General features: G+C 36.7%; 3 protein-coding genes across 4 annotated transcripts; 2 read left to right on the forward strand and 1 right to left on the reverse strand.

Annotated features, from left to right (window-relative positions):
• Positions 1–5,572: 5,572 nt before the first annotated feature.
• Positions 5,573–27,630, reverse strand: METTL8 (methyltransferase 8, tRNA N3-cytidine; the record flags this gene model as incomplete). The annotated part of the gene is given in 11 exon segments (XM_079538872.1): positions 5,573–5,763; positions 6,355–6,420; positions 6,519–6,625; positions 9,695–9,834; positions 10,165–10,228; positions 12,622–12,671; positions 13,221–13,612; positions 19,350–19,441; positions 20,919–21,077; positions 27,524–27,528; positions 27,532–27,630. Coding segments are annotated over 11 exon segments (1,365 nt in total), but the record flags the coding sequence as incomplete, so codon positions are not given.
• A 746-nt stretch (positions 27,631–28,376) lies between these two features.
• DCAF17 (DDB1 and CUL4 associated factor 17) lies at positions 28,377–45,107 on the forward strand (the record flags this gene model as incomplete). Its single annotated transcript, XM_079539105.1, has 14 exons — positions 28,377–28,523; positions 29,628–29,731; positions 30,527–30,617; positions 31,973–32,112; positions 33,248–33,326; positions 33,494–33,583; positions 35,575–35,682; positions 36,186–36,291; positions 39,807–39,949; positions 41,269–41,378; positions 41,806–41,893; positions 43,488–43,583; positions 43,901–44,056; positions 44,919–45,107. The coding sequence occupies 14 exons, from the start codon at positions 28,377–28,379 to the stop codon at positions 45,105–45,107; spliced, it is 1,647 nt and encodes a 548-aa protein (XP_079395231.1).
• Positions 45,108–48,118: 3,011 nt separating this feature from the next.
• Positions 48,119–56,914, forward strand: CYBRD1 (cytochrome b reductase 1; the record flags this gene model as incomplete). 2 transcript variants are annotated; one of them, XM_079538762.1, is made up of 4 exons in its annotated part: positions 48,119–48,323; positions 53,788–53,996; positions 56,270–56,424; positions 56,614–56,914. In XM_079538762.1, 4 exons carry the CDS (start codon positions 48,119–48,121, stop codon positions 56,912–56,914), a joined length of 870 nt encoding a protein of 289 aa, XP_079394888.1. The 2 variants fall into 2 exon arrangements, with proteins under 2 accessions (XP_079394888.1, XP_079394889.1); XM_079538763.1 differs by having other exon boundaries at positions 48,137–48,323; positions 56,620–56,914.
• Positions 56,915–67,824: the final 10,910 nt, after the last annotated feature.

The following is a 67,824-nucleotide window of genomic DNA, read 5'->3' on the forward strand; positions in this document are numbered from 1 at the left end:
TTCTGTTGAACAGATGCAGGTATAACAGAAACTGAGATTGGGAGGCACTTCAAGGTGATAATCTGCAGATATGGTCTTGATTTAAATGGGACAACTTTAGAACATATGGAGTAAATTTAATTGTCCTACCTTGATTGAGCACAGTCAGGGTATGCAGACTAGTGTTATTCTTTTGTATTCTCTTCCCAGGAGGTGAGGATTGTATCTTCTGTCACTTTAGAGTTCTACTTGAAAGAAGGTAAAAACATAGTTCCCTAAGGAAAAAGCAAAAGCAGGTGTATCATAAACCTACCTGTGCTGCTGCAAACACAGAATCACACAGAATGGCCCAGGTTGGAAGGGACATCAAGGATCACGAATCTCCAACCCCCCTGCCACATGCAGGGCCACCCATTCAACATTAGACCAGACCGGCTGCCCAAGGCCCCATCCAACCTGGACTTGAACACCTCCAAGGACAGGGCATCCAACACCTCTCTGGGCAGCCTGTTCCAGCACCTCACCACTCTCTCTGTAAAGAATTTCCCCCTGACATCCAACCTAAATCTCCCCTCCCTCAACTAAAAACCATTTCCCCTCATCCTGCAGTTATCAACCCTTTCAAAGAGTTGATTTCCCTCCCTTCTATAGGCTCCCTTTAGGTACTGAAAGGCTGCAATGAGGCCCCCCGGCAGCCTTCTTTTCTCCAGGCTGAACAAGCTCAGCTCCCTCAGCCTGTCTTCATAGGGGAGGTGCTCCAGTCCCCTGATCATCTTCGTGGCCCTCCTCTGGACCCTCTCCAACAGCTCCCTCTCTTTTTCGTACTGGGGGCTCCAGACCTGGACGCAGTATTCCAGATGGGGCCTCACAAGAGCAGAGTAGAGAGGGACAATCACCTCCCTGTCCCTGCTGGCCACCCCTCTTTTGATGGAGCCCGGAATAAACTGGAATGCACTGTGTGTGTTTGGATGAAAGACAAAGCCCATAATATTCCATGAAGATATGGAAATATAGTAGCATTTGGAAGAAATAGATCTTGAAGATAGGTCTTTCCACCTAACATCCTTATTCAAATTTCTTTTTTTACTCAGGTTTCACTATTCATATGACAGATCAGTCCCTTTTTTCCCCTCACATCCTTCATTTTATTTCACTACTTCCTAGGCCCAATTTCCTCACTGCCTTGTTACACACTTCCTGCGTGTTGCCCATGATGTTATGTTCTCTTGCTTTTCCCCATTCAGTTCTACATCTCATTATTCTTCTTTGTTAGTTTACCCAAGCTTACTTCTTATGCCACTTTTCAGAGGAAAGATTCCTTTTCTTGTCTGCCTTTGAGCCCCATCCTCATCTTCCTACCCTCCTGCCTGACTCCTGTTTTTCAGAAAGTCAAGCTCTTCTTTTTTTTGCTCACTATCAGCAAAGGGGGCACAATGGTCCCTTCTCAGTTTAAGTACCAAGGCCAGGCATGCCCAAATGAGAGGTACAGCAAAGAACCTGCTAGAGATGCCCATAACAACCCAAGTAATTCTTACTGAGCATATACTAATGATAATTGTGTTTAGAAGACAGACTTGTCCAGTTTCTGGCAGAGGGGGGCAACTGGCATATCCTTGATGTAAAAAAAAAAAAAAAAAAAAAAAAAAAAAAAAAAAAAAAGAAACAAAACAAAAAAACTCACATATAATGTCTTTGTTCCGAACATGTAAAAAAGTTTAGGTATTGAAAATCAAAGTTACCTACATTATTGACAATTGAAATTTTAAGTATTTTTAATAATATACATGGTTTATTCTTAAGGCTGTTCTGCTACCCATTAGACAGAAGTATAGTTGATGCAAGAACATCTACTGTTATTGCTGCCATAGACTAAGGCATATTTTAGTTTAAACTAATAAAAAGCAACCAGTACTGCTGCACCAGCTGAGCATCTACACTACTCATTGCATTCATACAGAAAGAAAAAACACTCTGTTCTGTACAGGAGATAAAACTCTCCTGTGGAAACAACTGCCTACCACAAACAAGAAAAAGAGGAAATGAAGGATATGTCAATATAACAAAGAGCACACCAGAGAAGAGAATGAAGACCACATCACAAATCAAAGTGTAGTAGAAAAATTTATGTTAATTGACTCCATTGGTATTTGGTATATGTTTTAATATGAATTTCAGGATAATCTGTTACAGGTTTTTTTTTCATCATAAAACAGTAGAATCTGCAGATAGCAGAGATGCAACCCAAACACAGAACAGAAGCAAAACGGTTTCCAGTACAAGAAGAAACCTGTGTCTAGAGCTCCAGCTGTTTCCTTGCCTGCCCTGCATTTTCTTTGTCCTCTTCAGATTTGGTGGATTTGTAGATATTGCACAACCACCTGCCTCGGTTTTGCTGGGGGAAAAAAAAAATTACATGAACTGCTGCTGACTAGATACCTCAGAAATAACATAGGAAAGAAAGTTGGCTTTTTTTTTTTTTTTTTTTTTTTTTACAGTATGTAAGTGTCTTGTACTTGCTTACAAACTACGTGATATAAAAGAACAACTAAGAAGTGCAATTCTCATAAATCTCATACATAAATGTAATGCATATCAGTGAAGGTGGGCAAAAGATAAACTCTATTAATAAAGGAAGCCAAAGTCAGTAAAGCCAAAACTCAAGATCATCTTTCTGTATTTACATATAATCACAAGTGTGCTTTACCACCACAAGCACAAGAAGCATTACTAAACAGAAAGAAAAAAAAAAAAAAAAAAAAAAGCAAACCAACCACCAAAAGCCCATCCACAATCATTTGCAATAAAAATGTTTACTATTCCTATAACATACTTATATAAATTTATGTAACTAGAGAGTCCAGGCATATATCTGATTAAAGGAGTAATTTCAGATTTCAAAAGTGAAATTTACAACCTTATTCTACACTGGGCACTTTCTATTTGCAATGCCCTTATTTTTCTTTCTCCCGTAACCTTATTTTTTATATAGTTGTATGCAGTTCTCTTCTTCATTTCAGTAATTCTATTGTTATATTATAGGGATATTATAGTATTGGTTCTCCCAGCTAAAAAAAATAACACAGATATTTTGAAAATATTTTAAAAATTTGTCCCTGGTTAAGCTTTTTGAAAAGCAAAATTTCACAAACCAAAATGCAGAAAAACATTTGCGCTGGGGGTAGGACTTATCAGAAATGATACTGTCCATTTCCCCTTGCATCAGTCTCACAACAGTTCAGCCAAGTTACAATTCTCTCTGCAGCAGATATTATACACACTCTTACAAATAGTAGCTGATCTTACTACTTCTAGAACACACAGCATTACACCATGCTTCTAAAACTGATTGCCAATACTTGAGCTGCAAGACTTGGAAGAGAAACACTAAATTTTGCTCAAGGCCATACAAGAATTTAGGGTTTGGTTTCTACAGATGTAATATTTTTGTTAAAATAACAACATAGCATATTAAAATCTTGCCAGAATCAACATATCAGTGCAAGAGACAAAGCAAACATTTCATTAGCCCCTACATATGGAAAATCTAAATCATACACATGAATAAGACTGTACAATGCTCAGGAGCTTATCATCACCATCACCTCCTGGTAAATTCTGCAACTGAAAATGCTTCATAGAAGACTCAGAGCTATGGACACTCAAAAGTCACAATTAAAAATTCAAGTTGAACAGGGTAGCAATTTCTTTAAAATATAAGCAGATTTTAATTTACATGCTGCAGAAGCCTACAACTGGTAGTTTGAAGAAACAGCTGTATTTTAACCTTTTGTATTATCTACACCACAAAGCAGTTATTCCAGATTACAGGATGCCAAAGCTAAATAAAAACCTTTCTAACCCAAGCTTCCTAAATTACTTAATTCATAAACAAGTTTCTTATTCTAGAGGGAGTTTAGAATACACAAGAAACATAGGATCAGATCCTACCCTTGAAGCCTGTTATTGCACCTCATTCTTGAAATATAACTGGGTTTTTGGAAATTATGCAGGTCCTTCATCTTTTCAAAAGGGATGAAAATACCTAGCATGTAAATTTAGACAATTTCTTTCTTTCCAGAAGACAACCAGCTTTACTTAGTACAGCATCTAGCAACTTCCAAAACAACAGGTTGTTAGGTGTGACGTTTACCCTTCAGACAAAAGACAAGAGACTTTGAGAATGTAACTGTATTAACAGGACTCAAAACTGCATGCATGTTACAGATTATATAAATTCTATATCCTTGTTGAAGTAACACAATTATTTTATCCATTCACCTGTTTCTCATCCTCTCCTAACCTTAACCCTCTCCTCCTTCTATAAAATTTTATTTAAACGTCAGAAATAGTATATTTTAGTAGTAGCTCAATTGCCTCAGCACCACTGTGTACCTCTGAAAGCAACGACTGCATTTTGGTTTTCACCTTAAAAGCACTTGACATACCAGTGTAGTCCTCTTTCTCCACAGGATCTATAAAAAGCATTTCAACATCTTGACCAGTGACAGTGAGACTGAGCGCATCCTCACTAAGTCTGTTGATAACACTAAGCTGAGTGGTGCAGTTGATACAACAGAAGAAAGGAATGCCATCCAAAGGGACCTGAACAAGCTCAAAAGGTGAGTCCATTTGGACCTAATGAGGTTCAATGAGGCCAAGGCACTTAGGCCATATACGTGTACAGACCAGGAGAAGAACTAACTGAGAGAAGCCCTGTAGAGAAGGACATGGGTGTTCTGGTAGATGTGAGCCAAAAGAATCATAGAATTGTTAAGGTTGGAAAAGACCTCCAAGTTCATCAAGTCCAACCACTCACCATCATGCCCACAACAGTGCATGCTTGCAGCCACAGAGGCTAACTATATCCTGAATTGCATGAAAAGAGGTGTGGTCAGCACTATTTTGGCATTGTGGTCATTCTTTTCTACATGATTTTCAGCTTACTACCTATAGTACTAGTAGAAATGTAACACGTCACTTAGCTGTTTGGCCTGTTTCTGATACGCATGTAGATGGAAAGTGGAAACTTCAGAGGAATAAGTCAGTCACAGTAGAGGATGACAATCTGATACCTATGCATATCACATACAGTTAGTATGAAATAACTTTCATGCAAATCAGAAAAAGATCTTTTCTTCGCTGTTTATGTAACAAGGAATTTCCCCCAAAAGAGGAAATACAGTTGAAAGACACACAGTGGTTAGAAGAAATTAACACAGCACAGCTTGTAGTGAGAGTGAGAGCAGACATTCTGAAAATCTCAGAAACAATTCTGCTTCATTAAAACTTAAGAACATCTTGCACATCTTGCATACTGTGAAATTTCATATGCTTATACTTAGTTACTATTCATATGAAAGGAAATAAAATGCCTGGTCACAGATACGACTAGATGAATGCATCTCCTTTCATTGCATGCATTAAGGAGTTAGAAATGCACATATTTTTCAGAACATTTTCAAATACACACATTTACAAAATATCAGGAAAAGCTTTTCAATTCAATGTATCGCTCTTTTTCAGAGGCTAACACAAGATTTATATGAAACATACTTACTCAGATCTGTTTCTTTTTCTTAAGTTAACAGTACAGTTATCCATAAGGATGCCTACTGGTGGTTTCTTCAGGATTATTAAGAGATAGCAGCAATGGTTTTTGGAATTTGCCTTGTACCCAAACTCGCTGCATTTTCACTTTTTTCTTCCTATTTACTTGTAATCGACGATCAACTAAATTTTGTACTTCAGTTAATCCAGCTGAATTGAACATGTTCCGTACCTCTTCTGTTTTCTCAAACGAAGAATTTTTGTAATAAATAAAAACAAAATAAAATTAGTTGTCAGCAGGTGGGGTATAGTGCTCCAGTCTAAGCTGGTTGCCAACAAAACTGAATGAATGGAATGGCAATGAGCAGTAGTATTCATCACAACACATTTCTTGCAGAAGGAGCAGTCCAGGAACTCAGACAGATCAACACAGCAGACAAGGTATCTGGGCACTGCTACTAGCCAGCTATCCTTCCAAGCATGTTTCTCAACTTTTAAAATTACATTTAAAATACACTGACATACAAATGTATTTCTTATTCTTTCAATAACAGAACTTGAGAATATCATTAGACACAAGATGCTTATTCCAAGAGAAATTTCAGTGATGTCTGAAAGAAATTTTGTAGAACCTCAGATGCAACGAGCATACACATTTAAAAGGAATTACTTCCTCACAACTCTTAGCTTTGAGTTTTGTAAAAGCAAAGGATTAGAAAAGAGGCTCATAAAAGCCTTCTTTAAATTTATTTTTAAAGATGAGGTTTTATAACCCAAATAATCTTGAGAGACACTCAAGACTTTCTATACAAATAAGCTATTTCATACCTTTGGTAAAGAAATATACTCTGGTTCCATCTCCTCGTACATAAAAATTTTCTGACAAGCAATGACCTAAGAAATTTGAACAAAAAAGTGATGTTTGTTGTTTTTTTTTTCCCCCGAAAAACACTAAAAATAAACAGTAAGCTACAAAAGCATTCAGGAATTACCTTTTTTAAAACGAAGTTGAGCTGTATCATATCTTCCATAGTCTCGAAATAACAGCATCCCTCCAGGTTTCAGTAGTTTAACCAATCTATTTACAACCTGTTGCATCCTTAGAAAATAGATATCGGAGAGATCTGCCAATGTCAATGTTGGTTTTTTTTTTTTCTCCTAGATACTTGGAAAATACACAGATTTCTGAGGCTACACTGAGGAGTACCTATATATTTACTACAAAAAGGCCAAACATTAGCAAATAGGAAGAACTCTTTACAAAAACAATCAGAAAAAAAATACACCAACTACCAAGAAAAAAAATATTTATAGGAGAATATTAGAGAATACAAACTCAAAAGAAAAAATGAATCCCTGGCCTGTGCTTCAATAGAATCTCAGGTATAGATTAAAACACAGTTTCCAAATATATGCCATATGAGTCAGGCATATACACACAACAACAAACAGTTAGCTATGGGCACTGGTGAACTAGACTAAGCCTTTTTACAGTACACAGTAAAAACAGGAACATGGAAGGCTGATACAAATTGATTTCTTTATTGAGGTATTGATCATGCACACAGTCAGTATCTGAATACCTAATGATAGAGAATGTAAAGACAAACATGAGTAGTAGCTCAGGAGAGGAATTCAGTAGGATTCCATTCAGAGTTCTTGCAAATCAGAGGAGAAAGTCTGCATCCTCCAAAATGCTGACGAGTTTGTGTGTCTTGATCATATCTATGATCAGCTCTTCCATACCAAGACCACGTCAGCCAGTATCTATGCATCAGTATCTATGACAGAAGTAACACACAGTGCTCTTTCACTAGGCAAGGGCATTTTCATTGGCATTTCTTTGTATTTGCAAAATATTTTACTAATGAATAATGCATTCAGCTTGCCTCACTCTTTCAGAACATTTCATGAACGTGGAAATCATGTTTTCCACATTTATGACAGACCAAAAAAGGCAGTTTTCGCTTTGCAGGCTGCAAGGCAGATAAGTCCACGAGCCTAATTCAACCCTTCGTTTCCACATGGACACAGACAGATCACAAAGAAGACGTGGAGCCAGAGAGAATGGTAAATGAATGAATAAGAAAGACAGGATGCTTTTCTATTCATATCTTAAAAGAGCTAACGAAGAGCTAGTCATCCTTAACTATGCAAAATCAGCACACTATTACTGCCTCCTAATAGAAAATCCTTATACTATGCCTGTCTCTCAGGTGGCCTACCCCTACAAAACGCAGCCTTTAGCACAGTTCAGTCCTTAGCAACTGCAGTGCAGATATCCTGCCTTGATTTTTAAGAGACATGATTAGGAAGTAATTCAGCAGAAAACAGCAGCATATCTAAATAAATAAAGTAAGCATACACTTTCTGAGCATATAATTTCCTCAAAGGAAGTCAAATGCTTTAATAGTTCTCCTCTTTGCTAATGCTGAACACAGGCAGTCATGTATACTGCAACAGACAGAACAGGCAACACAACCTAAGAAAAAATTACTCTAGACAGGTAACTGCGCACAGAACAACAGTCTGTCTATGTAAGTGTAAGTTCTGTGCACACAAAAAAATGTACATACGTGAAAAGTGAAAGCGCTTTCAGAAATCGGATCTGATAGGGCTAGATCCGATCTACTGGGACTGGATCACATTAATCCACATTCTTTCAAATTCACATTTTTTCAAATTCTTTGACCAACTTTTAGTGGTGATTTGTAGCAGAATTGAAGTGTGTTACCTACGAGGTACGAAAGCAGCAATCAGCAAAAACTAAATACGTGAGCTGTGGAGAAATCACTAAGTAACAATTGTGCTGAACACAAATGTGTTTCTCATGTATATTTTTCAGGTCTCCAAAAAACCTAAGTTCTGCAGCATTGTTCTCTTGGTTTTCCTTTTCTTCTCTTACTTTCAACATTTTCAGGAAAAATGGAAACTAAACAAAAAAGATTATATTCATCTTCATGAAGTCACTTTAGTTCTTTGAGATAGCAATGCCTAACAAATTTTTGGAAAGTGGATCTTATCAGACAGGAAATATATTTGAGTATGTGTACATATGTATGCAAAAACATCCATGTCAACCTTTGGATACAGACATGGGGAGAAAAAAATCAACACATTCGTACTCAAATGATAAGCAGGAAAACACTGAAATTCTGAGAGAACATCTTATTATTGCTTTTACAGACTAAGTGATTGAATGAATGAGCCTCTATTGTCCAATTTTTTGCTGGCAGCATCACTGCAGTTACAGAGATCTGAAATCTACTGCTTGAATTGTTTCTGAATTCTGGATCCAGGCTTTGCATGACTCATGTGCTCATCTCTGAACAAACAGGAAGGAGCAATATCCTATATGGGAAAGACTTTTTGTAAAGCTAATCATTAGTAACTTAGACAGGGAAACAGTGTTGAGACTTAGGCAAATACTATCCTGCTTGCCAAGCCCATTTTAATGGCATTCTGAAAGTAGTAAGTGTATTATCACACAGAGAGCGTGTATTTCCTCTTAAATAATCTGGTTAAAGGAAGAGTCAAGTCATTTAACTTGCATGCACTCTTTTGAACTTTTCTCATTAAAAAAAAAAAAAAAAAAAAAAGACATTTTAAAAATCAACCAGCTTTAATGGTTATAATATTCAGTTCATTAGACACTGAGAGTTATTAATAACAAGGTTAACAGCTCCCAACATAACACTATGCATGAAAATTAGATTAACTTCCTCAAATCCAAACACGTTACAGAATTCTGAATGTATTTCAGTTTAAAAGACCTGTATGCACGCATTTGTGCTTGGAAAGTCAGCAAACTAAACCTCCATCAACATACTGTAAGGTGTTAAGTCGTGAACGCTTGTCTTTGATCACTGAAATAATTTTCTTCTGGAAGACTAGAGGTCTGTTTCTTGAAGCACTGCCACTGTTAATAGGAATGTATTTAGTTACAGTATGCCCCTTTTATTTGATGGAGACAGGAGGTTCACTAATGAATTAGTCTGACCAGCTTTTCTCTCTGGAAAACGTCATTTAAAATACCTTGTTTTTTTGTAAATACTGTAGCTTGCTGAATAATAAATTAAAGATTCATCATCCTCCTTTGATATTCTTGAAAACCTCTAGGGATAAAAGAGATTTAACCTATTTGCTTTGCCCTTTAGTCCTCATTTACCTGTCAGGATGAATAGTTGAGAGCACAAAGACAAGGAGAATGACATCCAGGATCTCATCTGGAAAAGGATAGGGTAAAGCATCATCACACACATCGTGAACAAAGGCAGAACACCAGGCTGAATTGTAGGACGAATGTGACTGTCGGGAAAAAGATGAAAAGAGGCACAGAGAGAACAGTAGTAGTTAATACGTTTACTATGACTCAAGAAACTTTTTTCTTCAATTATTCAGCATTGTAAAACATGTCTCATAAAAGCCTATTCTGCCCGGTATCTTACTCAAGCTGAGAAGCAAGCTCACTGATGGTATTCATTCCTCTTGTACAGAGTAAGACTTTGTTCTTTGGAATATTGAAAACTTCAGTTAAAAGTTGTCAAAGCTATCACATTCTTTTTCATGAAGACGGCTTCCTGGCATCCTCCTGAATTACAGGCTTAAAAAGTACTCTAAAGCAAGCACATGAATTACCTTTACGAGCTCCACTGCTCCTGAAGCAAAATCACAACAGTACAGAAAGGTTCCAGGTGCACTGCTAGAAAAACAAACCACCATCAGTTGAAAAATTATTATTGTAAAAGATGAAAGTCTACATCAGTGCTCTTGGAACTACAGAGGGCCCTTTGGGACTTTCCATTGGTTTAATTAAGCACACCTTGATGGACACGGAAAGCTGTACAGGTTGTAATGAGCCAATAGGGCAGATAAATTCATAAGAATACCAACAGAGTAAGTATAAAAAGGAGGATTACAGCCTTGTCAGGGCTAGGAAGTGAAAAGGAAAAGAAAGAAGGTCACAGAGGGCTGCCAGGAGTGAAGACAACATCCTGGTGTTATATTACATAAAAGGCCCATCATAGGTCACATTTTCTTCCAAAAAGCATTGGACTAAATCTTTATCATTAACTCATGTATGCAGTCTAATTGGTAATATGATGTTGAGGGGGATAGGTTTGCAAGTCATCCACAGTTCTGTAGATGTTCGGGTTCCCATATGCCACCTTGCTGTGGTTCAGATTTAATTAAATTGTATTGATTGTTTCCTTCCATTATTCAATTTGTTTTGTAAGCAAAGATGAATAAGAATTTCCTGTAGAATTGTCTTGCCTTCCTTTCCCATACACAACAAAGGCAGCTGCAAATTTCCTTGTACCATTCAATAGACAACATTCAACTAGTAACTTGAGGGAGATTTTTCTTTCACTTCCAAAAAACTCATTTAGAAGTAACTCAGCAAAGCCTCCCCACCAAACCCATTGAAGGATGATTTCATCATCAACTCACGACCAGTTCACCTCTCCTAAAAGTTATTTGAGATTCTGAGCAGACTCTTTCTTTAGAAAGGGAATTAGTGATCTCTGTTTCAAGTCCCTTCAGGAGAAACCTTACAGACCAAATATATTCTCTGTTTCAGAACAGAACTTTTATGAGCTCTGCAATCACAATGACATTTGGTAAGTTAAAGTATTTATCATGGACGAGGACAAGCAGCCAGGCTTCAGACCCAGACAGTCCCTTGACAAAGGTCAAGTTAATTACCTAATTGACTTATTGACTTGCTAAAATGTTATTACTTTCATATTACTTTCATATATTTTCAGAAAGCAGAATAGTAGCTCTGTGAAAAGTCAACTTAAAACAAAGACATAGGTCAATGTGGATGTCTATTTCATGTTGCTTTGTATTAAAAAGCAGCTTAAATTTTATGGGAACATGAAAAACCTGCATAAGAGTTATTTTACAAACTTAAGTAGAATATTTTTGTAGCTAAGGTACATACTCCAGCTTTTTTTTATTTATACAAAAGACAATTTTTATATTATTAAATTAAAAAAAAATTCAACTATGCTTTAAAGCCAAACTTGATAAGAAGCAAAAGATGATTCCATCAGGTAATGCACAAGATAAATGTGTATGTTGTCCGATGTACTTACCAATATGGCTGACTGAAGGATTTGCATGAAATAGAGGTCTTCAGGATTAATTAACAATCAGAAATGCCAACCTATGACTAATGCCTCCCACAAGAAAAACACAGAAGTTTGTCTCATCTTTTTTAATACAGATACTCATATGATACAGGGCTTCCCTTTCAGACTATGCTCTCTAAAGCAAAGTATTTGTTTTGGGATGAAAATGCATTGCTGACACTAATAGGTTTCATTTATGACCCCAGTGTATCACTTGATTCCTCCTGCTCTCTGTTTTCATATCTGCAAAATGCAGGATTTTTTCATTGTTGTGATGCTAGCAATCAGAAATCATTTACAGAATAATGAACTATGCTGTACATGACCTCCTGGAGGTATGAATAAAAAGAAATCTATTTCAATCCATGATATATATCCAGCCTTTTCAATAAAACCTTCCTGCATACCTGGAAGGGAGGACATGCTGTCATAATAGTGCTTTCTAAAACCAGAAGCTAAGCACTTTAAACATTTCAGAGAATTAAGTACTGCAATACAGGACTTGTGCCTTCCTTGCCACTAAAACCTGAAGCAATTTGATTAAGTATGTCAACCAAATGAAAAACAAATAACAGAACTTTTCACCAGAAGACCAAATTATTATTTACGGTCTGGTTTTGGCTCTTTAAAGCAATATCAGACAGCTTTAAAGTAACATATAAGATAAAGTACAGGAAGGTATTTAATTTGTCTGTGATTAACTACAGTAAGTCAGCCTGAATGCTCCTGAAGAAAAAAACTTGTCAACAGACATGACACCTTCGACGCTGGGGGCTGAGCAGTGCATGGGGTATCTTGTACTGATGTTAGCAACATTGTCTGTCGTCTCCATGCACTAAGAATTTCAAGGCTGTAAAGCAATGCAGTCAGCACTTCCTGCCACTCTAGCCTAGCACCAACACTTGAAGAAAATGGAGAAAAACAGAACTTTAATATTTGAAAATACAGCACTACATACCATAGAACTTTCAAAATAGGAAATACGCTATTGCCAGCACCACAACCAACCTAAGATCAGAAGACACACACACACAAAAAAAGTTAAATGAGCAAATAAAACATATTCCTTTTTGTCATAAATTAGTTAGTAGGTAGGACTCATTAGACTTGAAGGCAGAAAAGGTATAAATAGCTCACACCACAGTTCTCAAACCACTTCTGCTATGATCACATTTCTCCTCAATTTCTTTCCCAAAGTTAGGAAAGACTCCAGCACCCAAACTGCGTAGGAAAATGCAATAGCTTTATCCAACATTACCATTTGGCAAGAATTTGCCAAGTATGGAGAACAAAGCACTTTGAGACAGAATTTTCAGTAGGAAAAAGAAACAACTTCCAGTGAAAATGGAAACTGACCACCCAATTCTGATTTGGAAGAAATTTTAAATGGGAAGCAATGCTCAGGTCCTGGGTTGCTCTGAAAGTTTCTGCCTTAAGTGAACATAGTAGTTCAATTCTAACTATTTACTTTCTTGATAGTTAATAAGCATCTTTATCAGGCTTCTGAGTAAGTAGGTGGAGCTGAATGCAACGGACAGAGCATTTGCAGTGCATTACCTCTAATATTCTGTAAGTGGCACCGCCACCAGGGAAGGATTCCTGCATATTAACTTCTTCCTCGTTGTTTTTACCCTGAGGGCTGTCAGCAATCGATTTTGATTGTTTTTTATTATACACATATCCTTTTTCAGAAGTGGATTCATCTCCAGTATTTTTCTTCCAATACTTTTCTCTTTCCTCAAACGTTTCTTTCTCATGTGAAAAACTGTTGGTAATATTTATTTTTGTGTGTTCTGAAGGTCTTTTCTCTATTTTCAACTGTTCTCTCATTTTTTCTGGAAGGATTTCTGGAAATTCCAAAAACAACCAATTGCGATCTTTGAAGAAGTTATTTTTGTGAGTCTTGTAAAATTCATTCCAGTATTTACTGGCTTCGCTCTCATACTTATCTGAAATTAAAACAAAGTAAGAACTTGGTGACCATCAGCTTAGCTGCAAGATACTATCAAGCAACATGAAATCTGGACCTCAAATTTACCGTTAAAAGGGTACTTTCCCATACTGTATATATCTAAATAAAAATACATGAATTTGGGGTCTCAACTTGATTTGTGCTGAAAAATACTCCATGACATTTTAATTAGATTTCACCTCACTTCGTATAGGACACAGAGGCTTTCTGAATCTCTTCAAGCAGACAGAGAAAAGATTACTCACTACTCCTTCAACATCTCTTTCATTCATGTGATTTTTTTTTTTTTTTTTTTTTTTAAACGTAATACATAGTAATCTCTTCCCTAGATTATTTAAACCTCTCCTTTTTTCTCTATAGAAGTAAAGATTTTTAGACTTTTGATCATTTTGATTTTTCTTCTCCAACTAATCTACTTTTTGATGCTGTATTCTGCTAAAGACATTAACAACACAAAGCAAAAGGAATATTTTGAGTCTTACAAGCTGTAACCCTGTTTATAAATCCCAGCTTGCCATTTTGCAACAGCACGACACTGCTGATTCAGCAGGTGACTCACCACAACCCTCAGATCTGCAAAATGACTACCTTGCCAATTGTTCCAGAACTTATCTGCCCCCTCTCCCTGATTGCTCCTAAGCAAAGTATTCTGTACTTATTTTTATAAAATGTGACTGTATCTTCCAGATCCTTTTTTTAATTATAATTTGTCAAGATATTTCTAAATCCTAATCCCATTCTTAACATACTTGAAAGACCTCTTCATTAAATACCATCTTCAAGTCCCCCATTCTTGAAGTCACTAATGAAATCACTGAGCAGTACTAGACAAAGAACAAAATGATACTGCGCCCAGCACAGCCTTCCAATCTGAAAAGAACTCTAAGCATTCATTCACCCAAAAGAAGTTTCATCAGCTTTCACCTGCCTAACTTGTTTGTGAAAATAAAACACATAATACCAGATAAAAGCACAGTGTAGTCCAAAGCCTGACTAAGGATAAATTATATGACATCTGCTGTTTTTTCCTTATCTCCAGGACTCATAACCTTCTCCAAGAATGAAATTAGCTTGATTTTAAATGTTTTAGTCTTAAAAAATATTGTTGGCCAGTATCTCCTTGGTTCTTTCAAATCTAGTGCATGCTACCTCTAGATTATCTCTTCCAGTTTTATTTCAACTGAGACAGTAGTTCCTGACATGTCTTTCTTTCTACCTCCACTTAATAAAACAAGTAAATAAACAAACAAAACCCCAATCAACTCTATTTTCTGCTTTTCTGGTCTGCCACGTGGGCTATAGATATACTTTGTAACCTGTTCTTTCTCAGAGGTAGAACACGATCTTCTGGCTAGCACTAATTGTACTAGCAACTGAACTGCAGCTAGCCCTACAGGAAGGCTGATAAAAAGATAACAACTGGAGCTCTTTCAACGCCTCTTTGGTTGATGATTTTTCCTTCCTGCTAAATGCCAAACCAAATCTTTATCCTGTTTCTCCCCTTATTCCCAAAGCATTTACTGAATTGTTGTTACCCTTGACACCTCTTATGAAGTGTGTGTCAAATTATGTTACCTTTTTGACTTCTTCCTCATTCACTGACAGCAACCACTTGATTCTTTTAATATAAATGCATACAGTAAATAGATGATGCATTTCTTCTACTCTCATTTAAATCTTAACATACCACTTCCTGGATCACTACAGCTTTTCAGAAATAAACAAGGCTGAGAATTATCACTAGAGGCACAGACAGGCAGTGGGAAGTGGCAAGGAGGTGGCAGAATGCCTTGTCCTAGAAATACGAATAATTTTTAGAATTTAACATTTAATACATCTAAATGTATTATTAAAGGGTACAGCAACCGTACAGATGTGTTTTATAACCTCAAGTGCCGAGCTGAGGTCATATATACCAGATTTCAATAATGTACGTTACACATTCATGAAGATTGCTCAGCTCCGATATAAAAACAAATCATCTACTACAAAGATTCTTAACTCATTACCACTCTTTAATATTTATTATCTTTCTGCAAGTTTCTTCAGAACCCTCGGACTCAAATGCCCATGAAATGTTCCAGATTTCAAAATGGAAGGAAAGTACTTTCTAAAGTTCGCCTTTCAAACTGTATTAGTTTAATACCACATGGATTCAAGTACAAGAACTCTTCCCATTCTTTCACTGGTCACTCCTGCACCACTGAGTAATAGCCACACGTAGTATTATTACTAATAAACTTTTCTGACATAGAATCACAAAATCACCAAAGTTGGAAAAGACCTCTAGGATCAACCTAAGTCCAACCATCTACCTATCACCAGTATTTCCCACTAAATAACTTCCCTCAGTAAATGATTTAAACATTTCTTGAATACCTTCAGGGACTACTGGGGGATCAAGCCTAGCGAGCATGGGTTCATGAAAGGCAGGTCTTGCTTAACCAACCTGATCTTCTCTGATTAAGTGACCTGCCTGATGGATGAAGGAAGGGCTGTTGGTGTAGTCTGCCTAGACTTCAGCAAAGCCTTCAATACTGTCTCCCACAGTATTCTCCTGAAGAAGCTGGCAGCCCGTGGCTTGGACAGATACACTCCTTTCTGGGTAAAGAACTGGCTGTATGGCTGGGCCCAGAGAGTGGTGGTTAAATCCAGCTAGCAATTGGTCATGACTGGTGTTCCCCAAGGGTCGGTACTGGGGCCTGTTCAATATCTCTATTGATAACCTGGATGAGAGCACTGAGTGCACCCTGTCAGGGGGTAGCAAGGCCCTACAGAGTGATTTGGACAGGCTGGATTGGTGTGCTGAGGCCAAAGGGATGAGGTTCAGGTTCAAAGGCCAAAGGGATGAGGTTCCTGCGCTTTGGCCACAACAACTCCACACAACATCACAGGGTTGCGGCAGAGTAGCTAGAAGACTGTGTAGAGGAAACAGACCTGGGGGTGTTGGTCAACGCTGAGATGAACATGAGCCAGCAGTGTGCCCAGGTGGCCAAGAGGGCTGATGGCATCCTGGCTTGTACTGGAAATTGTGTTGCCAGCAGAAGCAGAAAAGTGATTATCCCTCTGTATTCAGCCTTAGTGAGGCTGCACTGTTCAGTTTTGGGCCCCTCACTACAAAAAAGATGTGGAGACCCTGGAGCATGTTCAGAGAAGGGTAACGAAGCTGGTGTGGGGTCTGGACCACAGGCCCTATGAGGAGCAGCTGAGGGAATTGGGATTGTTTAGTCTAGAGCAGAGAAGGCTCAGGAGTGACCTAATTGCCCTCTACAATTACCTGAAGGGAGGTTGTGGCGAGGGAGGGGTGTATAATCAATGGATATTAAGATGTTATAATCACAAAAAGAACAAGAGAGTTAGGCAAAGCAGACTAAGATAATAAGAGAGAATAAATGGAAGGCTTACCCATATGCTAGGCTCACCTACAAAAAACACCAGAAGAGGGGATCTCCAAAAGAGATCCTTCCCCACCGGTAGCCAGCTCTTAAATAGGTCTAGAAGCACAGCTGAATTGCCTTCACCTGTGCTCCTCTGGCTGACTCATGGCTCGCCTCAGGTGATCAATCAGAGGTTCAGGCTGTGACTCAGCAGTTCCCATACAGGGGGGTTGGCCTCTCCTCCCACATAACTAGTGATACAACTAGAGGGAATGGCTTCAACTTGCACCAGGGGAGATTCAGGTTGGACATTAAGAAATACTTTTTCTCCAAGAGAGGGGTCAGGCACTGGAATGGGGTGCCCAGAGAGGTGATAGAGTCACCATCCCTGGACATGTTCAAGAAACATTTAGAGATGTTGCAGAATCTGCCATTATTTCAACTCCAGTAATTATTTTTTTTCCTGAATTCAACAGAAGATAATATTTAAAATCATAGACTTGATGAAATTGATGAGAAATATTTACTTTGCTTTGTTAATCTCAGAAATTAAGCAGAGAGGGCAGTCACCACACTGGCTCATTTTTGTTGTTGCTCCCTCCACATTATCTCCTTTTGAATATTTAAGAAGCCTGACTGCTACTTTTTCCAAGGCACGTAAAATCTATAAACAAATTAAGTTATAACCTTTTGAGGCAGCAACATCCAAAAAGTCTCTTTCTTAACCCATTTGATATTTCTCCAAAACAGAATCTATTCTGACATATTTTTCGTACACTGACAATCAGATCTAAGAAGAAATAGAACATGCTAATACATCAATCACATTCCTGAAAGTAGGATCATGGGTTCATTCATTTTAACATCTCTTGTTTTACTAAGGCTCACCAGAACTATTCTATTTTAGTGATTTCAAGATAGTTGCAGTCTATCTTTTTTTTTTTCCCCTTACTGCAGTTTCCAAGGCTCCAAAATAATCTGCTCATTAGCTTCCATCTAGTTCACTTTAACACAAATAGGCAAAAAGGTACTTCCATTTACAGAATGAAGCTGAAGCTTTCTGAAGGAACTGTATCAGAAACGCTCACCTATTCAAATTCTAAACAGAGAGGCATTCATGGAAAATGTTCTTGGATTCTTTTATTTCTTGACAAATGCCTGATTATTTCATTTCTCACCAGCCCAAACTAAGTTCTAAATCATTGTAGGTTAAGAATGAAAGATTCCATGAGTTACATGGTTACATAGTTTACTTTTTAATCATCTCTTTTTCAACACTTTATACAAAAATAATGAAAATACCAGATATCAGTTTTGAAAAGCAAACATTGTACTCCTGGATCAAGATAAAGAATGAGAGACACAAGAACAGAAAAGGGCAGATGGCAATCGTGCAGTACTCAAAGTGGTGGAGGGCACACACACTAAAATGCACTCGCAGGTAATTCACATACACTCAAACATTTGCCTTGGTTATATCAATAAAACTGAGAACAGGGTCATAGTGACACTAATTCTACAACTTCAAGACATGCTAGGTAAACTTTTGCCCATCCAAGTAATTGTTTTCAGAATGTCTTTATAATAAAGGAGCAAATTAAGAATTCAATCTTCTAGGTTACTACCAAATTAATACTCCACCTTTAGCATACATAACTATTAGAGAATTCAGTCTAAGGTTTAGTTTGCCAGTTTGACCCTAGAGCAATTGTTCTTCAGAAACGCAGAATATGTTAAGTTTTGTCTCTAAAGACAGGCATGAGATTCTTTAAGCATTTGTAGGCCAGGCTCCATATGATGTTTTAGACCACCTAATACACAAAGTGAAGTACTACTTCTGCTCAGTTTGGCCAATGCAGCAAGCTGGGGCCAGCTGCGATCAATGTAACTTTCATGGCACTTAATAGAAACATAGTGCCATGTACAAACATTAACTCTCTAAACACTTCACAAATCATTTAAAAGGATTTGAATATTGTACATGGGAATTTTTACTCCCAGCACCTCAGCTGGCTGCAAAGTCACTCCTACTTTGTCAAGTTAACTGTCTGTTTAGTAGGAATTTTATTCTGAAGAACTTTTGCAAAAGGAGTCTATCTTTGCAACCGCACCAAACTAATTTTATTGTTTTACATATATATTGTTGCTCCTCCAAAAAGCAGAATCACTCAACTAAGTAAGTGAATTAGTAGAAAAACACACCTAAGGACAATCCTTTACCAGAGAACACAAAAATAAAAGAAGTACTCTTGGATTTCAAAGCATCCTTAAATGCTTTAACAATTGGTACTAAAATTGGATTTTTAGGCAATTCAGGAAATTATGGCAATTTGTCACCTTGTTCTTCCAATTGGACTTTCACAAGCGAGTTCTCTGCTGCTTTTTCCTTGGCATGCTCCTCCTCTTCCTGTGACCACTGCATGTGGTCCCTGCAAAAAAAGGTAGATGAAAAATCAGCCTTTAAATATGAGTTTCCACAATCATCTTCTGGGGAAAACAATCACAAATTAGCTGCAATGTCTCAAATACCTTTGTACATTTGCTTTTAAAATACAGGCAAATGACAAAAAAAAGAAAAAAAAAAAAAGCTTCAGTGTCTGATTGACAACAATTATTAGACAGGTAAAAGTCAAATGAAGTGCTTAAGATAAAAATTCCAACTGCACTTGGGCTGAGGAATATGCATTTTTAATTAAGAATAGGATTAACATCTATCCTGAAAAGAGTTCACTGTCTCTAAAACCAATTAAGTATCTTCCTGTTCTATAATTAGTGATATACATGTAACTTAATTTTTAGTTCTTTTATGCCTTAAATCTAAGCCCTGAAATTTGTAGTCTGTTATTGCTGTATTATGTTATCCATTAGCTTTTCATTATCATTAGCCATATTGTCTGTTTTCAGATATTGCTAAATATTTGCTCTTAAAAATTATGTGGCAGAATACAAAATATATTTAAAAACCACGTAGAAAATGATTTCTTGTGTAACCTTTAAACGCCCTGTTTCTCCTTTCACCAAATATTCCTTGTTCTTAAATCATGAACTATAGGATTAAAAATTTCTGGTTTTCCTGATATCATAGGAAGACATTTTCCTACTTTCTAGATAGATTCTTCTAACAATTCTTTACCACTGACAGTTTTGTATAATTTCAACTTGTTCATCTCCATTCCACAGAGGAAACTCCTAGTCTTATCAGTCTTATTTCCTAAGACAGTTTCCCAGCAGTGTTCACCAGGATTCTCACTGTTTGCTGCCCCCCCCATTGATCATAAAAATACCTTTTAAAAATGGAGATGCATGGCTGCTTATCAGGGCAATTATTACTCTTATTAACACTTACATGTTAATGTTTTCTCTGCTATTATATTGATTATTTATATTATGATTTGCGTTTTTCTGGTTTTTTGGTTGTTTTTTTTTCTGTCTGTTTTTTAACCGTTATGCACTGTATGCAATCTCTGCTGAAGTACCTGTAAGATCTTCAATGCACTTTTAGACGAACACAGGTTCCTTTTGATATGGTGTCAGTTGTAGAATACAACGCTAATCCATTATGCAACATTTTTGTAAATTTCTGCCATTAAAACATATACTACTTATCCTCTACACTTTCTGTTTCCTAATTCATTACAGAATTATTTTGACTTTCATCACAATGACTACATACTCAGCTTTCTACATGAGCCACTGCAAACTCAGTGTCAAGCCTGTTTGTGACAATATGAAGTCCTCTTTAGCAATACCTTTCAAAATCAATTAGTTTACTGTTTTGTTTATATATATGTATAAACATATACATACATACAACAGCATATAAAACATATGTATTAATATACATTATTCACTATAGTAAATAATATACAGACAAATATCAAAATCATCCTTACACAGACATCTTACCACATGTTATGCTCAAAAACTTTTGAAGGGTCAGTTAAAATCCGTGATCCAAGTGGAACAGCTGGCCGCCGACTTCTCTGGTGCCTTTGCTGCATATTGCTTTTTTTTCTCAGACACAAAGCAGAAAGCCTTGTAATGAAATTCATTTTGTTCAGACATCTGAAAATACAATTAACTCAAATTACAGTTTTGACATAATTCAGTTGTTTATGTCACTTAGAAGAGAAACTGGTCAAATAATCAAGAACCAATATCAACTTCAGTAATTATCTTTTACTGCAATATCAATTTAAATGCTTTTTAGAAAGCAGCAATATCCCCTGAGTGTGCTGAAAGCACAAGTAGTCCCAAAGTAGGCTACTGCAACAAAACTAGAAAAGAAAATTTTTGGGTGTAATTTTGAAGTCCTAACTGCCACTGGAAAAAAACAAACACAACAAAACAGTAAACCAAGTTCGACATTGCATCTTTGAAAAAGACAAGCAAAGAATGATCGATAATTAAACCACTTGTTCGAAAGGGTACATGTTGTCATTGGACTTCACATTTTTCACCCCATTCACCAGGAAACAGTCTTCAAATATTCAATTCTAGAATTGTGATTGTGGTTTTGTGCTTTTACACAAGAAATGAAAGATTCAACAAGTGTCAATGTTATGCACCAGAGAAAGCCTTCCAAAATTTCTGCTTCATATTCTCCTGAGACCCACTCAATGCCCCCTTAGAAATCAAAGTTTTTAGATGTTAAATTTCATAGAATGACCCATAGAATGACCTTGGGATGGAAGAGACCTTCAAGATGATCTAGTTTCAGTTTCAGCTCTCTTGTCATGTGAATTACAAAATGCTTGTGGTTTTTCTATTACATGTACAGCTGCCTTCTATTATTGTATTTTACTTTAGATGGAATCTCTTCATACAGTATCAATAATGAAAGATAACAAGTGTGTGTAGCTAGTACCAGAATTTTGTCTTGTTGGATTTGTGGGGTTTTTTTTTGGCATACCCTTGTTAATGTAGGTTTTCTAGGAGATAAATAAAATGAAATATTCCTCCTCCTAGATGTACTCTGATGTGCCTTTGTTCTTTTTTCCTTCAGCTCCTCTGCATGTGACTTTAAAAATGACTCTTAGTACTTTTTTTTTTTTTTGAGTGCTTCTGCTGTATATGCCACGCATACAAATTTAGCACACTGGAAATACAAAATGTAGTTACAAAAGAACAGGCGCAGTTTAAGTACAGGCATTATTAGAAAACACTCTGTGCAAACTGGTAACAAAAGGAAGATTTTTATCTTGAGGAAAATCCTACTATTTGATCACAAGTCTTGTACCGTGAATAAAAACAGATTAATTTGTACACATCAATACAAAGCCTGGCAAAGGAATTACTTCAATTAAATGAACAATTCCTCATTTAAGGTGTACTTTTGAATGAGTCATGCTTTTAAAAGGGCATTGTTTATTCATTTTAAGCTGACAGAAAAACAAGAGGAAAAAATAAAATTAAAATTTCTCTCTATTTGTCTAAGATTAAACAAAATGATTTTTTCAATCTTTTTGCTGCCAATGCCAAATATATGCACTGTTACATTTTGGCTACCAGTCCTGCAATGTTCTATCAGGGTATGGGTCATCACCATAAGGGGAAAATGCAACATTTAATCCTATTTAAAAATATTAAAACCTCTTCAAATTTTCATGATTTCATTATGGCTTTTTTGTTTTTGATGTGGCTGAACAACTAAACCAAGTCCAGTTTACACTTAAATTAATACAATCCATTTTACTTCTTCTCTGAAAATATGTATGAACCATTTTTCATAACAAGATGCATAATTATTAACACATATGGAACATTAAGAAATAGTAACGAGGCATAAAAACTACCACACCTTGACAATTTCTGCAAAACATAATTTACATTAAGACAATCTCCTTAGTCACAAAGCCAAGTAGAAAAGAAACACAAAACAAAACCACAAAAATCATCACGAATTTTTAATAAAAAATTATCATCATTAAATAATAAAAGTATCTGGATAAAGATTCCATGATTACATTGCAAACTGTTTACAAATCCTCTTCTTCCTTCAATCATTCAAAAAGACCTGAGTTAGTATCTTGCATTTCCTGTGACAGCATTTATATTCAGCATAAAATACAATGATTCAGCTGGGAGGCTAGTCACATAATTTTTCTTGGCTTTCTAAAAATCAGTAAGAACATGAAAAGATGCACAGATGGAAATTATAGTCAGATGACTAAGATGATCCAACACCAGTAAAAATCCAGAGATGCAGCTCTTTTTATAAGAATATGATCCTCTGAGTGATAATTACACAAGTTTAGCTGATAAATTCTGAAACACCAAGAAAATGCAAAGATGGGGGAAAATGGGGAAGTTAAGTTCATTGTTGCATCCAGAGTTAAATATCTAGAAGTTCCTTGGAGGTGGGCACATATCTAAGAGATACAGTGATCCACAGATCATGAGATCAATGGGCAATCTGGCTACTAGAAGGTACAAGAGTGTTTATGTTGCTTGGAAGACTAATTTTCATTTTCAGAAGTGAGTCATTCCTTGATTATTTCTCTAATTGATTTTGTTAACGAAATAGGCAACCAACTTTTCTCTTTGTCAGATAAGATGATCATATCCTGAAGCAATGTCAGCAAAAAATATCTGAAAGAATCAGGAATTATTTCATTGTTCAGAGTCACAATCAGGAAAGCTTGATTATTAATCCAAGCAGTCCAACCTTTACCTTTAAGGATCTTATGACACTACACTACATTGAAAATACCTTTTTTGTAGAAGTTTTAACTGCTTTTCAGGGGAAAAACAAACAAACAAACAAACAAAAAAACAGCTTTAAAGAAACAACACACTCAGTAAGCATGCTCAAAAGCAAATAGAAGATGTATTTTCCCCTGTGGAGCTTCATATTTTAGCCTTTAAAATTTTGTTAATGCTACAAAGAAAGAATAACCTTTAGAAAATCCTCCCCTCCCAAACAATTTAACAAAGCACCTTTAGAAAAGCTGGGTGAACATGCAGAAGAAGGTACACATGTCATCCGCCAGGTAGACAACAAGTTAAACATTTATGATGGATGTTGGCATTAAAACCTCAAAGCAGTTACATCCACACAGATAAAATTAGAGATGTAGGAGAGAAGAGCTGTTCTAATCTTGTTTTAAACAGTGAAGTTCACACCAAAACATATGTAAACCACTCCACTGATGAATAATATCCTTAAGAAGCATAAATTCTGAAATAGATGTCAGGAAAAAAGAGACAAATTAAAGAACAAGAAAAACTCTCTATTTTTGTCAAACTAGTTTCAGTTAAATTAATGATGAAAACCCTGTGATATGCAACTGATTTCTCGCTGCAGAGCTAACAAGTCCTTCCATTTGCAATCGCTGAACCAACCTGTATGCAGAGTCACCATTACAAAGAAAAACATGAGCCTGTACTAGAAAGACCATGTACAGCTTTTCTGTTCAGAAAGATATCATGGAAACAGTGAATTTTGTATCATTAGTTCTGCTTGGAACCTAGAAGCACAACATTTGATAATCAAATCCAAATGCCCTTCTGTAAAGCATATGCTGACATATTTTATCACCATCAAACGGCTCAGCTGTATAAAACAGGTGCGAGTAGCAAAAGTGATCATGAACACAAAGTGAGAAAGTCTTTATGACGATGGTAGTGATGAAGGTTTAACTATGGATTATCAGTAGTCTTTTCTTCTACATACATGTTCAGTATTTCTGAGATGCAGGTACAACCCAAGAATAGGCCAAATGAAGAAAAGAGGAAGGAAGGATGGAAGCAAGGAACAGAAGAATCTTTGCTATCAACCAAATTCACTCATTAAATGAATACGTAGTGCTATTCTATTTTACAAAGTGACAAAACATGCTCTTTTGGGGCTTCGTGACTAGTCCTTCAATGACTCACTTTAAAGAAAGTGCCCAGTTGAAAGACAAATGTATTTCCAAATTTCTCAGACTCAGCAGACCTAAAACTCTCAACTGTTTTTTCTTCTCATGCATCATCACTGGGAATGATGCAGGCATCCCTGTGGGCACACAGCAACTCTCAGAAAATACTGAAGAGCACTGACTACATCTAGGGAAAAAGAAAAACAGAAAATATTTTGATTTATAAGGAGAAACAAAATACTACTCTGACAGTTTACATTGGTTAAAAAGCAACAGCAGATGCAAACAAACAAACAAGACTCAACCAACCAACCAGCAAGCAGATGTACTTTTAAACACGTATACAAAAATGTTAAGTAAGAAAAGACTGTTCCTACACTACCATTCAGTGCAAGCAGGTTGAGAAAAGAATAGATTGTACGAGGGCAATGGGAGATAGAGATGAGGAAGGATGATAATTTTTTTTCCTGCAAAAAATTACTCAGACCATTACACATCCAGGAAAACAGCAACATAGCTTGAAGGTATATTATTTGGGATAAAATAATGTATGTAAGTACTATATGATGGACTATTATTAAAGACAAGCAGAGAGCTAAAAATCCTTGAGGGTTTAAAAATATTATTACTACTTAATTTCCTAATTTGGAGAATAGCCACTATTCTCCCTTGATATTCCTGTTGAAATTATTCTGCAACATAAGTCATTTTTGCAATATTTTACAAAACTATGAGTTGTATTATTATCTTTATTCTTTTATCTTAAAGAAGCAGTCACCATTCCCACAAAAAAAAAAAAAAAAAAAAAGGAAAACCTTCAATTGAGACTATGAACTGCAACATTAGTTCATACTGGCATATTCATCTGATTGTCTGGGAAGCTTTATCCCCAGTACTGAGGGAATCAACTGCAATCTTTAATATGTTTCTAAGGTAATGAAAACAGTTTAAAAATGCAGATGAAGATAAAATAATGGCAACTGCAAGATCAGATACATGTACAGCCAACAACAAAGAAATAAATGGTTACTTCAGAAATATAGATGTATTTTATTTGCTTTAATCAATGTGAATGCCATGAACATGAAACAACTAACAAAAGTGTTTTATCTAAATTAATTGTATGTGTGAACATATGGAACTCAATTCGTAAATCGCTGGAGGTGACTAATGTAATCAGCCCCATTCTAAAGTAACTTGAGCTCCTATTTCTTCTTTTACTTGGCATGTCAGGGGATAAAAAATTCTTACAGAAGTAAGAATTACCAAATTGTTACCCAAATGTAGTGATTTTATTAACACACACACACACATATATATATATCATATTCAGTATAGTGTGTACATATAGATATACACACACACAGTTTCAACAAAACATTTGTCCTAGTCAAAACAATATATATAGGACAAATGTTCTGTTGAAACAGTATCATTTCAATGTATGAAGTAGATGCTCTGGCTCCACTATCAAAGACTATTCTGACTTTAAAATAAAGCTTCAGTAAGGAATTTTAACTGCAAAATATACCTCAATTTGTGAAAAATACTTTCATTCTAGCTGAAGGTAAAAATATTTTTTTATATCCTAGCATCATTTTTTGAAAGGAATTTCCATTTTGTGTTAAATCTATTTATAATTTGATTTTCAGATTTTATTGTTCTGCTACTTCACCTACTAAAGGCACGCTCATAGATCACATAACTATAAACTTGAAGTTAGGAAGATACTGTGCACTCAATACAAATTTCTTAATCACTGAAACGAAGACACAAATGTAACATGATTCTTTATGTTACAATCCTGCAAAAACCCATTTTTTTGACTTTACAGACAAACTGTTTTCCCACATATCAGAATGTTTGTAAGGACTTTTTGTATTGCATTTAAATATGTAAGTATTCTGCACAATCCTTTACTGCCCTCTCCCCCCCATATTCTTTGTTTTTCCCCTTTTCTTCTGAGATAATTCAATACATCTTTTCTTACATATCCATCAGAATATAACAGAAAACTGATTATTTGAACTCATCTACTTGCAAGGTTACTGTCAAGAGGAAGCCATCAGTGACAAACACAGCTCATAACTGAGGCTTCCCAGTTAACCTGTGCACCCTCTGCTGGCTGGCGCTTAGGTAAGTGAAAAAGAAAACGCAGGTTTATATCCTTACTATGCATGTAAGTACATCTTTCAATTACTACAGTTGTTTTCCAACCCTACTTTCTATGAAATACCGAATGCATAACTTTATCAACAAACCAAAGATCACTTATCTTAACACAAAACACATCATTTTCCTACTATTAAGGATGCTGCTGAGAACTGGAACAGCAGTGAGGATTTCACTGATCTGTAACTTACACTGACCGCCCCCATTTAATCTCTACAAGATCCTGAATGTCTGCATGGATTTTGCCAACCCTGAGCTGACCACCAGTTTGTGCAGAGCAGAGCCACTTGAGCACCAGTGGGGCAACCGCAACTGCCTCACCTACACCTTCTCTTCCTGCACCTAAACACTGGTGATGCACAACATCACAGCACTGCACTCTCATAGCTGTTACAGTACCAGCAAAGGTGCCTGGTCCCACTCAGGGCTCCTGGAGAACAGACAAGGAAACACAAAGACCAGCAGCTTGCACATTACCCCATTTAGGCCTTTGGAGGAAAGAACACAAGCTTGTCTCCAGAAGTCCAGTTTCTCTTCTGGCAAACGCTGTTAATGATGGTGACGACTTTTAGAAGCAGCTCTAAAAAAATAAGTATCACATAACTCAGGGAGGTCTTGCTGAGCCCGGAAATACAGGGTTTTCAACACCCTCCTCCCCTCCCACGCACAGCAGGACACCGGCTGCCCGCTCACTCGGCTCGGTGCCGCCGCACACCCTGCGCACAGCCCCTCTCGGCCCGCACCCCAGCACCCACAGACGGAACCTGAGAAGATATGAGCTTCGGCTGCAGTTTCTTCTTTGGACTCAAGGATCTCCCACAAAACTCTCCCGCCTTTTACAGCCGGAATCTCGAGTGGAATTCTTTCCTTTGCACCTCCGTTCGCCCGTGCGCGTTGCACTCACTTCAGTCCCCTCAGTACGGCGCCCGGAGGTCACAGCGGCAGCGGCCGGCGAACTCGGAGCCCCGAAGCCTCTCCCTACGAGCCCCCTGCGGGCAGCCCCGGCCTCTCAGGCGCGGCGCGAGTGCGCCGCGGAATTCCGCCCCGCAGAACTACAGTACCCGGCGGGCCGCGGGGCGGGCAGCGGCGTGCCGGGTCACGCGTCCCCGCCGCGAATGGCGAGGCGCTCCGGGCCCTCCGCTCCCCGCGCCGGCCGGGTGGTTCCGGCGTGCGCCCCCCGGCCCGGAGCGGCTGCTCCGGCCTTTGCCCGCTCCGCGTCCCCCGGCGCCGGGCGGGCCGAGGCGGCCACGGGCACGTGACGTCGGTGGCCTCTCCGTGCGGCTCGGGGCTCCGGGCGAGCGGCAGGGCCCGCGCTGCCCGAGAGCCGAGGATGTGCCCCGCCGTCGCCGGGAGGGCCGCGCCGCGGGCGCCCAACGTGTGCCGCCTGCTCGGCCGCAGGGCCCGCGGGTTTTACGCCCGGGACGCCGGCGTGGCCCTCCGGAAGAACATGGGGCTTCTGAGAACCATCCTCTGCCAGGTAAGGGCGGCGCGAGCAGAACGCGCGTTTCGGAAGTCGCTGGGTCGCGCTAGCAAGTCTGGGGAGGGAATACAAGTGCAGCCGAGAGAGTTATAAACGGGTACCTGTATTTAGTGAGACTCAGAAACCTACGGAGTACCGTGGTGAAGAAACAGCAGAAGCGCTTGTAAATCTCGTGTTCACGTTAGAAATTGCCTCTTAGGAGATCTTATATTGCTTCTTCCATCCCTTAAGATGGCTAATACTAATTCTGTAACGTTTTGGGGAGTTCTCAAAGCAAAATCAGCAGAGGTCTGCAGGTAAACAAACATACCCTTAACGTGTCAGTGACGTTTCTGTTACAGAAATAGAGAAATTACACCAGTTGTAGACTAAGTGTGTTTCATTTAAGAATGATTAAAGCTGCTGTGCAGTAGTTGACAGCCCTGCACTGACAGCTGGCGTGGCATACAGTGGGCAGCTGTGTTACAGCTGATTTCCAGTAAATGTACTGTCTGAATTTAGCAGCCCCTAATGCAGCCAGATGTTTGGGCGTGTGAGGGCATCCCTCTGGCCTATACAAATGCTTATGTTTTGTAGCACTGTGTTAGGGGGATATTGCTGCTGGTGTCTGCAGTAGGCACCTTTAACCATCTATGTGAGAATGAGCCACTTCCAGCTGATGTTGCAAAAAACCGTACTGACAGCCTTTCTACCTTTCATACCAGTCACCAAGAGTAAAGTGGAAGCGATGCTCAGTAAATTCAATTACTTATGTATAAAGGAATGGTACGTGCATATTCACACAGAAGGGGATTTTATCCTTGATTAATATTTTTGCATGAAAATTGACAGTTCTAATGGAGGCAATTAAGAACAAAATGTTAATTGTACATGTTGTGCATAAGCTAGTAAAGAGTTACTTTAATTTAGTTTTTAAAAAAGAGAAGTCTTCTCTTAAAAAGTGTTTTGTTTAAAAAAAAAAACCAAAAACCCAAAAAACTGCCACAGTCGTACAAAAGGAAAGGTTCCATTAAACTCAGTTATCAAGCTGCAGGAGCAAGGATTTTCCAAATGCAATTTTTTTCACAAGTCCATCACAGTTGTAGCCTCTGTCTGTTTCAGGAAAGTACTAAATTCAAGAACGTTTGGACAACGCACTCTGCATCTCCTATTGCTTATGAAAGAGGAAGAATTTACTTAGACAACTACCGATGCTGTATCAGCAGGTAATACATTTACAATTAAAAGTTGACCTGGCTTGCAGTTCTAACATCACAACTGTTTGAAACATATAGCAAACCTTACCCTTCTCAACTGTCCCTGTGAGCTGAGTGGAATTTACTTTTGAGCAGATCAGTTCTCTGACATGCTTTCCTGTTCCATGAACATTGCAGAGGCACAGCTCAGAAGCAGCACAGGGCAGAGTAAGGGCCGGTGGGTCCTGCTCACATCAGTCCTCACCTGTCCCACGTGGGAAAGGAGTAGGGACTAGGAGAACTGGTGTAAGCCATGGTCAAAACAATATTGAGACGGTGCAATATGAAGGTTTGAAGGTTTATCTTTGTCTCAACTTCTCCATTAGGGGAAAACTACACACGCTATGAAGATTTTATGCTAGTATCAGGTTTTTAAAAATGTCTGTACATTATGCCATCCCTTTGTATTAGGAAAGGGAACTCTGGAAATACTTTAGAGGAAGGTTTCAATATGATTCTTAGTTTCTGGAATATGTTTTCTTGTTAATGGATATTACTAAAGTAAGAACAGTACTATTAAGTATATCTTGTTCTGCTTGCTTTAACAAAAACTTAGCAAAGGTTTGGTTTTAAGCATTACTTTATACTACATTTACTTATAAGCCTTACTTTGAGAGCAATTTCAGATAGCATTTACAAAGGAAAATTAAGGCATGTAGATCTCTGACTTACCAAAAGAGTAGGATTTATATAAGTGTATGAAATTACTTGTGATAGAAAGTAGTTTATAAAGTAGACTAATGATTAGCAATCATTTTCCTCCAGCATTGCACAAGAGCCAAGAATACTTTATCAAAAGCCAAAGTGTTCTAAGTCAGAAAAAATAGAAGATGCTTTATTATTGGAATGCCCACTGGTAAGAATACTTTTTACTAGAGCATTGTTTTGCAAAAACAAATTAATATCTTTCAGAGGAACAGATTCAGAATAGAGCATTCTTTCCCTGTTAACTGTTTTTGTCAACATTTTTTGTGAGCAAAGTCATCCAAGGTTTGCATCTTATGCTTATTTTGACAGAATGTATGCTTAGGGGTATACTCTGAATTTTTCAACAGTGCATTTAAGTGCTTTTTCATGAACATCTGTGGAAGATTTTAAAAATTGTGCCTTTATGCTTATGCAACTCAATTCTAATTCCTTACAACATAAATTCTGTTCTGTTTATTTTTGAATTATCAAGGGCAGTAAATGGGAGTTTTCTTTTTCTTAACCAGATGTTAACATTTTATATATAAAAAAGGCCTATTGAAGTAACTGTCCACAAGCTATTCTCCCCTTTCTAGTTAATTATTTTAATTAATTTTCCTCCTTTCTTCCCTTACATTCATAGATACTCATACATAGATAGTCTTGCTGCAGTATTTAGACTGAAGCTTGTTCTGTTTTCTCACAAAAAAGGTAAAATTTGAGAGAAGTTAGTCAATTCAATTAGCCATTTTTCATTGAGCACTGTAAAGAGAAGGAGAAGTATTTCTTCATCCATGGGTTATTTTGTTTGGTTTGAAATGTCTGATTCACCTGGTGGAATTTTAAACTATAATATTTTGTACTTGGGAGCACCCTGCTGAGATGTAGTCTGGAACACACAAGGAAAGAGAAATGAAAAATGCAATCAGTATTTCTGTGTTGTTCTTCTTAGTGCCTATGGTATAGTAATATCATGCAATTTGAATGTCTTTTAGTTCAAAATCAAAACTGTTCATTGCTATGACAAATGGATTTTCCATTTGACTTCAGACTGATAATCTTTTCCATAGCTTTAAAATCTTGCCATATTTGATGCCACACTGTTAGACTTCTCATTCTTTCTCTTCTTCTTGGGTTACATTTTTGTGTTATTTTTTCTGAAGCAACTAATAGTTCTAATACAGTTTGTCTGTTTCATAAGAAAAGGTCTTTGTGGGTGCTCATATATGACTGATTTAGCTTGGTTCTAAGCTGTAAGAGCTTAGTCTCCTTAGACTATTTGTATTTCCCCTTCTTGAGGATTTTTTCACTTGTGCACTGTCCACAGAACATTGCAAAAAGTTTGGAATCAAATTAATTGTGTAACAGCTGATTATTAAGCACAGACGTGAACTTAAGAGATTCTGATGTGATTATCAGGAAGCTTTCCATCTTTAGTTTTTGAGCGCTGTGTATTTATTTCTGTCTTGTTGTTATGTAATATCCTGATACAAACTTCTTCATGATAACCTTTTTGTTACACAGGGGGAAATGCTACCAAATGCATCAGACTATAAACCTTCCCTTATAGTCTTAACAGTGCAGAACTGGCTTCTACGTCTCTCTGCTGATTGTGGGGAAATACTGGAAAAAGTATACCTTGCGGGCTCCTGCTGCAAGTTCAGGTATTAAACATTGGCTAGGGTTTATATAGCTAACAGTCATTAGTATTAAACTGGAGAAGAGGAATCATGTTTATCTTGCAGTATAGTAAGCTGTCCAATTTTTGTGCATTCAGAAAATCTTGATTTGATGATTCCTCTGGGAGGGTAACCTCTACAAAGGACTATAAATTTTTTTTTTTAATTGGAGGGAATTTGCTGCAAATACAAAATGGGGGGAAAGAGCAAAGTCCCAAGTTCCTCATCAAACTTTACCATGATTTCCCAGATTTTTCATTGCTGCTGGTGATTGAATATTATGTAAATAGATTACCTTAAAACACTCCCTGCAGATCAGAGGATGCATAGTTTTTGGGTGTCTTAGAGGGAAAGACAGCTCATAAAACCTTAGGAACACAATCATACATAGGTTTGTTTGTCTAGCAGTTTTCCTGGAGTATTTTTCCTGCTCTGTTTTCTTTAGAATCACTTCAGCAAATTAAGTATTACTGTCTCAATTTTGTTATCAAGTTCCACAAAAGTAACTTGTACTTTAAAAGTAACCACACACACACAAAAAAATCCAACAAAGAGACTACTACTGTTAGTTTTTCTCTGATGATTTTATAGCCTTTGATAGTGCAATAACAACATACCAGCAGCAAACTTCTAAGAATGCAAAGCAAACTTCATAAAACATAAGAAAAATATGCTTCAAGGTTAAAGTAAGCAGTTTTCAACTTACGAACATTCTTCTCCATAGGGTATCCTATCCACTTCATTCTTAAAAGCACAGCAGTTACTGCTTCTGGCAAGGTGCATGGTTTTTTGAGTTCCTGGAAGTCGTCCTTAGACTGAAGAATAAGAAAGCGGTGATTTGTGAAGGGAAGGAATAAAAATAAGACAGTGAATATTCATACTTTCAGAAGTTTTTACACAACTCTATAAGGAATAAGCTGTTCTTGGCATCTAGTCCAGTGGCTTTTGCATTATTGAAAAGAACAAACAGTTCAGGTGCCTTTCTCCAGTCAGATACTGAGCAGTTTGCCTGGACGCAGGGATCCGCCTAATTACAATTGGTTAAATTTTGCATGAAATAGTGTATTTATTATTAAATGATTTTACAGTGATTAAGACAGGTCTTTGTTATTACAAATAGGTACCTAAGTTGGGATACTCCTCAAGAAGTAATGGTTGTGAAGTCAGCTCAGAATAAACTCCCTGCAGCAGCACGGCAGGTAAGTTTGTTGAAAAACTGTTCTTTAATTTTTACAAGATCCAATCACAAATTTACAGGGACAGATAGGGAGACATTGTACTTTGCTACTATGGTAAAATATAAAGACATTCGAATGCCAGTAAATACCTCAAGTATAATGTGTGTTCATTGCTTTTTCTTTCCCAGGCAGGTATCCAACAGTCTGTACTGTTCCATCTTGCTGTCTTCCAAGTCTTGCCTCTGTCATTTATTGGAATGCTAGAAATAAACAAAAAGGTAATTTTATTCTGCACTGTAGTTGTATGAGAGACATGATTTAGGCAACTGTCCCACAATTTCAGAAGTCATACTTAATGTTTCAGGACACAACTTTTTTTAATGAACAGTGATGTTCTTTTAGTGTCTGATAGTCGGAAGAACTGGGGGAAGAATCTTATTTCCAGAAGAGGCAATGTTAATGAATTGTTACTGGGTTACTCGTTGATGTGTTCTTTTCACCTCTTCATACGTAGATACGCTTCTCACCCACTTCTAGTAATAGTCTATTGATTCTATACACAGTTACAAATGACTCCAACTTGCATTATCATAGATACCAAATGGTACAGTATAAACATGTCTTTATCAGACAAGAGGAAACAACCTTCCTGAGGTTGGTTTGTGACCTTCTACATAAGCAAACGCTTAGATCGTCAAGCTGATGGAAATTCTGGTGTTCTGGTTAAAACGATATTTTAAGTCATAGGTGTTCTAGATAAATCTTACAAGAGGAACAGTACGAACATGCAGGACCTGTCTTCAAAGTTCTGTGAGCTACAGTCTCATTTGGGGTCCAGAGTTACCAGTGGGTTTTAGCTCATGCTGGGTTTGGCTAAGGCTGGGAAGTGGAAGAGGAGGTTTAACCATTTTTCGTTTGGACCTGTGAAAGTTTAGGTAGGGGCACTGTTCTGTTTAAACTTAGCATTTATGACTGGAAAGCACAAATTCTACCCATATCAGGGGTATTCTCCATCTTTTCATGGATGGCATGCTGGATTCATCAGGGTCATAGCAAGCAAAATGTGAAAAAAACAAAACCAAAAAAACTTCAATTAGGCCTGTACTGTTTATCAGAGTAACTGTTACTACTAGGAATAAGGTCAGGGTTGAATTTGGAATTTGAGAGTATGTTAATCCAAGGAAATAACTAGTGAATGCAATGCTAAGCCTGACAGGGATCAGTAGGGTGTAACTGTTAAATTACAGTTAGGATTAGTTACTCTTGAATACTACAGAATGCATATAATGCAACAGTTGTACTGAGGTGGTGTGCCACAATAAAGTCTGAGTTCAGACTGGAACTTTTTATCCTTTGTGTCAAGGGTAAAGAGAGTTTGGGCTGGAAGACACTAGGACCAAAACGAATTTCAACAGAAAAAAAGAAGAAAAAAAAAAAAGAAAGCAAGGTCTCAGAGGTGAATTTATCTTTCAGGACCAAACTGAAAGATATGGATAAGAATTAGGAGTATTCCAGCCTTTGGGTTTCTTTTCTTTAATTGATTTTAAGCCTGTTTTACTTGTTTCTTCCTACAGCTATTCTGAATTAAGAAAAAAAAAAAGAAAACTCTGGTCTTCCAAACATCTCAGGATAAAAAAATTACCACCTTCACATGTTGTCATTAAATATTAAGAATCAGTTTGTTCCTTGTTTGTTTGTTTGTTTGTTTGTTTGTTTTTTCCAGTGGAGATGTTCTAAAGAGTAGCACAAATGAATACTGTGTAATCTCTAAAGGGGTAATCAGCTTTTCATGTATGTGTCTAATTTAGATTTGGAGAGGATCTGTACTCTTGACAGCTGGATAGTTTAGTTTTAGTACAGCTGTACAGTCACAGAGGCATGGTTAGTCTAGTATTTTACCCTGGTGATGGAGAGGTTCTGCAATCAGCACTTTTATATTGAACTGTTAGCTTTCCTATTGACTTCCTGTGGGATGCTGGGCAATACAGTCTATTCATGTCTTGTAATAACTGGATAATGTGATATGAAGATATACTCAGAATTAATTAGAGAATAAATGTTCTTGTAGAATATGACTTACCTGACACAGATGATAATGCAATGCAAAGTATTAGAGAAACTCGGCAGAACAGATGAGCTACAGAAACCTTCTTAAACTAAAACTTTGGTTATAGGAAAAGGAATCTAATTACTGAGATTATATCCTTAATTTTGGGTTTTTCATTCTCTCAATTATTTGTTCTTTAATAGAATATTTTTCTTTTTACAGGTATTTGGTAACAATGTAACAGACGTTGCTATTTCTAATGGAATCCTGATTGTCATGTATAGCATGGGTTTGGTCAGGCTCTATAACTTCCAGGCTATCTCTGAACAGGTAATGGGAAATTTTTCATATAGTCCATGCTATTTTGTGGTAACAAATCATTAATATACTTTAACATCGCATAGGTACATGTGGATTGTGTAAAAGGATAGAATCCTTGCCTATGTCTATTTACAGCCTGAAGCTATGAATGGATGCACTATCAGAAAATTCTAGCTCTGCCAGTCACAGGTGGCAAAACATGAGAAATAGGGCTGGACAGGCATTTCAACATATGCTAGACCAGAGCATGCTGCTTTTTATGCACAGTCTGTAGTTACAAAATAATGTTATGGTTAGAAAATGATGGGCATGGAAGTTTGTTTGATTTGAACCTGAACTACAGGTGAACCTTTTAAGTTTACCTTTTTCCAATTAAAAAAATCGGATGTTAATTCAAATTAAGGCTTTGAGCAGCATCTAACAAGATAAAGAATGCAGTAGTAATGGAGCACTGAAACAAAAAAGCAAGTAAATGTGCATCAATAAAGCTGAATTGTTCTGCGTTATTTTAGTTCATGGAGCAGCCATTTGATCTGGGATGTGAATTCAGTTGGAATGGTGAAGTGGGAGTTGTGGGAAAGTATCCATTTGGTCTTCCATGTAACATTAACATAACAGGTATTTATGATCTTTGTATTATTTTCTCCTATGTGGTTTATTTATGACTTTTTAGCACCAAGAACATTAAAATTACTGTCCTAATGTGCTGTTGCTTTATTTCTGGGTTCATTATAGTACACTCCTGCTTTTCTTTACTTTTAATTGCAAGAATAAATTAAATAGCTTGAGCCATTGTATGATTCTGTGACTTATCTAGCAAATTAGTACAGCACATAATCTGTTTTAGAAACCTCACAAGTAATGCACAAAATGGAAACACCTTTCTTATTTTTGAGAGAACTGTTCAGGAGAAGAGAAAGAGCTTCAACAGCTGCTATTGATACTTAGAAACTGTATATAGCACATAAGCAGAAGATGAGAGAAAATTTAATCTGACCTGCAGAGAGAATTCAGTGAGATAGTATGTAGCTTGTCCAAATTGCATTTTCATGTTTCTAATTATTGGAAATGTGCCAGTTTCAGTAAGGTTAATTCCCAAGGAAAGAAGAAATGATACCTTAAAATCTATCCTCATGCCTCAAATCACTAATTTATCAATGTTCTGCTTTATGTAATGCCTTTAATTTCTTTGAAGCCAGACATTCATCTCTACTGGTACCTCTAACATTAGAATTTGATAATAAGAATCTCAATAAATGACCAAAGGCTGTGAAACTTTTTTTTCTCTTCAGAAATTCTAAAAAGTTCAAGTGAGACAATTGAGGTGGGAGTAAGTTTCACCAAAATCAAATAAGGCATGCTTTTTTCCTCTAATTTTTGAAGGATTATGTAGTAAATACTTTATAGGAGGCTGTTCCCATAAAATGTTTTTCATCTTTATGTTTATAAACAATGTTAGATAATAGCATACAAACAAAAACTGATTCACATAAACTTGAGGAAGTGCACAAAGATAAAATGCAGAATTAATAGTTAAAGCTTTCAAGTATAATGCAGTGTTTTATCAAAACAGTGATAGGCTACTGTATTTGATGTCTCCTTATTTCTCCTTATTTTCCTCTCTGCTAAACCAGAATGTAATGCTATACGCCCTTTGGAAAACACTGTGGGAGCTTAGAAAGGAATTCTACAGTTGATATGTTCTCATGTCTTATGAATCACTATAGTTTTTGTTTATGATATTCAAAACCCATGTGCTGGGGGAGAAATGTTTTTGATCTTGAATTATATTTAAAAATTTGTGGTCAGGAAGCTTTGAACTTAGATGAACATTTGCCATGGCTGCTGTTTGCAGCTATTTGCATTCCTGTGGTTTTTTTTGTGGAGCTGTTTCTCTTCTAAGAGTGAAATGGCTGACCGAACCTTCAGTGTAATGTAATGCTTCAGTGAGTAAGATTTTAACAACTTCAGAGTTTAAACTTGTATTTACTGTAATTTAACTGTTCAAAATTTTCCTACTTATGTAGTCTACTGTCCCTACAGAAATTGCCAGAAGGGATGGCAATTCCTTCAAATATGATGCTATTTTTATGGTGTATGAGGTGCTCAAGAGGAGGTATAAAGAGATATAAACACATGCATTACTATGTACCTACCACAACTTTTATAGCTATTGACGGATAAGAAATTTAATTTTGGCCACGGTTGAAAGAAAAGAAAAGATAACTATAGGTCTTCATTATGTCATCTTCTGAAGGACCAGCATATAAAATTGTAATTTGATTGATTATCGTAGGATTCAGTAAATTCAATTAACAAAAAACAAATTAGAACAAATGCATGTTAGTGCTGCCAAGAACAACTTTGTGGCTTATGTTTAGATGAGACTTGAGAGTTCTAAGGAAATGAACAAAGAGGCTTAACTAAGAGACTCAAAACTTGCATTGCCAGGGGAAGGACTCAGGAATAATGAAAACAAAATGTTGAGCAACAAGAGCAAGTGACACATAACAGTGATGGGGAGTTGAAGCAGCAGTTACACTACTGCAGAGGTGGCTGCAGCCTTATAATTTTTTTGGCAAAGTAGCATAAAAAAGAAAAGTATACCTTAGCAGCAGCCTGTACTGCTTCAGATGGTTGTATTGCTGGAAAAACATTTATACCTACCATTTAGTCCATCCAGTAGAATTTTTGGTGGGCCTTATCATATATATTCATTATTTAAAATAAAAAAGTCTACAAAGTGAAATGTTACAAGTTTTCTTGACCTATTTTTCATCTTCTGACAGATGTTAATAATTGCAGGTCCTCTGCTTATGCCTCCATCCTCAACATTCTCCATACTTTCTTACCTCAGTTTTCATAAACTGTATACTTTGTTACATGTTGCACACAGTCTCCCATTTCCTATGTGCTAGTGCAAAAGACATCTAGGAAGAGAACCTTTCTCTAGCTCAGGAAAAACTTCATTTCCATGGACAGCAAAGTGATTCCTTTCTGTATAAAGGGCTACGTTCTGAGAAATATGAAAGAAAAAGTGGGAAGCACTATATAACCATAATTACTGATATCATGCAAAATCTTGGCACCATCAGCTATAGTCTGGTTAATTATCTAGACTAAGCAGGGCAAGGACAAGACAAAATTTGGATCAGACTCTGGGGAAAAAGAAAGTCCAGATAAGAACCTTGCCCTCCTCACAGTAATTCGGCTTGAGTATTTACATTCTGTCTGCTTAAATTCCCTCTGCAGATTTCCTCCATGTTTTGTCCTTCTTTTTCTTCTTCTTTTTCTTTTTCTTCTTCTTTTTCCTTTTCTTCTTCTTTTTCTTTTTCTTTTTCTTCCTTCTTTGTTTTTTTAATAAGCATTTATCTGTACAAAAAAGAGAAGAAAGAACTCTTCTTTCATTTTAAACCTGATGGGAGTCAAACAGCTGTAGAAGTTGCTTTTATTTATAAAGTTTTGTAGAGGCCATTTCCTTCCAAGACATTTTTCCCATTTAGTACACAGAATATTTGTATGAATGAATCTGTCTTATTTATCCCAACTGAAATCAAGACAGAACTAGACTCGTTTTGACATTAATTAGAAGAATTATTTGATTTGTTTTTGTTTTGTTTTGTTTTGTTTTTTCTAAGAACTCTGCTACAGATTGAATTCATTGTGGTCCGCATTATTTTGCTGTATTACAGAAAAGGATGCTTAGCTATTTAGTACTATTGTTCTCAAGAGAATAGTGATCTTTTTGATATGCGATTTGACTGCTGTTTGATCTGTTCATGTTTATGTCCACTCTCATTCAGATGGGCTGGACTAATTTTAACTATTTGCTAAGTTTTCGCATATCCAGCTCATTTGGAATGAAGTAAGTCAAAGATATCAGGAAAGTAGTTCAGCATGAAGATGTGAGAACTCAGTAACCTTCCACAGGGAATTGCAGATACGTATATGTGCCTGGATGCTAGGTGAGAAAGTGTCGCTGGTGCTAGAAGAATTATAACAGCCAGTATATTTCCACTTGTCTTCAAAAGTTCTGAAGAGTTAACAGCTTTATTGTAATTTAGACTTGTAAGGATCAACAGAATTATGATTGTTCTTCTACTAATGGTCTTAACATTACCCCATGTTTGCAGATACTCCACCTTTGCTATTTGAAGCATCTTCTCTGGAGAATGCATTTCAAATTGGAGGTTTTCCTTGGCATTATATCATCACACCTAACAAGAAAAAGCATAGAGGAGTCTTCTATATTTGTTCTCTGAAAGACAATGCTTTGGTAATATATTGAGATAGTAGCTTCTCTGAAATAAATGTGTGTCGTGTTTGTCCTCATCTCTCCTTCTGAGCATTGCTGGAGGTAACAAAGTATTCATTTTCCAGTGTGGTGCCTTCACAGGGATTGCCCTACAGCATTCTATTTACCATCCAGTGAAGTCATATTTTCTTCTGAATTACTATTGCTTCTGATATTTCCTTCATTGCAACATAATCATAGCACTGCCAGTGCTACATAGCATTGTATTCAGAAGTTAAAGAGTCGAGCAGAATCTCATACCTAATTCCTTGTGTGAAATCATCTTAATGCGCTTCCAATTGGGCAGTCTACCAGTTGGCATTTTAAGAAATTGCAGAACAAGCTTCCTTAATGTCTGTGGTCTATCCCTGATTTGTACATTTTCTCTCTCTAGAAAGATGTTATTACTCAGCTTAATCCAGCATCCCTATTTTTTTTTCTTTTATGTACTATCCATCATATATTCTTTTATGTGTGATGACTGTCTCAAATTTTATTTTGGATCTGCATTTGACATGAAGATATTTATGTAAAGAGTTTCTGGCCTCTTACTTGAGGATTCTTTACTAAAAAACTTCTCATATGTGAACGTACTTATCTCTTTTATTAGCCTGACCAAATCGGTGATCCTCCTCCTGACTCTTTTAGCTTCAGAACATCTTTCATAATCCTGGCTGAAGATCAATTTAGATTCAAAGGGACTTGTGCAAACCTTTCCCATCTAGTTTTTTCTGGGTGGCATGAACATGGGTTCATGCATTTGAAAATTTGAATGATTAGTCAGCTAAATTTAACAGCAGAAAGTACCTTCCAAAACTTGAAGATTTTGATCAATTCGCATCATTTGCATCTGAAATCACAAGTTACTGTAGGCTTACACGCTCCATAAATATTTGTGCATAAGAAGGGCTGAGCCTGAGGCTTGAAGCACAAGATGAAGTTTGTGCTACTACATTTCTCATGTCTTCTCGGATTACTAGAATTGTTCCAGGATTTGCAGAATGTAGGTTTCATTTCATTTTGCATAGTTTTAGAAGAGGCTGCACATGTCATGTCAAGAGGCACACAGTCATGGTACAAAGTGAGTGTTTATTGCAGATTGAAAGAAACGTTGAAACAGTTCCATGGAGTATCCTTGAAAATTAGAATTGTTGGAGTCTCTACTCATTTATTTATTTGTTGCTTTGTTCTTCTGCCTTCTTTTCTGGTCATATTTACCCGAATAATATTTATAAACCTTCAGAGGTCTTCTGTCAGACTTTAAGTATATTAATATTCTAAACTTTCCCTTCCTTCTTCAGGCAAAAAATGGCATACAAGATATGAAATGCTGTTCACTGGAACCTGATTGGATATATTTCCATCCAGATATGTCGGGCAGAATAATCCATGTGGGACCAAATTTGATAAAGTATGACTTTTTTTTTTTCCTCAAGTCTTGGTTTCACTAGGCAGAAAGTTGCATAACTGAATAAATTCAGTAGTTTGATGATTTGTGGGCCAAAACACTGCCATCAGTTCCTAGAAACTGGAAAAATTATAAATTTGTCAGAATCAGGAGCTATGGAAGAAACATCTGCAGATTTCTAGATGATGAGTGTGTGTATTCGCAGGCAATAGTGGAATTCGATATTAAAAAAATTCAGGACGACAGCGCTAAAATTTCAGTGATACACATAAATTATAAAAATAATTTATTTCAATTTCAGTTATTTCTGATGGTTTTAATACAGCTGATCTTTTCGATTAAAAATATACAAGTACTGTAGTAAATGGACATGAATGTAGTAAATGGAAATGAGTATACACTCATTTTGTGATTTTTGTCTCTTTGGTAGAGTCTTGAAACTTAAAGAAGATGAAAATAATACAGACCAAGTAGAAATTGCAGAAGACTTCATAATCAAGGCCAACAGAGAAAACTGTGTGAGTTTTAACAGGAATTTCTAACATTTGAGATGACAGTGCATAATTTTGAGCAATTAGGAGGTGTTCTGAGAATGTATATGAGCAAGCAATGTGTTTAATGGGTATAACTCAAAGCTCTTTGACACTCCTTGTTTTCATTGGTCTTTTTAAAGCTATATGAAAGAAATTTTGAAAAGAAGTTATATTTTCAGGATAGATTTCTGAATCCTCAAGCTGTTTTTTAAGTTCTCTGCAGTCTTTAAGGTGTGCAATATAACTGTATCAGTGACGTAAAACATACTTACAAGATGGTGGCAGATTTCCTTCAAATGAAGGTGTCACCTTCATTTGTGCTCTGCTAAGTTGATTATACAAATGCTATAAATGTTTCAAGTCTCATAAATTATGGGTAAGTCTTTGTAAGATAACAGAGATAGTACATTCCTTCAAGAAGTTTGACTCTTCCCTGCTGTGTATACCTGCACACTTGTGACAAGTTTAGCATTCAGGTAACCCTTGGTGAGCCAATTCAGTGCAATAACATTGTAGATAACAGCCCTGGGGGAAAAAAAAAGAAAAAACAAACAAACAAAAAAAAGAGTACTCATTTTGCTTACTTGGTGAGTTGAACTGGAGCTGAAACAGTAGAGAATAGTAGAACCAAGTGGCAAGGGGATGATCTGAACCTCTGGCAGAAATGAGCTGCTAAATCACCTCCATTGTTTCCTGCAATCTTTTAGAGTGCTTTTGTGGCTTTTCTTTTTCATTTGACACAAATGTCAAAAAAGTTCAAAGAACACAATTAGGAAGAGTTTTTTGTGCTATGCCATTTTCCTTCAATGTATATAGTTTATAGAAAGCAAAGGTGCTTTTTTTAATCACTTATGAGTACTGTAAAGTCCCCAGTAGTTTTGAAGCTTTCTTAGGAGAAAAGTTTGTGTTAAAAATCTATACTCAGGAGTTCTATTTAATTCAGAAAGGATAAGTTTTGTCATCTAATGGATTGCCTTCAATTATTTAGGAGCTGAGAAACAACTTTCTGTTGGAATAAAAGCTAAGAAATTAGAGTTGTTGAATCCTGTCTGTAATCTGCTTTTTACTTTTGACCTCCATTAAGATACTGATAATGCCAATTTTGAATATTTTTTGCATTAGTGATGATGAATGCAATGAAGCAGCTGTGATAGTTTAAGATACTACTTTGCCTGTCTCCTGGAATTAAGATTAAGAAGCAAATTGGTGGTGACTGCATCCTCATTCCAACATCTTGGCTCCAGTAACTCCAGTTCTAAAAAAAAAAAGTGGTAGTGGAGAAACTTTGCCACCTCCACAGGAATGAGAAGCTGTTAATTACTAACATCAGTTGTACCTCACCTAAAGACACCAAGTTCATAAGCCCTCATAAAGAACAGATGGCAGCAATAAGGCTATGTATTGCTAATAAATAGAACAAGAGTCCAGAGATTAAAGCAAGGTCAGGAGCAGAAGGCGTGACACAATTCCAGAGACTAAAGCAAGGTCAGAAAGCAGACGACATGAATTAGATATGTTGTCAAATAGATATGATGAAACTATAACGCTCTAAATACAGGGCCATTCTTTTTCTCCAAAGGTGAACAGCTCTGTTACTGTAACATCTTCTGGTCGAGTGGTGAAAAAGCGTCTTAACGTGCTGGATGATGACCCAGAACAAGAGGTAACTGATGTAGTGGGTATGGATTAAAGTTTAGCAAGAGAGAAGTCATTCCTGTTACAGGTGCAGTGCCTGTAACCATTAGCTGTGTTATCCATCTGTTTTTCTATTTATCCTATGATATCTAAAATGCATCTACTTGTACATTGTTCAGAACATCACTTTCTTCTCTTCCTGTCTTAAAGAATACCACCAACCTAAGTTAGAAACCTTGTGTGAGGAAAGATGCTTGTTGGCTATCAGGCTGGCAAAGAGATGCCAGAATACTTTCCAATTCTTCAGGGAATGTGAAATTGTTTCATATGTAAACTTAAGGCTTTGTTTTTCCTAAGACATTCAAAATTGTAGACTATGAAGATGAACTGGATTTGTTATCCACTGTGGCAGTTACTGAAATAGGAGCTGACGGAAGAGCTCACCTTGATTTACGCTGTAATGAACGTGGGATTCTACTTAAGAGTATTCCATTACTGGAATCCTGGGATGTGGTGAGGAGCATTCCTTTTTTTTGGTTGTTGACACTAACATTTCCCCTTTCCTGTTTACCTACCATTAAATGCATTAATTTTTCATTCAGATTTGAAGTAGATAGATAAATTGTGTTGCCTGGTGTTATGAATGAGACTTGTACTAAATATAATCATGAGTCAAAAAAATTAAGTATTCCATCAGACAGTAGTTAATTTATCATAAAATCTTAATTATTTGAAATCAATGTTTTTTGGCTAGTTGCATCTTTTTTTTTTTTTTTTTTAGTTCTTTCTGAAGTATTTATCAACTTGAATACCCACTGTCTGGCTAGTTACATCAACTTAACTTTACACCTTGTAAATATTCTCCTTAACTGAACTGTAACTATTCATGCATAGAATTAAGCATGGACCTTGCTGTGTGTACGTTTGGAAAGATGCAATGGGCAGTTCATATAGCCCAAGTTTAGGTACCTAATTTAGGTAGTCTAATTTACTCAGCACCTTTGGTGTCTCTTATAATCGCCTGTATAGGCGACTTAAATGCTTTAAATTGTGCTTAGATTCCCAAAAATAGGTACACAGAATATCTTTAAAACTCTGCCTTTTTTCTAGAAGGGCAGACTGTGTGCGTCCACACAAATTTCCTGTCTGATCAGGGAAATAAAAAATGTTATGTATATATACATATATATTCCCTCCTCACCCCCTGAAGGAAAATGATACTATTACTAAATTAATACTATTATAATATATACTGTTATAATATATACTATTAATATTACTAAATTACACTATACTAAATGATATATCAAACAATGATACTGTTATCAAGCTGTGGAAATTGAGACTGCAATCAGAATTATTTTTCTCATTTCAGACTTACAGTCATGAAGTTTACTTTGACAGAGATATTGTATTGCATATAGAACAGAAGCCTAACAGGAGGTTCAGTTGTTATGTTTACCAAATGGTCTGTGATACTGCAGAAGAAGATGAATGTTCAAGACATGAAAGAAAAGAAAGAGTGTCTTGTAAAAAAGGAGGGAGAATTTTTGAGTATACTTAAGACATAACAAGTACAGAGACTTCAATTTTGATGTTATTTAAGGACTTCCTCTGTATTAAGTAGTCAACTACTGTTTTCCAGCCAGTGTTTAACATTTTGTACCATTATACGAGGTTTTATTTTTTATTTTTTTCTCTAATATTGTACTCTTGTCTGTAGTCCGTAATGGTTTTTCATGCATTCACCAGTTCTTTAATGCCGAATGCAGCATTTCTTGGTTCTATTCAGCAACTGCATTGAAATACTGAACATCAAGGAGAAAGACGTAGACTTTTTGATCATCTGCTGCATTCTATCTTATGTAGTTCTAGCTATGCAACTTTAATACAGGCTGTTAACTAAAAAAATGTGAAAGGCTGTATAGAAAAGAATTTCTATGTAGGACAAAAACTGCAGTTATCGTTACACAAAACCGACAAGAGGATTTTTTCTGATATACAAAACCATTTGGGTTTTTGGGGGTTTAACCAATTTTCTAGTTGTGTTTGTTTTGGTTTGAAGAAGAGTATTAATAAATTATGTATATTTACTGCCTTTTATGTTTTATTTATTTTATGTGCATATATGAAAAAGGCACTTCTCTGAATTTCCCCACGCCAGATTTCACAAATTGCTCAGTCTGAATCAAAGCCACCAGATACTCGGTCTGATTGCTGTGTGCAGCCTGTCTCATACGTGGCAATTCCACGTGGTATATTCATTAAAAATATAAGTGAACAAAACCAACTAGTAGAAGTGAAAAAACAACTCACAAGCTCCCAACCCACTTCATGATCATAAAGATTAACCATGCAAATAACCAAATGGAGAGTGACCAAATACAAGCCAAAGGTGCCTCCACAAGCGTCACTTTTGGAGGGATGGCCAATATCTGATTTCTCCCCACTACCACCACTGTCATGTTCATTTCATGAGCATAATCATTCCAAACCCAGCTATTTCTTTTCCTGGTAACCTTTACTACTGAAGTGTTCATTTTTGCAGCTGATGCAATAGGGAAGGGCTGTAAAATTATATATAAAAACAGCATTTGCAAGATTATATATAAACTGTAATGCAAAATAAAAAGTAAAATAAAATTGTGGAAAGAAAATACAAAAAAAAAAAAAAAAAAGCAGAAAGGAGATGTAAGAAGGTAATGAAACAACAGTAGAAATAAAGAATAGCAGCAATGCTCTACTTCCACCCTACCTTCATTTTCATTTAATGTCTAGGAAAAAGGCACCTGTCCATTATGCTACTACATAAATAACAGGGAGATAGAAGAGTAGAAACTACTACAAAATCTATCGGAAATGATGCTGAGGCAGAAATTTCTATTCTGAGTGTGTATGGGTTAATTATTTCTAACTAAATTCCTTTCATTAGAAATCTGTCACCTCAGTCAGTGATGACAAATGGAAACTACCATGAAAAAGAAAACTCTATAGCCTAACTGAAAAGTAAGGTTACAAGGACAACTGCTTGTCAGGTACAAGAAGTTGAGTGCTTGGGGAAAAATGGCACAGAGCTGTTTTTCATGATACTCCTTATCTCCTTTCCATCCCTCTTCTGATGTCTGCAAATTATTTCATATAGCAATTACTGTGAAGTCATAAGTCAGGATATTTATTAATAAAAGTTGCTACATGAAAGCAAACTGAAGAGACTAAAAAGATACTTAGTAAGGAGAAGTGCAGTTTCCAGATGGTCATGAATCATCTCTGGCCAGTGTAGATAGAGGGAAGCTGGAACACTGAGACTACTCAAAAGCTGATTTCAAAAAGGCAGAGTAACCGTTTTGCTCGTCTTCAGAAGTATTGTGCAATCTTAAATAATATTTCAGACAGAAGTGGTGACAGCAAAAGGAGAAACTTTCCCAGATTGGAATATAGCAGAACATTTTTATGGGAGGTGTGCAGTTGATGATTATATAAGCCCCATCACCATTTCTGACATTTTTATGACATACTTAGTCTTCCTTAGTGGTATTTCATGCTCGTTTCTGTTTGGATTATTTAAAACAGTTCTTTCCAGAGCAAGGCATTTAAACTTACCTAGAATACTGCTTATTAAATACTGCAGGTACCATCCACAGTATCACCTCTGTAGCTTTCAAAAATTTGCTGTTCTTCCCAGTGACTATTATTTTGAAGCTGTTGTGACTTGCAATAGTCTTCTAAATCAACAATCATACATCACTGCCCATCTGGTGAAAAATGCAGCAATTTATGGTGACCAAAAGGCAGCACAAACTTCGATGAAGATTATGGGCTTTGTGTAAGAAACTCGATCACGGTAAATACACAGTATGTTCCATCCTGAAAGCTCACACATTGACATTTTCATTCAGAAACAGGAGAGATGTTTATGTTAAATGTTAGAACTCTTTGAAAGCCATTTAAGAATAGAGAATGTAGAACAACTGTTCCTGAACACTTCTACAAGTAGGTCTCAGATGTGACTAAGTCGCCAAAATTTGGCAGGTTTTAATAGAATGATGCCCAAACATTCCTACAAACTTAGCGCAGCATCTATGTAAGAAACCGGGTCAATAGCTGTTTTACAGCAATCGAGGAATCCAACATGAGTTGAAGGGGATGACCATGACAAAAACCATGCTCCGAGAACAGTACACCCATGTCTTTAAGCACGCTCAGCGGCTGCACTTTCCGTGCTGCGTCTTCTCATCCAGCAGTACTTCTGGTTTATCTCTCGGTGCTTACGGCCGCGCTGCGTTATCTCTGCAGCGGCGCTGGAGGCTCCCATCGGCGCCCTGGCTCACCGCCACAGCCACGTGCTCAACGCCCCGGGCACCAAGAAGGAGCGGGCGGAGCCCCGCGGACAGGTCCACTTGAGCTCGAAGGACTGCGCAAGGCTGTACAAAATACTTGTAAATAACAGCGTGGCAACGGCCAGCTGGCATCAAGCGGCGAGGGGCGGCGCCGCCCGGGCACGGGGCCGAAGGAGGGCGTCAGCGAGGGCGTCAGCGAGGGCGTCCGCCTTGCCCCTCCCGCTCGGAGCTGGCGGCGATGCGCGGGGCTCGGAACATGGAGGACTACGGGCTCTTCCTCGCGCTGCTGGGCTCGGCGCTGCTGGTCGGCTTCGTTTCCGTCGTTTTCTCCCTCGTCTGGGTCTTCAGCTACCGCGAAGGGCTCGGCTGGGACGGGGGCTCAGCGGAGTTCAACTGGCATCCCGTCCTCATCGTCACGGGCTTCGTCTTCATCCAGGGCATCGGTGCGTGAGGGCCCGGCGGGGCGGCGGCGGAGCTGGGGCCGCGCGGGGCCGGGGCGCTGCGCGGGACGGGAGCGGCGGGACCGGGGCCGGGGCGCTGCGCGGCGCGGCGCTGCCGTTCGGGAGAGCGGCGCTCGCATCGCGACGGGACAAAGAGTCCCTTGTCGCGAGCTTGTAGCGGTGGTTTGGGTTGATTTGGCTTCTTTTTCGTGTTTTTTTTCCTCCCTTCAAGCACTTGTTTACCCTGGCCTAGGGTTTCCTTGCACTTTGAGAAAGTCTTGCGAGGTGTGTTTTCCTAGTCAGCCTGAATTTATGCGAGCTGGGAATCGAAACGCCAGCAGTGCTGCCCTAGGAAACTTTCACTCGTTTGGCTCCGTCCCTTCTGGCTCGCTCCCCCGTCTCAGTTCAGCACCAGCGCAGCCAGACCCAGGAGCAGGGCTTGTGCCAGAGGAAATGCAGCACCAAGTACACCGCTGAAATGCATTTCATCAGCCCAGAAGCTGTATAAACTCTTTTGCAAAATATATATTTACAATTCGTACTTAATTCTGTTGCTTGAGTAACATAAAATGGTTATGATGAGGCCGGGGGACATTTTTATAAAGTGTATGAACTTTTGATTGCGCAGCGTTCAGCCTTGGACTGTCAGCGTTTCCCACTACATGTGCTATGTGCTCACTGTCTGTTTTCCATCACACGCCCTTCACATGTTAGGTCTTACGGGCAAGGGTTGTTCTTTGAGGCCGACGGGAATGTTGCAGTTTGAACGACATGCTTTTGCTTTTAGTAGAACAGCTAAATCCAAGAAATTGACTGACTTGCACACAATGCCACTGATTAATGGTTTGAGGTGAGGAAAGAAAACTGGCGGTGTTCTCAGTAAAGTTTAAAAAGCAGATAATGGTAGTGCCCCAGAAGTACTAATCCTGAAATTTGAGTTAGTATTTACACTAATTGCATGAAAACTAATGGGGAAATTTGGCAGAGGTAACAGCTTCCAACGGTGTTTTCTGATAAAGTCATTCATTCTGGCTAGCTTCACTGATAAGAGAACATGTGAAGAAACAGCACCAATTATCAAAGAAAGGCAGATGAAAGTTGCAGAGAATGGTGGAAATTCCTTCACAGCTTCACCACTGACTTCTCTGGAGAGAAGGAGCAAGGAGATGATTTTACTCTTCTTAAGTAATGAAGAACCTCTGGAAATCTGAAGTATTTTTTTCTGTGTAACAGGAGTAATTAACTTAGAATTTCATTGTTAGCAACCTTATTTACATTTGCTTCACTGCTGAATGACATTTTGCACTCATCCAGCCAGGAAATGTGTCCAGCACATCTGGACATTCATTCCAGCAAGTGCGTTGTTTGGATCGCGCGTACGGCCGCTCACTCTGCAGCAGGAGCCCTGCCAGGGCTGGAAGGAGCAGGGCGGGTGGCTGCTGAGCTCTGGCTAGGCAGGGAACTTGGTCATTTGAGCACACACCACAAACTTAATATTTTCAGTGGCAGCGAGGTATGTTCTGAGCTTCATGGCTTCAAGTTACAAAGAAGTTTTGAGCAATAAACAACATTCTGAAGCTGGCTTATATAATATTGCTTAGGTCACGTAAAGTGTAACTTCTGGTTATAAATAAGCAATGAGAAACACCTGTTGACTTCACTAAATACAACTTCTTGTGATCAACTACTGAGCTTTTTCTTTTTATAAACAGAATTTTTTAAAATCTTGTTTGTTTGTTTGTTTTGCAGACAATAGGGGGAGGTTTTCTGCAGAATTTTCCCCTGCTCTTTTATTTCCTCTGAAACTCAGCTTACCCCTGTTTCAGAATTAATTAGTTGCCACAAGCCTTGTGTAGGTATTTGTAACATAAAGGAAAGTTTATCATGGCTCAAACAAACAAACAAATCAAACCAGGAATTCACTGATAGAAGAGCATTATTTGGAGTAGGAATCCAAATAGGTAACACGAAAAGCAAAGCTGGAGACTGATGGAAAAATCCACCATTGAATTCAAAGTCATTTGGATGAGGCTGAGGGATAACACGTCTTTGCACACATGCAAGAAAAAGAAGCCCTTAAGTAGCTAAAAGTAGAAAGGAATAGCTGAATAAATACTTCGGTTAAACTTGTGTGCAAGATTTGAAATAGTAACCAAATCACCTGTTTCTTCAGTTCATTAAAGCCTGTACAAAGGATAGAACTGTACTGCTGGTCTGTGGGAGGTAGAAGAGGTGACTGTAATAACATGCATATGGGGAATCAGACACGCCCTGACAAAATATGTATCTTATCAAAAAGCTGTAGGCACAACAATGTAAGTATTAACTATTTATAGATAGGTACCTGTATATAAGTTATATCTGATAAAACCCTGTCAGTGCACAGTCATTGTCCAGATGGTTTTCCAAAGTGGTGATAATACAGGTAGTAAAAATCTGTGTGCATATTTGTACCATGACTATTTTAAAGATTAAGATAGGAAAAATGTGAACAAAATGATTTTAAGAAGGGCTTGAAGAAATAGTATAGTGTGATAGAATGGAGTAAATTAGTAAATTAAGAATTTTGCTTTCTTTTTCACATGTAAAGGTTTTTCATAGATATCAGGGCTCCAAAGCAACACCTGCATGCTGCTTCATGTTTGGCCTGCAAATGATAACAGTTTGGTCCCCTCTCAAAGGATTAATGATGAGAGCCATCGTGATGTAATACAGAATAAATGATTTTCAGTTCATCACTAACCTATTAAATTCCCACTAGAGAGGCTAGTATTTGGTCACCAGTTGTGACCAAGTGGGTTGTGAGAAGCATGCAGTCAGAGAGGAAGTGGAAATGGTGCTGGGGAAATAGGACCTTGTCTTTTGGCAACAGTAAACAGTCAGATCTGCTCAAGTTAGGATGCATAACTTTACTCACTGCCCTTACTGAGAGGGAATCACAGCAAAATGTACTATCGTGTATTCACCCTGGGCTACAGCATGCAACATTTTAATGTGTGGTATTGCTAACAGGTCTCCAAGCCATTAGTCTGTATTCCTTGTTTTTCTGTCATACTGTTTCCAAGAGGGAAACAGACAAAAAAAAATTTCACGGTCCATAAGAGATCTAAGATTACATGGGTGACACTGTGAAGTTTGATAGTGCTTTTGGAAGTTAAACCAAATTACTATGGAATCTTATACACCAAAGAAAAAAATTTAGCATGGACACAATCCTTTGAGAACCAAAGCTGTAAACTGAGACCAAGATCTGTTCAGGTCAATTTGACTTCAAGATACATAGAGTCCAGTACTCCATTCCACTTGAAATAAGTTATTGACAATACTCTGGGCCGTAATTTATGAAAAGCGAGAAAGGAAGACTTCTAGGATACAATATCCTCACAGAATGTTGAAGCCTGGTTGGGACCAGTTGTACAAGATTAGAAATCATAATCGTTAATACTAGGTTAATTGCCTGATGCAGGCAATTATTTCAGTATTAACAAGATATAAGATTATCACATACATTTTGTGGAACTGTTGGAGGTGGTCTTAAGCTCAAGCTGAATCACGGAAATCAAATTATGTCATATAGTACTGCCAGTCATAAGTTCTGCCAGACTGTCTTAAAACAAGGCTATCTTCCTAATTTTTTTATGCTGTGCTATTTCCACTTTTTAAAAGTAGAAAGCTGAGAACTACCTAAATGCTGTATGTATTTAAATATTCTAAGGAAGCTTTCATTCCAATATTATATTTTCACACAGCATGTGAAAGCAAATATTGATTTAAAATCTACTTGTGGACTGGAAATTCCATTTGTGAACAGTGTTTTCTGTGTGAACTATTTAATGGAGTGCTGTGTTTCCTGTCATACATCCAAGTCAAAATACGTATATCTAAATAAAACTTTAAAATCAATTTGTCATTTTTTATTATTATTTGTTGTAATGTACAGAATTAATATCCTTTTCTTTTTTTTCCTTTTTTTTTCTTTTTTTGCATAAAAAGCTAGAGTTACAGAGAAGCAATGAGGAAAGTACATGAGAATTACTTAAGTAAATACCTAATCTTTGCACTTACCAGGTAATACATATTATTTTCTAGTGAGTGTTTGAAGAGAGAACTTATTCTAAAATCTGAAATATATTCTTATTCATTTCCTTTAGTATTGCTAATTATATAGTATTTGGATATCATTTTATAAGAAGAAATCTTAAGTAAGGATTTGATTAATCAGATGAATGGAGATCATCATTTTTGCCCACTCAAGGCATTATGGATGGGAAGAACAGCTTTTACTGGTCAAGGACCAGGCATGATCATAAGTATTTGTCCCCTGTTATCTTAATGTACTTATGTGCTCTCACACATTCAGAAACTGTACAGACTTGTATTGAGAAATACGTGGGGCTTCAGTGATCTGGTCTAGTCTGCGTGCTTACACAACAGGCAGGAGGTCAGTAGTGGAAGGAAAGGAGCAGCAAGGACCCTGAAGAAAGAGCTTGGCAAGAAGGTCTCTGTGCTGTTACTATTCTTATGGGCCATTTGGAGTCAGATCACTGGAAATTGTTGTTTTGTTCACACTGGTCAAAATATGGTATGTTAGTGTCACATATGCAAACACAGGCAAAAAATGTGCATTGATCTAACAGTGCTTCAAGAGTTGTAGCTGCCAAATCTTTTTGTTTCTTCAGTTGGACTACAATTCTCTGATGCTGAGTAGTCTTTTTCCATTTAAAGTACTCCTACCAATATTAATGTAACAACACAGCTATATAAATATCACAGAATCATAGAATGGCTTAGGTTGGTTGGAAGGGGCTTTAAAGATCACCTAGTTCCAGGTGCCACAAGCAGGGTTGCCAGCCACTACTTCAATCTGTCCAGGGCCTCATTCAGTCTGGCTTTGAACACCCTCAGGGATAGGACATCCACAAGTACTCTGGGTAGCATATGCCAGTGCCCTTCAACCCACAGAATCATACAGTTGTTTAGGTTGGATGTAAGTAGCATTACCCAAATTTGCAAAGAGAATAAATATTTTTAAAAAATACTGCACGTCTCAGTTTGTTATCTCCTGAATATAAGAATTGGGCCTTGTTCCTCCAATGTGACTAGCAGTAGAAAAATCAAAACCCTATGCAGACTTTCTGTTACATCAATTTAAGAAACAAGGAAAAAACGACACCAAGTTGTTTACTGTTATTTTTTTGAAACACACTTGGATTTTTCAAAAATAGAGGAATACATTTTCTAAAGGTAATAATTTAAGGCCTCAGTTGTGTATTTGGAATGTTAGTCTGCATAAGAAAAAAAGCTTTTTAATAATCATTTGTGTAGTTCTAATAATCTTTCATAATCTTCTAAAAGATAAAAAGTTTGGCTTGCTCTTACAGTAGAACTATATGAATGATACATAATTATTAAAATCTTAGAGAAGTTACACTATAAGGAATAAAATCTTTTTTCTGTTCTTTTTCAGCCATTATTGTGTACAGGTTGCCATGGACCTGGAAGTGCAGCAAACTTCTAATGAAGTTCATACATGCCGGATTAAATACCATAGCTATGATTCTTGCAATTGTTTCTATGGTAGCTGTGTTTGACTACCACAATGCCAGGAGCATCCCCAACATGTACAGCCTGCACAGCTGGATTGGGCTGACTGCTGTTATATTGTATTCTCTTCAGGTCAGAATTTAATTGTGTTTATAAACCAGTTGTAAAATTAATGAATGTATTGAGTAATTCAAGTACAATAGGCTCTAAATAATAAGACTTGTATTCTAGAATGCACTCTATTTTATATTCTGTGATTTGACAAATCATCATGTAAATGAGCAATTACTGGATCCCTGACTTCAAAGAAAAATGTATTTTAAAACGTATTTTGTTTACTCACTGGTTTTATTTATTGTGATTCAATTTGTTGGCAGCATATTTAAGCACAGAACTTTTACTGAGGAATTCTCAAACAAAGTAACTTTTTTTTTCTTTTTCTAGTTAGGATAATTTTAACTTTTCATTTCTTGGCCTCAGGACTTGTCTATAACCAGAACAAGTGCAGCAGGGAGCAGAGCAGATCTCATTTATTACAACAGGAAAAATGGCATTGATAAGTGTCCATGTGCATGTTTTTAACTGTTCCTATTGCCAGAAAATTAGATTTATCTTATCTAAACTGAGCTAACTTGTTATGTTTTGCATCTGATACAGAAGGAGAGCAGGGATGCCCCGGTATGTAGCACACATATACAGGTGTGATGTTTTAGCACATAAAATTCTGAAGTCTCTCTGTTGTATTAATTACACTTTAGAAATAAAAAACAATCAACCAGGAGGGAAATCCTACATATGGGGCATATAATAAATCAGCTTTACAGTCCAAAGCAATTCTACTAAACTGGGAGATCAAGACCAGAGTTATCTCAATGCTTTTTATTCAGTTTTAAAACCTTGCACACCAAGAATTTGCACTTTTAACTTCCAGGGTTTTTTTTAAACTTCATTCCAAGAAATTGTATTTCAGAAGTGAAGGCAATTTGTGTTAGAGTCTCTTAAATCTTAATGGAGGAGGAAAAGCAGTAAACAATTGCTTTTCCTTGTCTTCCTTATTAACATCTTTATTGAATGCATACTGAGAAAGTATTTGTAATGATAACCTACATGATTTAGCTGAAATTGCATCTTTTTAAAGTTGAAGCCGCTTTTTGCTTAAGTTGCATTGTTTTTAGTAAATGAAAGCTCAAACAAGTGAGTTTATTTAAGAGAGTTAGCTCTGTGTGGTCAGGTTCAGACTTTAAAATGAATATTAAGAAAAATGGAAGAAACATTTGTCTTACCTAGCACAGCCCTTATTGGAAGTGTTATTTACTTTACATTTATTTATTTTTATTTACTTTAAATAATAAAAGTATAGCACAGACTTCTTTAAATAAAAATTAATCTAGCAAAACTCTAAAATTACCATTGAAAACTTGTTGTAATTAAAAAAGAAACTAAATTTTGAATACAGCATTTATTTTGTTCCTTTAAGAAATGATGCTTAACTTCTTAGCCAAATGAAAAGAAAAAAATCATAATGACCTGGTTATCAAGCACAGACCGTACTTAGCTAAGGGATTTGGGTTCTGGATTTCTATCCTTTACTGCTCAGGCAAGGAGGTACAGGAGGTACAAGGAATAGTGCTGAAATAACAGTGTTTTAACACCTAGGAAAAAAAAGAAGGCATATTGCAGCACTGATAATCATATACTTCATACTTTTTTTTTTTTAAATGCAAAAAAAAAAAAAGAAACAACAACAGAAGAAAATCTGGAAAAGTAACTTGAGCGCCTGTGGCTGAACCCATATGACGTGGTGGTGTTCTCTTCCACCACAGAATTAAGACTGATGGGAGGACCTGTGGCCCTTGAACAACCCGACACTACCCACACACATCCTCATTTTAAATGCCAACAGACCTCTGCCCTTCTAGAGGAGTGTAGTTTAACTTACTTAAAGCCCTAAAAGGATGAAATCTATAGGCCACTCAAGACAAAATGTTAAACTCCATTCTGATCTTCATTTACATACAAATCTGAACAGAAGGGGAGAAAAGGACTTAAAATTGAAGGGACTCTGAAAATGCAGTCACCCATTTAGTATCTCATTTACATTACTGAAACTGAAAAGTTATCTTTACAGTACTCACATTGGTAGCAATTTTAGCATTAGCAGTATGTTTAAATACTGGTATGAGGTGGAATTATTTTAAAAATATTTTTATGTCTGCTTTCCAGACGATGATCCTGAATGATTGCTTTGGTTTTGTAAGAATACATTAAAAAATAAAAATACCAATTCCTCTTAATATCTTAACTGAAAGTATATCAAAACTGAATTTTTTTATGATTTCAAGTTTGCTTCAGAAGTACAGCTTGTTTCCCATAAGGCTTTAACTATGAATTTGTTTTGTGTTTAGCTTTTCTTAGGTTTTGCTATCTTCCTACTCCCATTTGCTCCAGTACCTCTCCGAGCAGCTCTCATGCCAATACATGTTTATTCAGGGCTCCTCATCTTTGTAGCAGTGATTGCATCAGCTCTCATGGGAATCACAGAGAAACTTCTATTTGCACTGTAAGCATTCATTTTTCACTTGTTTATTAAGTTTATTCATTGCATACTGTAATTCTCTTTGTGCAGAATAATGACAATCTGGTATTGGGATAGCACTTTGTTTTAAAAAGACCTCTTACCTATTAGGAGACTACTGGTTTAGACTCAAATTGTCTTTAAAACAATTGTCTTTTTTTTCTCCTTCCAAAGGAATAGTACTGTGTACAGTACATCCCCACCAGAGGCGATTTTTGTCAACTGTCTTGGTCTCTTGATTGTCATATTCGGTGCACTTATTTTGTGGATGGCAAGCAGGCCCCAGTGGAAGCGCCCACCAGAAGAGAATGCTAAAGTTCAGCGGCCCAATGGTGGGGCTCCTGAAGGCATGGAAGCAGAATCCACAATGACAGATGGCAGCAATGCAGACAAATCTGATGTGGGGTTCAACAGTGAAGCAGCCAGAAAACGACACTTCAAACTTGATGAAGCAGGGCAACGATCAACTATGTAAAGAAAATATATACAATAACAGTACTGCTATACCACAAAAAACCTGTTCCTTCCAGTTTAGTTATATGCATATATACTATGTTTCCCAAATACACTGTATTGGTTCATAGTCAGTCCTCTCTCAAAAAAATTGAGAGCATGGATAGCATCACATATTGGGAAAACGTTTTCCATATCACTCCTTAAATTAACATGTCTAAGAGTCATGAAGAGTTATTGAAACTAAATTCAATTTTGATAGATTTTTAAGGTATGAGAGAAATATTGTGAAATATACCAGAAAACAGAATTTAGCCATTAGCACATAACTTTTTTGCTAATGTTCACTTTTCTGAAGTTGTGATCTATCACATTGATTAAACCCCTCACCAACTGCTAAGATCTGCATTGAGGTTACTCAGCACTTGGCTGAGATGCACTATAAAATCTTTTAATCTAAAATTTTGAATTCAAAGAAATTAGCAGCTTGCCTGATATCTTCATGAAGTGTTCTGCATTTAAAGCCAGCTCAATTTTTATTTTTATTTTTTAAATCTGAATGTATCTGTTGACTTTTTTTTAAAATCAGCTTCACCAAATATATTGTATACATAACATATCATTGTTGAAATCGTAAAAGATCCAAGAGTCTGATTTTGAAAGGCATAGAGGCATGCTTAGAAAAAAAATGTATCGCTTAAACCAGGACTTCCTTTTATCCCAGAAGGCTGTGATTTACTCTCTTGATTTGATTGCACAGTTCCTTGGCATTAGACTGGAAATTAGTAAGTTAGAAAACAGAACAGAGTGGTAGCAGACTCAGAAGAAAGGAGCTTGAACCAAGAAGTGTTTTCTGCCAAAAAACAATTGAGCTTTGCTGATCTGACTGAAATATTACCAACTAACTGAAAGCTAGTTGTAGTATTTACGTTCTGGTGCCACAACCATCATCATCACCAAAACGAAGACATTCTTTAGTATACATATAACTACATATAAACTCTATGACTTCTCTTATTTGAAATTTAAGTGTTAAATAATGCAATTCAAGTCTCTACTAGCACTTTACTTTTATAGCTCTTCTAGTAATCAGTATTAATGTGTTATGCTCATTCAGTTCTTTCACAGATATAAAATGTGCTTATGTTTTTTTACTACTATAGAAGAATTATAGTATATTATTTTGATTGCACATTTCCAGAGTTATGAGCCTTTGTATTATAACCTCTATAAAAGTCACCTTGGAAACTGCAATACCTGTTTCAAAGAACTAGATACAGACAGTTTCAGACAGCAGATCATTTTCTTTTATCATTTTTGTAAATAACTACATAAATTTGCATCTATATCAGCATCTCATTACCTGTTATTTTTTACTATTTAACTGTTTGAGTGCAGTACAGAAAACTAGCATAGCAATTATTAGAAAAAATTTACCTGCTCTACTATTTGGTACTCAATAACTACAAGTTCCGTTTTCACTTATGTGTGTGGGTGTCTGAGACCCTTTCAGCATTGGTTTCATTTGAGAAAACACATACTTTTAAGTGCCTTACTACAGCATTCAGAAATGCAAGAAGGAAATACCATCCTATTGTATGAGCACTTATCCAGTCCCATAGTGTACAGTGGGTTGCACAGTTTTTTCACTTGTTTGTCAAGCATAGGTTTTTCACATTCTACACAGTTGACTGCTTTTCCTAATCTAATGTCAGCATAAAGTCCAACCACTACTGATAGCAGCGTTATGAAAGAAAAAGGAGTGCACTAGTTTTACCTGAAAATAGTGCTCAACTGTTAGGATGATTGCTTTATGCATCTCATCGTTCTTCTGGAGTGTACTAAGCTACATTACCTTCTTTCTCGTCATCTCCTTATATTCTGCTAAAACTGGTCTGCTTTTCTGATGAAATCAGTAAGCGTTTTACAGCTGATTGATAGATTCACAGTCTTTGTGAGAGATGTTCTGTTAACACTTTCAAAACATGAGTTAATGTATGCAGTTCAAAACAGGTTATTTTAAGTTATTATGTATTATGCTGTTGCTGCGTCTCATCTACCTTTGAAAATGAGCTCATTTAATGTTTGCACAGCACTAAGTCATGTAATAAAAGGTGTGCCAGGCAGAGCCTTGTCTAAGGACTGATCTAGAAGAAACTCTTAACCGTACACTATATTGGGAAGAAAAGAAAAAAAACCCTTAATATCTCTTACTTCTTTTACTACAACATTGACTTGGATGCAGAGTTCCCTATGCTGTTTGAAGTTAAGCTACAATAATTAATATGCCCTTGAATTCCCATTTTGCTCCATACACTGATCAAGAGTAATGATACTTCCATTCTAGAAATTGCAGTCACAAGCAGATAACCAGTGATAGCTCATTTACACGAAGCATGGGCTTCTGACTGTTTTGAACTTTGGAAGGTCCCTAAGAGATGCAGTAATTCTGAGTTCCTAAATCTAGTTCCACCTCAGTGTGTGCAATTTAAAACAGACTGAACATACTACAGACTATCAGCTTCTGTTCTAAACTGATTAAAAAGATCTTGAGATACTCAAGATTTAACACAAGGTGAGTTCAGGCGTTAAGTACAATTATGTGCAACTTCAGAGAGCATTTTTCTTTGGAAAAAATACACTCCTACAACTGCTTCTCAGAGTGGCCTTCCATTGCCTTTTCTTTTATAAAGGTTTCTTTTTAACCTGTAATTACAAGATGTGGCACCAGCACAAGAAATAACGAAGTTATATTTTCAAAATGGAACTTGAAATTCTAATTTTTTTACCAGGATTTTTCTGTATATTTGAACATTTTCTACAGGACAAGATTGTACGGCTTACATTCCAAGTTGGGATTCCTGTAAAAACTGCAGACATTCCAAAACCTAACACTGACAGTATTAAAGATGTCTGAAAAAGTAATTATTTTGGATGTAGTTGACTTGCAGTACTGAGCATAGAAAAAGTGGTGTTTTTTTCCAACGTTAATGAAACTGAAAAATGCTGGTGCAAATAAGATATTAAAATAGAACATTCACTAATTATGTGCACACTATTGACTACATGTAGAAGACATATGATATTGTAAATATGTATTACAAGTATACATGGATATTTTATTGAAAGACTAACAGATATTGCCAAATATTTTCTAATACAGAGAACTTTCATCTTTTCCTATTTCAGAAAATTATTTTCTGTTTCTAACTGTTCATAAGAACTTAAAGAATTATCTTATGTTTTGTTATCTGCCATACTTACTTACAGATTAAAAGAAATGTTCAATTACAATGTATATTTTTCTTATTCTTTTTTATGTTAATAAAATAGATTTTTCAAGCTAACAATACCACTGAATACAGACCTATATTATGGTACTAAAACACAACTTTCAGTTTGGCAAAAGATTGAATGACTTTTATGATTGCATTTTTTTTTTTTGAAAACAGAAGCAGGACCTCTCATTTTTTCTTAAGATATTACAAGTGTTACTCATGATTTTCTGCATGAAATGTACTGTGTAGTATTAGAAGGCTAAAGTGCAGTCATTGTATAATGAAAAGCAAAGGAATTAACTGTATGAAGAAAGAATCTGCATTACATTTGATCATAACAGGAGTTTCTCATTAACTTTTTTAATCTGTTAACAGTGGCATAAATCAGTCATGAGATTACTGCAGCAAATAAGAAAAGATTATCATTTCTGATACATAACTGTGAAGCAGTCACGTGATGTGCTATGAGAGCCAGATATCCTTAGATAAATAACATCAGACAAACCGAACACAGAGCAAGGTTTTGACCCATGGAACCTTCCAACCCAAACTGAACTGATATAAAAATCATCTAGCAAGTTACTCAGTGATAGGTTGTTGACCATGAAATGCTATAAACAACAAAGCAATCTATAACCAAGCAAGAATCCAGCTATAACCTTGTACTTCGTAATAAGATTAATTGGAAAATCTTTTTAAAGTGTAAAGAATACAGATTACTCCTGAATATCATATAGTTGCTTGCTAAAACCTCCCAGTGTGATCATCATCATGGAAGAGTTTAAAAAAAAATACAATCAGCACCAAGAACATCTTCTTCAATCAAATTTTGCTTTGCTGTATCCAAACCAATTATTCGTTGCTTATAACAACTTCTCTTCCCTTCTCATGTAGGTTGGGTTTTCCGGTAAAATAACAAGTGTCTTTTCAGTAGGTTGGCCATTTCAAAATTCAGTACAAGCTTAATTATAATCACACTTAGAGAGGGCTTTAAGTTTTGACAGGAGGACTGGATTTGTGTGTAGGAAGAGTCTTTGGGGTTCTTTCTTCCCCACAAATACTTGATGGAATTCTTATGTACAGATTTGTGCACTGTATTACGGTATGACCAACACCTTTGATCTCTGTAAGACTAGTAGGCAGTAATGAAGAGCATTACCACACAGGAATAGTCAAGTCTTAGTCAATAAAATAAATGAAAATAATTCTATTAACGCAGCTACAAGTAGAGAGAAACCAAAATGAGAAATTCCAGTTACAATCAAATCAAAGACTATGGCACAGAAATCAAACAATTAAAAACATGAAGCATTAAGCCAAGACTGCAGTTACTATACATCCGTCTTCTCCGTTGTCTTTAAGTCACCAACATTACCAGTCAGGACTCTCTAGTCTTTTGCTCGCTCAGCTGGTATGCTATTTAAAATCTATGAACTACAAAAAAACACCAAGTCCATAGTTTGTCCAGCACCAATTAAGTCAAGCAGTAGGTATTAATAGACCTGTCAGAAAATTGATAACATCTATGAAAATGCTTGCAATTCAAACTTCAATTTTCAGCAGTATTTTATTCAAAATTCCACCCAGCTCCACTAAACATCTGCAAGACACTATTAAACAAGAACATTTTTGAATATAACATAGCAGAGTCATTGATTTTCATTCTCCGCATACACAACCACTGATCCACTAGATGGCAAGCTCTACTAAACTGGCCTCTGTCAGATGCTAATCTGTTGCTGCTTTGGATAATATGTCATCCATCTTAAAATAAGTTTGGCCAAGATAAAAAAAGTTACATCACAGTTTTACACTCTTCTAAAGCGGCCAATTAATCTATAATATTTCTTCATCCTTTCAATACTGGAAACTGCAGCGCCCTACACTATCTCCTTAAACTGCTTGTTGTAACAAAAAGAACACAAGAGCATGAAAATGTAGGGAAAAGGTCATATGCAAGATACAAAAGTAGCAGGAATTGAGAAAAACAGGAACTTCTAGCACTTCTGCCACTTGATCTTGTAGCCTTACATAAAACTTGCCCCCCCAAAAAGTGAACACTAGAGCCAATTGCAAATAACTGAAAAAATCAAGTTCTCCCCTCTGATCTATGTTAGCTGTTTTGGGACTTAATTTAGTCAAATAGAGTAAACAGACTTTGTAAGCACGTTTTCTGTTAAATTCCACTGAATGTCTTAAACCTCTGAAGCTATTTTGGACTTGCTGCACTGGCACTACTTTGGAATTTTCTTGCTTACTTCTCAGGCCATCTATACTGGAAGATGTTTTGTCTCTTACAGCAGCTATTTCCTGGTGTTAAAACAGTGGGAGCACACATTCAGGGCACAAAGTCTTCTACAAAGCTAAGTATTCCAGTTTGGGTGGCAAAATTCAGCATAGAACTGATTTTCTAGGACATGACTGTCATTACTGTTACAACTGAAATTTCCAGTTGTAACTCAGGTACCAACACAGAAATGAATAGAGGAGCCCCTATAAAGGGATCTAACTACACCTGCACATGCTTTCAGCTCTTTCCAGCAGCACCAAGGTCATAGTCTTAAATTAACAGGTGACAACAATCCTATGAAGGTTTCACAATCCCAAGAACATTTCACATTTTCCCTACAAACTGCATTATTTCACAATATCATTAATCTTCCCATCAAATTACATATACTCTGTTCACTAAATAACATCTCTCTTATTTCAAACTTTCATCTCTAGTTCTTCCAAGGGCAATTTACTCCTAACTATTTCCCAAACCACTGATCTACCCAGGCAGTAATCTTAGTATCGCTGAGTACACTTTCTGCATTTTACAATCCTTGTAAATCATTCTCTCATTTTGATAGGGACACATCAATTTAGTACAAATAAGATACTAATGCCTTAAAGGACTAATTTACTACAAAGTAACCTCTTGTGGAATGTAAGAGCTGGATACAAGGACATTTTGTACATAGTCCAACACATTCAAATTCCATTACAAGCCACACTCCTAGATTCATCATGTTGTCAATGTGTTTACATGATAGGTCAGTTATTTGTATTATACTAAGTATTCTTTTCCTTACCTCTAAACAATAGCAATCATAGCACCCATAATAAAATTATTAGCAACATTTCTGAATGTGTAGAACTGTCATAAAGACCATATTGATTTTTTACCTAACATACAAAATAATTGAATTCAAAATATATATATTTTTTTGTTTTAGAGTTTGTCTTTAGGTATGATATGTAAAATCCATCCCACGGACTACATCCAAAAATTTCCTGTTACTTTAAATCCGTAGTTTCAGGTCTGACCCACTTTGAGAGAAGACAGCCTGCGTAGCCAGTATGTAGAACACTAGGAAAAGCAGTAACTTCAATTTGTTCTCAGCACCAATTTGTTTATTCAGAAAAAGGCTTTGAAATAAAATGCTTTGGAAGGCTGGCAAGCCTGCTGAATAATGAGTTGTTTCTCTCTGCAAGAACATTACTTTAAGAATTACAAGAAAATCTGAGTGTTTTAATGAGTGGAACTCATGAGAGAAAATAAATGGGAGAGTTGGAGAGGCATTTTGGTTATTTTTCCTCCTGGGGCTGCCTGTTGCTCTTACATGGAATTTTCCTGCTGATTTGACTTTTTATTCTGCTGTGAGACTGGCACTCAGATTTACATGATTGCTTTGGAAAGGAGCTAGATTTTGCTTAAGGAAGATAACTGCTTTTTTCCTAGGGAGAGACAGAAAAAGGAAGGACAGAGTGGAGCACGCAGACAATATCATCTGCAGCTACATTCTTGGTATACTACTTTATTGAGCCTCTATTTTAGATTATGCTGTATCTGATACAAGACTGGATAGCTATCGGTCTCAAGCCAGTACAGACAAGCAGCCACAGGTAAACAGAATCACAGATAAGCAAATAGGCTATTTGTTTTAATGTTAATGTCCAACTGTAACAACAGTGTTTGTGTATAGAGTTGTCCATGGTGCATCTTGTAACATCTGTGTAATCAAGGAAAACTGTCATTAGAATTTATCACATGGAGATTTGCCTTATATGCAGGGCTTTTCAGTAAAGACTGATTGTAGAACTGTGCACAATTACAGTTATTTTAGCAATCATCACTTTCTGCACATTCTTTGACTTAGGATTACATACTCTGAAGGTTAAAACAATGAGTGAGATCTTTGCTAACAAGGTGGAATGTGTAACACCAAACCATTTGCAGATAGTTTTCAGTAATCTTACAGTAGTCTGCAGAACACAACACTGAAATATATCTGTATTAGAGTACAAGGAACTCCATGACCAAAGCACGAGTCCACAGAAAGAGGAGTGCTTCTGAGAGCAGAAGGCAGTTGGAGAGAATTTAGCATTGAGAGGGAAGAGGCCTTGAAATGTAATTAACAGACTAACCAAATTATTAATAAATTTTTCTAATTAAATACACTGAATAAATAATGTGATTTAATTGTAAGTAAAACAAAAATACCTACGAAGTCTTAATTATGAGAGGAAGAGACAGGATCATACAACTTAAGCAAATATTCTAGAGTTCTTATAGAAAAATGGGTAGGAAATCCCACCTCTTTTTTTTTGTGTGGACAACATTTTAGGCTGTCATTAAATCACCTAACCAAAAAGAATAACTGATTTTATATTTTTGCATCTTGCTGACTACACAGTTATGATTATTTCATAAAATTTAATTCTTAAATATAACGGACCCTGTATGTTGTGCCTGATACAGTTCTGCTTTGGCTGCTACATAGTAACAACATATTTCTGATATTCAGTTATCACCTGCAAAAGCTTCAAAGGGAATTTCATGAAATAAATTATCATAGGGCCACTAATAATAATTGCTTGATATTTTTGCATGTTATCTTTAGTATCACAATCTCTTGAATAGAAATTTCAGTAAATCTTTACATTTGTCCAATACAGACAAGCTTCTAGGTCTTTAGATGTTTATGTGAAGAACTGACATTACCTAAAGGCTCTGTGAAGTCTCCATTCTACTGAGGCTCCCCTGAACACTGAATTTTTTTTTTTTTTTTTTTGAAGAGAAACCCAGGAACCTGATAAAAGACTACAGAATTACTACAAGAATTAGGGCAGATTAGTTCGAGTTAATTTACCTCGCTGAACAATTTCTTCTCAAAACAGTAAATTTAGACCTGGTTTGGGGTGTTATATTCCACCCCCATCCCCCATTAGAAATGAGTTTATTACAAAAATCTAACTCCTGTTACATCACATTTAACTTCTCTTTAGTGGAGAGGAGAACACTACAGGGAACAAGTGCCTTATTTCCCCTTTCTCTGATTTCTCTGGTTGGCTATAGAGATTTCTAATGACAAACTTCAGTGCAAGTTCTGGTTAGCCTTTGAACAGTAATTCCTATATCGGTTCAGAAATCATGTCTTGTATATACAGGGAAAACATTACGTGATATTCTTCCTATATTCTAGGACATACATTAATCCAAATGTTAACTAACCAATTTTGTAAAAGTACCTTATTTATAATCTGAATTTATCTTTTTTCCACTTTCAATCATTGGATTTAATACTTTTTTTTTCCCCTGTAACTAAAGGATCCTCTACTACTCAGCTGTTTTCTTTCTATATCATTAGATATAATTATAACCAAGCAAACTCATTATCTTTTCTATGAAACTAAATGGAAAATTACTATCAAAGAAGCAGACTGTAAAAGTACTTGTTCTTTTGTCCAGAATGAGGAAAACCTATCTTGCCAAATTGAATACAGAGGAGGATCACTTTATACCCCAGTCTTACAGAGCGCTATAACCAAGCTAAACCCCATAATAGCTCAAGTTTGGGCTTATCACTGCTGCCTAAAGATATTTCTACATTCTCATTATGTTCCAACAGCATCCAGCACACTCAGTACAGCAGCAGAGCAAGATCACATTTTTCCCTGCAAAATACAACATAAAAGTATCCAATACACAACAACAGTGGAAGAATTTTTCTTATTATTTCATCTAAAAAATAAATCTTAGTTTCATAAAGATTTTGAATAAGTCAACTTTTGCAACAGCGTAACAAGTTATTTCACTTCACAAGTTCTGGCCATTTTCACTCATTCATACGTTTCAGAGCAGAGCCAGTATGAAACTGCCAGCAGCTGACAACACTTCATTGCCTCATTTCTTTTATACATTTGCAGCAAAAGTCAGGGAGGTGACATTATGAAGATGAAAACCAGTTCATCAGATCATTAGATCTTATTTCCATCCCAGACAGAAACCTGTACAAGTGATATTTTTTAAAAAGAGCTAAGCAGCCACGATTACAGTTAGAAATGCTACCAGCAGAGCCTTCTAAAAAGAGGGCCAAAATAAACTAAGCACTATACATAACTTGTATATACACACCATGTCAGTGAAACAAGCTAGAAAAAGTGTTTTCTTAAGAAATATGAAAAACGTTGTCAAAACTCTACGTATGCTAACTGGATTTCAAGGGGATGAACAGAAGATTATGCGATCTTACCAGCATTCTGCACTGCTACTGCATTATTAGTTGAGTCCTATTGAGCTATTGTTGCAAAATGAAGATATTGTTTTTATATCCTGTAAGAATACATACTGCAAGGATACCTTTATTATATTATTGTGTGCTGTTTCATACGGAGTGAAAAGTGCCTTGAAGGTAAATGTGAGCTTATAGCAACATGTAATGCCTTCTTTCACTATTACTACCATCTAGATCAGTCATCTATACAATTGGAAATTTAGAAACAAACAGCGCTTTACCTATTAATTACGTAAATATCAGTGGTTAACCAGATAATTCTACATTAGTTTTAGGTGTTTTGTTCTGTATGACTGAAGTTTCTTATCACTGGCAAGTGATTGTTTCTTTAGATGTGACTCCTTCTGACAGCTCCTTGTTAACTCCTGACAGTCAATCTGTTTCATTTTCCTTCTCCCCAGCTCCTACCAGCAGACAGTTCACTAACAAGTTTGAGTATTCAGACCTAGATTGAGGAGCTAGTTCAGTTTCTGGCAAACACACAAAACGGGCAGCAGAGATAAAGCTACTGTAGCCCATGGCCCATTCGTATTTTCTGACATCTTATTTGTGTATACTTTATTCTGTATTTGGAACATACAGATTTCTGCACTGCCAAACAAATACTAAAGTGTTACAGATGCTTAGATTTGTCATTCCGCTTGACTCAAAGGACGGATATTCTCACAGGAAAAGCCTGCTCATTCACTTTGTTTAAACAGATTGTTATTGAAATGTTTAGTGATGAAAAAGATTCGCAGCAGAGGTACTGGTGTAACATCCAACCCTATCAGTATGTAGGTGAGTAGTCACAGATAATTCGAAGTTACGTGGAAGGACAATGAAGTGAAGAAAATAAACAGGTAGGTGACTTCTACAGTTGCTTTCTGTCTCAGAGAATGGTGCTGCCTGCGCTTTCTACTACTATGGAGTGTCAATCATTTTATAATCCCCAAGCAAGTAACAATCAATAATTACAGAAGTCTTACAAAGTAAGTTAAGTGTACTATAGAACATCAGAGGACACAAATAAAACAAGATAGGTACTACTTCTCAAACTGAGATCTCTAAGTATTAAGATTCCTGAAGTTATGAACTCCAAATATTAACTA

The sequence above is a fragment of the Tetrao urogallus genome, assembly GCF_951394365.1.
Source record: "Tetrao urogallus genome assembly, chromosome: 8".
Taxonomy (NCBI): Eukaryota; Metazoa; Chordata; class Aves; order Galliformes; family Phasianidae; genus Tetrao; species Tetrao urogallus.